Source organism: Nematostella vectensis, chromosome 10 (assembly GCF_932526225.1).
Source record: "Nematostella vectensis chromosome 10, jaNemVect1.1, whole genome shotgun sequence".
Taxonomy (NCBI): domain Eukaryota; kingdom Metazoa; phylum Cnidaria; class Anthozoa; order Actiniaria; family Edwardsiidae; genus Nematostella; species Nematostella vectensis.
In genome coordinates, this window is record NC_064043.1 from 13,114,741 (window position 1) to 13,186,829 (window position 72,089).

General features: G+C 40.3%; 2 protein-coding genes, 2 long non-coding RNA genes and 2 pseudogenes across 5 annotated transcripts in view; 3 read left to right on the forward strand and 3 right to left on the reverse strand.

Moving 5' to 3' along the window:
- LOC5512488 overlaps positions 1–6,700 on the reverse strand; it is a 7,090-nt gene extending 390 nt beyond the window's left edge. The window contains exons 1-6 of one of the 2 annotated variants that reach the window (XM_048733461.1): positions 6,544–6,700; positions 4,220–4,343; positions 3,589–3,682; positions 3,012–3,318; positions 2,616–2,761; positions 1–526 (exon numbers count right to left, since the gene is read on the reverse strand). The exon at positions 1–526 is cut by the window's left edge and continues 390 nt beyond it. In XM_048733461.1, the coding sequence (XP_048589418.1) occupies positions 239–526; positions 2,616–2,761; positions 3,012–3,318; positions 3,589–3,682; positions 4,220–4,343; positions 6,544–6,607 (1,023 nt within the window). In that variant the 5' untranslated portion in view covers positions 6,608–6,700 and the 3' untranslated portion in view covers positions 1–238. Of the gene's footprint in view, positions 527–2,615; positions 2,762–3,011; positions 3,319–3,588; positions 3,683–4,219; positions 4,344–5,570; positions 5,740–6,543 lie in introns of those variants that run through there. The other variant, XM_048733460.1, reaches the window with a different exon arrangement.
- Positions 6,701–7,090: 390 nt separating this feature from the next.
- On the reverse strand, positions 7,091–11,323 carry LOC116618381. Its single transcript, XR_004296166.2, has 3 exons — positions 10,676–11,323; positions 8,408–8,484; positions 7,091–7,584 (listed from the first exon to the last, which is right to left on the reverse strand). It is a non-coding gene; the product is annotated as an uncharacterized LOC116618381 (long non-coding RNA).
- A 7,686-nt stretch (positions 11,324–19,009) lies between these two features.
- Positions 19,010–21,227, reverse strand: LOC125573114. The gene is made up of 2 exons (XR_007313964.1): positions 20,682–21,227; positions 19,010–20,487 (listed from the first exon to the last, which is right to left on the reverse strand). It is a non-coding gene; the product is annotated as an uncharacterized LOC125573114 (long non-coding RNA).
- Positions 21,228–23,346: 2,119 nt separating this feature from the next.
- Positions 23,347–28,583, forward strand: LOC116618388 (annotated as a pseudogene).
- A 1,306-nt stretch (positions 28,584–29,889) lies between these two features.
- Positions 29,890–32,313, forward strand: LOC116618365 (uncharacterized protein K02A2.6-like). Its single transcript, XM_032381927.1, has one exon. It carries the CDS (start codon positions 29,890–29,892, stop codon positions 32,311–32,313), a length of 2,424 nt encoding a protein of 807 aa, XP_032237818.1.
- An 8,908-nt stretch (positions 32,314–41,221) lies between these two features.
- Positions 41,222–42,491, forward strand: LOC116618364 (annotated as a pseudogene).
- Positions 42,492–72,089: the final 29,598 nt, after the last annotated feature.

The window sequence follows — 72,089 nt, forward strand, 5'->3', positions numbered from 1 at the left end:
AGACAATGGCTGAGAGTGCTCTATGGATTTAGGGCACGGGTTGAACAAAATCTGTTATCTAACTTTCTCCAAAAATTAACAATTTCACGAGAAATTTTGAAATGCTTTTTGCACTAGTTGTCACAGGCAAATCAAATAGAGATCAAATGTATATCTGTGTCTAACAAATAGGTGATGTGTTGTTGGGTGTCTCAGAATATCTATGTCTAACAAATTAGGTGATGTGTTGTTGGGTGTCTCAGGCGCCAGTCCCGGCTGTCGCCACTTTGCTGGGATAAGGTGGACCCCAGATCCCATGGATAGCTCTGTAACCTTGTGGGTCAAATTCCTTCAGGTCCTTTCGGTTGTAGGGATAGTAATCATTGCGGTCCTTGCCTTCGGCAAAGAACGCTTCGCTCAGCTCTCCCATGTATTCCCATTCAGACGTGAGGGCATACGCCACGCGGTGACCACCAGCTGCGTAACTCACCCTTTGATATCTTGGATTCATTCTTGCTGCCCTCCATGCCGCTTTGACTTCTTCAACCTTGACAGAAATCCAAATAGTTTATTTGACAGAGGATATACATTAGCGGATGGAAGGCGATGTCAGTCACCACCCCACCACCATCCACCATCACCACATCCATCAACCATCACCATCCACTACCTCCATCAACCATCACCATCACCATCACCATCACCATCACCACCACCATCCACCATCACCACATCCATCAACCATCACCATCCACTACCTCCATCAACCATCACCATCACCATCACCATCACCATCACCACCACCATCCACCATCACCACATCCATCAACCATCACCATCACCATCACCATCACCACCACCATCCACCATCACCACATCCATCAACCATCACCATCCACTACCTCCATCAACCATCACCATCACCATCACCATCACCATCACCATCACCATCACCATCACCATCACCATCACCATCACCATCACCATCACCATCACCATCACCATCACCATCCACCATCACCACATCCATCAACCATCACCATCCACTACCTCCATCAACCATCACCAAAAATATCCACCACCCACCATCACCACCACCATCCACAATCACCACATCCATCAACCATCACCATCCACTACCTCCATCAACCATCACCAAAAATATCCACCACCCACCATCACCACCACCATCCACAATCACCATCTACCATCACCACCTCCATCAACCATCACCAAACCGGTCAGGAGAATGATTTTCGCTAAATGAAGCGCCGTAAACAATAAAAAAAATTATGGTAAAAGGCAGCTGCACTGCATAGTGTGAGATACGTGTACTTATTAATGAACGAAGAGTAAAAATACTGTAGTTTTATTGCAGCAATGTTTTTTATTTCATCTTTTCACAAAAAAATTTCTCTTCATTTGAGATTTTGTGATGAGGTCTGCTTTTCTTCAATTGTTTACTTATTGTTTATTATTATTATGTTATTATAAGTTATTGAAATTATACGGGACATGTATAAAAAGGATTCGGCATGCAATAAATTTGACGGATGTTTTTCAGAAGAATTCCCCTGTACAATTGGATTAAAACAGGGGTGTATGTTATCCCCAACCCTTATAAATGTATATATGAGTGATCTTCCAAATATCATTTACAATAACAGCGATGTACCAGTTTTGAACGGGCAAAAACTGGGCTGTCTTCTTTATGCAGATGACTTGGTTGAAGTAAAATCAATCGCTATAACTTTTTGGACATATTCCTCCCTGATGAAAGGCTAGCTAAGATTGCTTTCTCAGAAATGATCTCATGCGAAAGAAGAAAAAATTGGGCAATACACATTGAACAATTTTTTTCCAATCTGGTTTCGACTATGTGTGGGAGACTCGGCAAATCGATCTGAAAGAAAAGTGTTTCATGCCAAAGTAAAGCAAAGACTAGAAGAAATTGAACGACAAAGCATGTACTCAAGCCTTTTTGATGACGGTAGACAATGCGGGAAAAATAAGTACATTTTGAGAATTTAAGTATGATTATAAATTTGAGAGTTACCTAACAAAAGTCGATAATCTAGACCATCGAAGAGCTTTCTCAAAAATTATCGCTCACTCTCGGTTTTGTTAAGTCGAAAGAGGGCGATACAAGAAAATTTATGTCAGCCCAGAACAAAGAGTTTCCCCCTGCTGTCAGCACATAGAAGATGAAAGGCATTTTGTTTTGAATTGTCAACTTTATACTGAAAAGCGCAAACAACTTTATAATGAAATAGGAACAAATTTTTTTCCAAATCATTAACCCTGATAAAAACATGAAAAGAATAAAAATTGTTATGAAATCTAATTTATTTTCTTTACCTTTATGTTATTCTGGACGCATACCTATGTACTTTTAAGTATACGGTTCCTAAAAAAACCTGTCTGTCTGTCCGTCACCACCATCATCACCACCACCATCCAAACCACCACCACCATCACCATCCACAACCACCACCACCACCACCATCCACAACCCTACCATCACAATCACCATCTTCACCCTACCATCACCACCACTCCAATCACCGTCCAACACAACAAGCACGATTTTAAACACCACTATCATAAACATCGTCATCTTAATCCACATCACCCACCTTGAGGTCACTTGCTTTGTCTCCTGCGATCGCCGCACGTCTTCTGATATCAAACCACGCGTGGAAAAACTCATGAAGCAGGTTGTACTTTTCTACATTGCTTCGTCTGACAAGGTATTCTCCTGGGTTCATCATGTCGACAAAACCTGAAATACGGACCTAATTCAAGCTATCTTACACACGTTTATACTGTCAACAAAAACCTAACAAAGGGACCAAGCTAATTCACGCCAACTTACAAACATGTGTTCATCATGTCAACAAAAACCTGACAGACGGATAAAACTAAGCATGCCAACTAAATAATACATTAAAAAAATATTTGACGCGAAGCAAAAATTAAATTACCCATGGCTTTCAATTCATGTTAGGAATCTAGCTTCCTCTCAGACATACCAGCTTTCTCTGGTGCATCGTGGTTCATCGCTAGCCACCTGCGTGACACGTGATACGAGTCGGCCACAGTGGGGTCATTGCATGTTGGGTACGTATTGCAAACCTTGAGCTTGCTCACGTATATCCCTGACAGATGCTGAAGCCTCAACGCCGCAGGACGGGGAACAACCTTCTTCAGCTTCCCGAGATCCTCTTTGAGAGCGACCGCGAGTTTCGGCCAGCGGTGGAACGTACCAACCTCTGCGCGGACTCGGAAACCCTCTATCTTGTAATGAAGACTGTACTGCGCGTCTGTGCAAGGTCGACACTGTAAGCAAAGATGGGGAGATAGGTAAAGGGGTGCAGAGATAAAGCGAGATTGGTAAAGGGGGCAGAGGTAATGAAACAGATTAAGTAGAAGAGAAATAAGGATATTGATAAGGGAGTCAGAAAGAAAAGGATTGAAAAAGGGGGGCAGAGATAAGGAGAATGATAAAGGAGACTAGCATTAGGAAGATCGGTAAAGAGGAGCCGAGGTAAGAAAACTGATACAGGGGGGGAGGGAGGGGGGACAGAGAAAGATATCCGTCTCACTTACATCTGACTTGCACTTGTTGCAGCTCTTGAGGCATTTATTGTCTGCAAACTTCGACTCGGCTGCGCAGGTGCCCCGCCTCCTTATCTGATCACATCTTGCAACGTGAACATAAAAAATACACATCGATGCGCTCAAATCGCAAACATTTTTAAAACTAAATACGGCTAGCTTCCCTGGTACCCAGCAGGAAGGTGCGGGAGTACACTCGATAATAGAAATACGAATTCAAATTCGTACAATAAAATGACAATGTTTAAGACATTGTTTGAGACCGTCCAAAGGATCAGAAGTCAAAACTTCCTCATATATTCATTTCTCAAAAAAAAGTATTTGCTGAGACTCTTCAATGTTCGAAAAGTTTTGGCCTAAAGGTTGCACATTGTCCACCAACATAAAAAAGATATAATCAAAACAAAATTCCAGCATTATTCTTGAGCACCCCTCCCCCCAATGAAAAACATTTTTTTCGACATCATTTAATTTCAACATTCTTGAAAAAATCAGAAACAAGATGAAACAAAGACATGCAAAACGGAAGTTAACTCAAAAGGGAAGGTGCAACAGGAATCCCATTCAAGGCACCAACTTTAGGATAAAATTGCTACTATAGACCGCCTGTCTCCATGGTTACCTCTGTGCGTCATAGTCTTGGCAACACATTCCACAGGAACTGTAGCAGAGGTTCAAGAGCTTGAACTTGTTACAGAAGCCCTTCTTGGCCACGATTGGGCAGCGCCGATCCTTATCTCTACAATCTTCACAATAAACGAAGATTTAGTACGGTTTTCAGAGTATACAGTCAAGCCCCCCCCCCCCCCCCCCCCCCACACACACACACACACACAATTGGCATAACGCCAATTGATCATGGGAACTGGTGCAATGATTTCAGTTTAATAACAAAAAAAATAACACCAGTGTATCTTGCGCGCTGATTGGTCGAGAGCTTCAAATGAGCGTGTCTGTAAAAAAACAAACAAACAAAAGAAACAGTACTGACAGGCTTTTGACAGCGGGAAATGTTGGTCGCCTCTCACTTTCAAATTGTTTATCAATCCCGCCAACATCCTCCGCGTGTCTGTAAAAACCTACGCATATACGGGATATGCGTTTTATTGATATGCTGTTTTATTTTAAATAAAAAGGTTATAATTGAACTAAAACAAATAAAATAAACAAAATATTAGCCGGCCATATTTCGCGGCTATTTTGCGCGTTGCCATCGGTTCGTGTGCAACGGGATAGTAGAATGCGCAGTAGAGAAAAGCATATTTAAGCGAATCAAGATAGGATCGCGTTGTTATATTAGAGGTGGGCATCGCAAACACATTCCTCCTGCCCTTGGTAAAGATAACAGTAGCGTTATGTGTGGCGTGACCTGTAGCGTTATGTGTGGCGTGACATTTCCTGTTATTCAACATTGACATTTAAGAGTTTTGTTTGTTTTTGTAACTGACATATTTAAAATATAAAATACTGCAAATTTTCAAACAACACTAATAAGCCTTTTTGCACACTGAATGCTGAATTGAGCGTATATACTCTTTTATTTTCATCAGAACCCTTTTAACAAGAACTTCAAAAGCCTGAGATTTCACCAAATTTTAAGAACATGTTGATAACTTGCCTAGGCTGAGAAAATGCAGAAGAAAGTTGTGTTCACAACATAAACAGCCTTAAATGTTGTTGCTATTGATCATTTGTGCAATTCTCTTCCAAATAACCCATATGTTTATATACACTAAAATTTAAAAGATTAAATACATTTCCAGCTTAAAAATGCTCCAAAAATAAGAACGGAAAGAGTGAATAGGTTATAAAAAGACCAAGATATTTAAAAAAAACATGAAGCACTACAGCTACTGAGAAAATAACTGTGCGAGGATGGGTATAACAAAAGGTTTGTCGATACATTTATTTTACAAGCGCGCGGTTATATTTTTAAAAATAACGAGTTCAGGGGTCAGGCCTAGATAAAATACCTTGCGATTCGACGACGATGGTACATAAAGGGAGAAGACACAGCAACACGAATATGGTTCTCATGCTTACTCCGAGAATGCTGAGACGCTTGAGAAGACGCGCTTGTAACGACGCTCAACCTCCGTATGATAAGAGGCGCCAAACTCGTAACGGTTTATTCACACGTGTGCGATGCATGAAGTACATAAGTGATTTATTCAGTCACGCAATTGAGTTAACGACAAATAGGATTATCATTACAGCACAAGCATAGCCAACCCAGCTCAGACGCCGAGAACTGGTGGGAACTGGTGCAATTATAGCAATTAAATAACAAAAAATATATAAAATAACACGTCAAGTGCTTCAAATGAGTGTGTCTGTAAAAAAACAAACAAACAAAAGAAACAGTACAGACAGGCTTTAGACAGCGGGGAATGTTGGTCGCCTCTCACTTTCAAATTGTTTATCAATTCCGCCAACATCCCCCGCGTGTCTGTAAAACCCTACGCATATACGGGATATGCGTTCTATTGATATGCTGATTTATTTTAAATAAAAAGGTTATAATTGAACTAAAACAAATAAAATAAACAAAATATTAGCCGGCCATATTTCGCGGCTATTTTGCGCGTTGCCGTCGGTTCGTGTGCAACGGGATAGTAGAATGCGCAGCAGAGAAAAGCACATTTCAGCGACTCTAGATAGGATCGCGTTGTTATGATAGAGGTGGGCATCGCAAACACATTCCTCCTGCCCTTGGTAAAGATAACAGTAGCGTTATGTGTGGCGTGACGTTTCCTGTTATTCAAATTGACATTTTAGAGTTTTGTTTGTTAAGATATTCTAAAAAAAAACATCGAGCACTTCAACTACTGAGACAATAACTGTGCGAGGATGGGTATAACAAAATAGGTATAACAAAACATCTATTTTACAAACGCGCGGTTATATTCAAATCACGGGTTAAGGGGTAAGGCCTAGATAAAATACCTTGCGATTCGACGACGATGGTACTTAAAGAGAGAAGACACAGCAACACGAATATGGTTCTCATGCTTACTCCGAGAATGCTGAGGAGACGCTTGAGAAGACGCGCTTGTAACGACACTCAACCTCCGTATGATATAAGAGGCGCCACACTCGTAACGGTTTATTCACATGTGTGCTTGTTTTAACGCGCTGCTCAGCGATGCATGAAGTACATAAGTGATCTATTTAGTCACTAATAGTAGTTTTTTTTAGTAGTTTAGAGTTAGCACAAGCATAGCCAACCCAGACGCCGGTTTTAGAAAATGTTACACTCTTTTTTATATATGACCGTCCAGCCTGAGATTTAACCAAATTCGAAGAACATGCTAAGAACAAAACATTTGTTTTGCCATGTACTTTTTTTTTTTACAAATCTCTTAGTGTCTAAGAGTATTAAATCAGATTGTTCCAGCTAATTTTAATGACAATCATGTTGTGATAAGGAGGGGGGGGGGGGGGGTGATTAGCCGCTCCACCAAATATATCCACGGGCAGACCAGACGAAATGTTCGTGTATCGAATATTATCTTTAATTTGAGTAATGAATATATCTGTAATAAAGCCAATTTATTGAAGTTGTTGTCGTAGATTGAGCTGGTTCTGTTATAGCCGTGATTCATAACAATTTACGCGATTTTCCTCCTTCATCTCTGTTCACCTCCTCCCCACTCGTAATAAAATACAACAGGGTAGGAAGGTCCACGGCAATCACAACTTCCACTACTCTTCGAGGCAACTTTTCCGACAGAAAACGCACAGCTTTCAAAATCCTATATGCCATAGAAGAATAATTTCTAACACATCTTTCGTAGAAAATAATTCAAAAGGCCAGAATTTTCCTGCAATTTGTCGCTGCAAAGTCGAAATTTATCGTTCTTCTAGCTAGGGTCCTGACAAACGGTCGGTTTCCTGAGCGCGGTCGTAGCCTGGACACAATAAGAAGAATGCAATGCCATGACAACCGCTGAGACCTTCATTGCTCGGAGCACGGGCTCCGATAATCTAATAAAAATAAAAAAAAAATAAATATAGGATAATCTGACTCTGAAATGAAGTCTAATGTCGTGTTAGTGTTGAATAAAGCACATATTCCTACGTTGACTGGATGTATTCGCCTATGGCGCGCCGTTTGTTTCAAAGTTACATGAGATAAAAAACTGCCCCCGCTAGTTCAAAGTTGGTCGCCCTCATAAAAACTTCCCCCGCTCTTTGAAAGTTTGTCGCCCGCTTATAAAAACTGCCCCCGCTACAATAAAGTTCGTCGCCCTCTTATAAAAACTTCCCCCGCTAGTTCGGAGTTCGTCGCCCTCTTATATAAAACTTCCCCCGCTAGTTCAAAGTTTGTCGCCCTCTCATAAAAACTGCCCCCGCTAGTTCAAAGTTTGTCGCCCTCTTAAAAAAACTGCCCCCGCTAGTTTGAATCGTCGCCCTGTCTTTAAAATAGCCCGAAAAGTCGTTTAATTATATTACAGTGTTTCTCACAACGATAAGAACAACGCCGAACGGTAAATAAACCAAGTAAACCTTTTTGCTTTGCTTTCCATTCATTTGGGCCCGTGGATCATTATTCTTTTTACGTCTGAAGGGCTATTAACACCAACATCTCTCACTCCAAGGTCTATTTGGTATATATGGTCTTCGTCTTAGTTAAATGTTTTCACTCTTACTTTTTTTAGTTGACCGTGCGCAAGTGTTTCTTGTTTCCCGCCTTTTTAAAATCGATCGATAAACTAATCGGTATTCGTTGATTTGATCTCGTCATTTTAAATTTTAAAAGCCATATAGTAAAACTTTTATTGATTTATTATTGTCAGCGAATACATACCAGGAAAACATGATTCCTAACCCTGTTCCCGTTTTAGTATTCCCCGTTTAGTCGGGGAGCAAATTTCCAGAACTAGCCTAGAAAATGGAAAACGTAGCACATTTAGTACATAAGCAATCTGTTATCATAGAATTATTGCCACATGTCTAAAGAACAATTTTAGGCACGATGTACTAATCGAACGTTGGGACATCATACTGCTAGGGCCTGAAACGCGGCACCCATATGGTCCCCTTCTTTTTACTTGGCTAAGCCCCTTAAAAACGAGTCCAATCATAGCGTGCCGTAGCACAAAGCAATTTAGTGAAAACTTGGTCAAGGAATAGTTGTAACTAATCCCATTCAAGATATGATGAATGTGTGAGTGTACGATTTTTTTATAGCGACCGTTGCTATGGAGATAAAATTTACCCCCAAAGTACCCCAAAATTACACCGTTTATACTCAAAAAGTCGCACATATCAAACATATTCCCCACGGATAGTGTCCTTCGTATGCATTGCCTTATATGGGCATTGATGCCCATATTTAGAAGAGCTAAAGTTTTTTCGCTCCCTGATCTCCAGAAAACATGGTGAAAAATGCTGATTCCTGTCAATTTGAGACTCGAGGAAAAAATGTGTCAAAAAAAAACTTTATCGCTTGGTCAAATCTTTATCACACAAGCCTTGAAAAGCCCTTAGACCCAGGCCTCCAAGAGATTGGCCTAGCGAGTTTTAAGGTCACCCAAATATTGATATGTATATTGTTGTTATCCATTTGTTTTTATGTAAGATTTGATCTATATTGGGTCTACCGATGCCTTATATACAAACTTCAAGGAAAATAAAGAGGTTGTATGGCGTTTTAAATATTTTCTTGTAAACCTGCATTTGCAAGTAGCACAGCCTGAAAACTGAGGTGACGCTAAGTATCTATGTAACTAGCATCCATTATCAGCGAACGGCGTTCTTTAGGTTACCAAAAACATGTCTAGTGGAATTCTTATGACCCAGAATTGGTTAAAGAACATTATTTTTTATTAATCAACTGGTTTTGCTTTAGGTCAAACTCAACGCATTAGAAAACTGTTTTTTTAATTGGATTAAAAACTGGAGTAAAAATTGAAACTTTGATCAGTACTCTACTTATGTCTATACAAACTATACTATCTGTTGTAAATCTACATCTAGGTGATGTAAAAGATGGAGAGCATCCCGAATATAATTGATGTGAATGTTGTTGCTATCCAAAAGCGTTAAATTATCATTACCTTTAAAGGTTCGCGAGAAAATCTGAATATGAAAGCCTCGCTTCAGTGCGAATTTACGCGGGAGATTCAAGACAAAAATAGAGGGACACTCACAGTCAAAGGTCATCGATATTTGAGGTGAATTATGGTAATAAAAAATTATCAATTTGTTAAAATGAGCGAGGATTTATGGTAAAGACAACTTTAATAATTATTGCATCATAATACAAGATTATGTAATGTAGTGCCGGTAATGCCGGTGCACGGTTTGCAGTTTGCGTCCTTTTTTTATGTTTTTCTTTTTTTATATTAAGTTAATTTTGGAATTGCGTCTCAACAAAAAATTGCTCTCATATGTTTAATTACTTTTCCTGTCTTTTGTTGATTCAGTAAAAGCATGTTTTGATAACTCCATGCAGAAATTGTATGTAAATCTAGTACTGGCGCCCGTGCAGCCGCTCACCGCTACCAAACAGTCATTGGCAGGACAAAGCAACCCAACCTTTTTATTTCGTTACAATAAACTGTAGTATATTCTAGCTAACATGAACTTGAAACTTTTGGTATTAGTAATAAATGGCCATTGATTATTTTGATGGATATTACTACATTTCAACAGTTTCATTCATACCTATTTCCGAAAAGCATTTCACTATTCTTTGCAAACACACAGCATTTTTATCAAAAAAACCTAAAACAAAAAATAAAATGAATAGAATAGAAATAAATAAATCTATATCACTTAAACTTGTAAATTGCTTTGTTATTTTCTAGTCGACAAATATAGTTTTGCTATACTGTTAATACTCAATCAAGTTCTCAAAAGACAAAAACAAGAAGGGGAAATTGACGTTTAGCTTTTAAGTAAAGATGAACGTATCTCCGTAAACGCTAATATATGAGATTAAACACTACTTTTCACTACCCCAGATGTCGTTCCGCTTTTGCTTCTGGTTCTAGAAAAATGCAATGAGGGCTATATAAGTAAGTATATAATTACTTATATGTAAGCTAAGTTAAGTATGTTTCTTTCTTACCTGCCGCCTCGCATGCCTTGTTTTAGTTAACTGGATATCATTTTGTACAAACGGGAGACTGCTCAGTTGACCAACTTAAGTTTCATCTCTTCTGATATCCTAGAGCTGTTCTTTTCCATCACAAATTTTTTGCCTATAAAAGTTGGTTTACAAATTCAGCTGCTTCGAACAATTTCTTTTTAGCACGTGGCGTGCAGTTCTGTCCGTCGTTCGAAATTCTTGCAAGTGTCTTTCATGATTGCTGCTTTGTGAATATCAGATGATATGAACTGAACGTATAGAAATCGAATATCTTGAATAAATAAAACCAGTCTGTACAAGACATCTTCACGTCGAAGTAGGAGACTCGTATTCACGGTGTTTTGCTGGCAAGGTCTCTCATCTTTTATCCTTTGAATCATACAATTTGTTCACATGAAGCCGTAGAGTACTGTAGCCTGCACATTTAGTCGGTGATTAAGTTCATTCCAATAAAGAACAGGCAGTGCTTATAGCTCGGTATTTCCAAAGCGATTGAGCACACGGTTGAGAAGATTTCGCTGTTGAGCTCTCTACTCGCTTAGATTGATGAACTGCCAAAATTTGGGCTATGACGTCACAGTAAAGAAAACAATACAACATAGCAATGGTTTCCCATTTCCCATATATTTTTATAGTAGGTCGAACACGCTAAATGAATTAATAAATAAATACATAATACATACATAGACTGAATAAATGAATAAATAAAGAAATTAATAAATAAACAGAATAAGTAGAATTAATAATAATGATGATCATGATGATGATGATGATAATAATAATTTAATAATAATAATAATAATAATAATAATAATAATAATAATAATAATAATAATAATAACTTAACGATAGATTATGAAGATAATGGTGACAATAATTTATTTATTTTTCATTATAGCACTCTTTCCACTTGGTTTTGTCTGTTCATGGAAGAAATAAGGCTTGTGCCACCTCTGCGAATCAAGAATCGAAAAAGTGTTGACTTTTTAAAATGCATCATATGCTAGGCAAGCTCAGAAGAAAAGCTTAGATGCATTTCCGAAATTGGGCTGAAATCATTTTTAGAGGCAGTCGAGGTGCGTAAAGATTAAGTTCAAGAACATATTCGGGCAGAGAGTTTGGCCAATGTTAAAATAAGGTGGCATGGCCGGTGTAATCAGTCTTATACAAGTAAACGCAACCTTAGTTTTGTGAAACGGCCCTTCCCCACAACCCAAGCAGAGAACGACGAGCCAGAACACAGACGACCGCGAGTGAGGTCAGGAACTAGGCCAATAGACTGGTGAATGTGCCTCTTCTGCCAGAGGAAAAAAACACAAGGGTTCCGTCACTTTGTCAAACGGGTCGTCCACGGATTCGAGTAACACCATCAGGGAGGCTGCACGTGTCAGAAACGACGAGGACCTGCTACTAAACATCAACGGTATAGACTTGATTGCAGCGAAAGTAAAGTCCCACCGCGGATGCCGGTCGACCTATGTTGCAAAAAGAAATCTGTCCTTCGCAGTGGATGGAGCGGATATGTATACCATTGCTTTTACAAACCTTATGGATAAGATCCTTCCTGAGATACAATCGGACTGTGCTGTTGATATGAAAATCGTGTTACTATCATACCAAGATGAGCTGGAAGGCCTAGGTTGCGACACAGCAAGAATCTACAGAACAGAAAGGTTGAAGCGGAGGATACAACAGACGTATACATGTGAGGTTGTCTTTCACGCGCAAGCGGATCCAACAAAGCTAGAATTGCTTTACTCGAGATCAATCTCCTTAAAAGATATCTTCAACGCCGCAGCAAAGAGCAGTCATTCCGAGGTATCCCCTTCATCTCTCCAGAGCGCGAGAGCGATAAAACACGACTTCTTTATCATGCTGCGCACCATCTGAAAAAGAGCATCCTGAATGAAATTCAAGCCATTTCCATCCAACCCGTACATGCAGAGACCTCAGTGCCAGTAGCGTAAAGTCGCGTGTTGTTCCAAGTGATCTATATGATTTTTTTGTGCTTTCTGATAACAAGTCCCAATAATCTGGACATCTCAAACCCAACAGCTATCAGCTCCACCGACGAAAGACGGGTCTTAGCTATCGCACAAGAACTCGTGTATTCCACCACTCATGCTCGGATAAAGCCCCCAAAGCACATAGGTCTTACAATGTCTGTGCGTCATTTGACCGGCTCAAAACAGCTGATTAGAATGCTTCACAGATTCGGCCATTGCTGCTCTTACGATGACGTGGAAGTCGCAGATACAAGCTTAGCGCAAGAGGAACAGTCGAAGAGTCGAGGCTTTTTTTTTAATAGCATTGGTCTTTTTTTATTATTATGATAATTGTTTATTGATTCTCAAGTGAGGTGAGTATTTTACAAGACTAATGTTTTTTTTTACATGATTACAGAAATGTATTAAATTAAATAAGTACATTGTTCACTATTATTTTGGTATTCTCCCCCTCACAAGCCTTACCATCCCTCCCAAGCCTACCCCTACCCACCCCACCCCGCCCAACCCATCATCCCTAGTGTGAGCAAAAGGAAAAGCAGAGGGACGCAAAAACAACTAAAAACAGAAAAGAAAAAAAGTATAAATTTTAAATATTCAAATGGTACCTGTGCCTGCGGATGCAATAAAGATTCGCCCAAGATGGTCTTTAGCCTTCTTGCTTATAATTTATTTATTTTGTCCCATTTTCGTTTGTGGTAGGAAAGGGAATCATTTTTAATCGCGCATATTCTTCCCAATCGTTCGTATTCTTTAATTCGTACTAAAAGCTGCTGTAGATTCAAAAGACAAGGGTTTTGTCTCACTTTATATACAAAAAGTTTGAAAATAAGCACCAGGACATCACTTGGTGATATATACAAACTTCAAGGAAAATAAAGAGGTTGTATGGCGTTTTAAATATTTTCTTGTAAACCTGCATTTGCAAGTAGCACAGCCTGCAAACTAAGGTGACGCTAAGTATCTATGTAATTAACATACATTATCAGCGAACGGCTTTCTTCACGTTACCAAAACATTTCTTAACGTAACAACCGCTGCCATGGTAACATTTCATACCGATTATGCTAGGCTAAATTATGCAAGTGCCAGATTCCAAAATAATATTTTGATAAGTCATGTTTGGAAGAGTGATATTGTTTTGTGTTAAAAGAGTCGAGGCGTTGTGATACCCTCAAATATATATCCCGGGTCATTCATTCAGGTTGCGGCAGACAACAATTATTTGAACAAAGAGACATTGGATGGTCGAAAAACGACACACGCCACTACTATTGTTCTTTTTCAAAGAAAGCAGTTCGGGCCACGCCCGGAACCAATGACTTTCTCAGTCAATTCAATGGAATAAGTACATCAACTGCAAGAAAAATAAGACCAATCTTGCAGCCTTTCTTGGCGAACAGCTTTGCGAAAAGGGAAAGCGGGAGCAGAAGGGTGAGGATGAAATCGTGATCATGACCCGACAGCTGCAGTGGCAGTAAGAGAGGGAGAGACAGAAACGCTGCACCAGCTCTACAGCAGCCACGAAGAAGCAGATACAAGAATCTTACTGCACGCTGCACACGCCTCACAGGAAATGACAAGAGTCGTCATCCAGTCCCCCGACACTGATGTCACTATTCTGGCAATACACGTGTTTGAACGCAAAGGCTGCCGCGAGTTTGGGTTTAAGACGGGATACAAGGACAGGGTCCGCTTCATTCCTATACACGATGCAGCAAGAACGCTCGGACCAAAAGTGTGCGCAGCCATCGCAGGACTTCATCTGAAAGAACTGCCTGCAGCCAATGGTCCCTCTTTCTTCTCCTGATGGAAATGGCTGGAAGATCACAAATGGAAGACTAGAGCCACTGCCCCCAAGAGCCTTTTAGAGCTCACAACCTGCAGATGCGTCAAAACCGCCTGTCGAAGGGAGGATCTGTGCTCATGCAAAGCAAACGGTATACCTTGCACGGAGGCATGTCTTTGCATGAGTGACGACATCTGTGAGAACCCTCACAAAGGAACTGAGACTGCAACCGACAGTGATGAGGATACAGATGACGAGGCGTGACAGTAATTTCTTACATAATTCTCTCAGTGAAGTGCGTATTTCAATAGAAATACACATTAAGGTGGCACTTGCATAATTTAGCCTAGCATAATCGGTATGAAATGTTACCATGGCAGCGGTTGTTACGTTAAGAAATGTTTTGGTAACGTGAAGAAAGCCGTTCGCTGATAATGTATGTTAATTACATAGATACTTAGCGTCACCTTAGTTTGCAGGCTGTGCTACTTGCAAATGCAGGTTTACAAGAAAATATTTAAAACGCCATACAACCTCTTTATTTTCCTTGAAGTTTGTATATAAGGCATCGGTAGACCCAATATAGATCAAATCGTATATAAAAACAAATGAATAACAACAATATATGCGACTTTTCGAGTATAAACCGTGTAATTTTGGGGTACTTTGGGGGTAAATTGTATCTCCATAGCAACGGTCGCTATGGAGATACATGCACACACACATTCATCATATCTTGAATGGGATTAGTAACAACTATTCCTTGGCCAAGTTTTCACTAAATTACTTTGTGCTACGGCACGCTATGATTGGATTCGTTTTTAAGGGGCTTAGCCAAGTAAAAAGAGGGGGACCATATGGGTGCCGCGTTTCAGGCCCTAGCAGTATGATGTCCCAACGTTCGATAAGTGCCTAGAATTGTTCCTTAGACGTGTGGCAATAATTCTATGATAACAGATTGCTTATGTACTACATGTGCTACGTTGCGATTTTTTTTCGGTCATTGCTCCCCGACTAGTTCTAGTATTCCCCGTTTAGAGATTCCCCGTTTTAGTATTCCCTTTCCCCGATTCCCCGTTTTAGAGATAGCCTCGATTCCTTTTCAGTTTAGCAGTGCGACCAGGGGCAAACGTGCTCGTTGAATTTGAGAACCATGTCCATCAAAAGTTTTCTTGGTCAAAAACATTTTCCACTCAGCGATCAGAATCCTGTTCAACAGCCGCCAGGTATTCATTTGTCGCTTGAGCGACACCACGCAGAGTTATTCAAGTAGTAGAAGCCTGATAAAAGAAAAGAACTGTACTGAAATAAGGGGCTGTTTACATGATACCGGATCGAGTTTCGTTCCACGTTTACGTAATGCCTGACGGCGAGCCTGCATTGCTTCAGGACAACACTCGCTTCTTCCCTTTACTCGATTCCGCCATCTTGGATATTTGGAGATCAAAGCGTGTGCGCTACTCGTTCCAGGCAGCTCGGCCGGCAATCTCGCCCCGGATTGAGCTTTCGATCCGCGTTTACAAGATACCGCGAGTAAATGTGAGTAAATTCTCGCACCAGAACGAAATTTCGATCCGGAGCGAGAACCGGTGCGACTTCGATCCGGAACGACTTCAGTTTTGTCGCGGAATCATGTAAACGCGGAGTTACAAAATACAGGTGTACATGAGGGGGACTGAAAAAATCGGTGAGTTCACCCCGGATCAAAAGTCGATCTGGCGTCATGTAAACACACCTTAAATGTCCTCGCACGTTTCGCACGACGATCCTCAACACTTTAAAGTGTTCTTGAATGAAAAAAAGCGGCAAAAATTTCCACTTGATCGAAATCCTGTCTAACAAACGCCAAATGGTACTTATTTGCCACACTAAGAAGTCTTTGCATATCAAACATATTCCCCACGGATAGTGTCCTTCGTATGCATTGCCTTATATGGGCATTGACGCCCATATTTAGAAGAGCTTAGAAGTTTTCCCGCTACCTGATCTCCAGTAAACATGGTGAAAAATGCTGATTCCTGTCAATTTGAGACTCGAGGCAAAAATGTGTCAAAAAAAACTTTATGGCTTGGTCAAATCTTTATCACACAAGTCTTGAAAAGTCCTTAGACCCAGGCCTCCAAGAGATTGGCCGAGCGAGTTTTAAGGTCACCCAAATATTGATATGAACACAGTTATTTAATGCATCTCCCAGGAAAAATGATGAAGTCTTTCGGTGACAGATCGTTTAGTGTTGCTGCACCTACATTATGGAACGCTCTCCCTGCAAATCTTCGCACCATCAATTGCAGTATCTTTAATTTTAAACCGCAACTTAAGATTCATCTTTTTAAATTAGCTTTTAACACTTGATATCACATAATCATCAATATAAAGATATTTTTATTATTATATTTTTTATTCAATATTTTTCCTATGAATCTATTATTTCATATTATTTTCGATTAAAATTGTAAATTTTATTGTATATATTAGTTCAACATTTAGTTATATTGTAATGCGCTTTTGATCATTATATGAAAAAAACGCAATATAAATTGATAAATTATTATTATTATTATTATGTTATTGGAATAAAGAGGCTAAGGAAAACCCTGTGAAAAGAAGAGCTCATAGAGCCTTCCTCTCACCCTGGCATGGTACATACTTTAGCGCGTGAATGAGCAAACGTACATCGAAAACGAGCACATGGTATGAGCACAGGCTACCCAAGCCCTACTTGCGATTAGTCTACACTTTTTTATTTACAGGGGTTACATGAAACAAATATTTCGATACCCCGGCAGGATGTTACAAAAAATAGCATTTGACCACAGGCTGAGTTATTTTGATTATTTTTAAGTATTTACTACTTTTTATCATCCTGCAAAACTCAACTTAGATGGGATGCCTGTGTTTTGAGCGCGAAATCTCCGAGAGCGCGCGCGTCATCTCTTTCAAACACTCCAACTCCGAGGACACTGCAAACGACTTGAGTAAACACTTGCTAATGGCAAAACTTTGCTTCAAATATAGCAATATATAGCGCAACAACGCTTTTAAAATGCCAACGAAAGCAAAAAGAAAATCGTGGGTGAAGTAAATGCTAGTACTGGAAGGACAGCGCATTTTTTTCAAACAAAAATCAAGCAAGACATTGCAGTGCATGCAAAGCGGACGCTTGTCTATGTATGACTGAAAATCATAAATTCTGGGACAGAGAGGATCCGATGTTTCAAGATGATGGTGAATTTCTCTTTCATCAAACTTAATTAGAAATAGAAGAAGTCAGAGGAAAAAAGTGAAGAAGCGCTTTTCAAGTTTTCGTGGCCTTCGATCCTAATCGATGAAACACCACGTCAGGAGAAAATGCCGTTTTGCCGTTTGGGGTATTTTAGTTAAAATTGGCGAAAATGGAGTGACATTAACTCTATTTTAGCAGAAATCAAGGGATTTTTCTGTTATACTTTAAGTAACGAATTTAAAATTTACAATATTAGACAATTTCTGCAATCACAGCCTTTGTGCAGACGTACAGATATTACACAATTTGAGCGTCGGATCCTTTTCAACATAATATATTTCGTTACTTTTTCACATATCCGTAACTTACTCCTTTGAGAGCCCTTCAGTTATTTCAATTTCCTCTACTTTCACAAAAATTTGATATACGACCCTTACCATTCATAACAAAATGGCCATACTCGATCCTTCAACGATTCATTTCCTAAAGATACAGTAAAAATAACACTAAAGCACGATTAAGTAAAGAAACTCCCACATTTTAAGGACACTTTACACATTTTGTGTTCCTAAGGCTTTTCTTGGCGGGAGTCCTCAATTTTGAGGAGACTTTGGATTTTTTGGGCGAAACAACAATTGTCTATAAAAGAGTAAAAATACCCTTTAGTTCCAGGGAAGGTATAAATTTATACAGTCCCAAACAGTCCCGGAGTTCTAATAGGAAAGTATAAATTTATACAGTCCCCGAGTTCAAAAAGGAATGTATAAATTTATACAGTCCCGGAGTTCAAAAAGGAATGTATAAATTTATACAGTCCCCGAGTTCAAAAAGGAATGTATAAATTTATACAGTCCCGGAGTTCAAAAAGGAATGTATAAATTTATACAGTCCCCGAGTTCAAAAAGGAATGTATAAATTTATACAGTCCCGGAGTTCAAAAAGGAATGTATAAATTTATACAGTCCCGGAGTTCAAAAAGGAATGTATAAATTTATACAGTCCCCGAGTTCAAAAAGGAATGTATAAATTTATACAGTCCCGGAGTTCAAAAAGGGATGTATAAATTTATACAGTCCCCGAGTTAAAAAAGGAATGTATAAATTTATACAGTTCCCGAATTTATACCGTCCCGGAGTTCAAAAAGGAAGATATAAATTTATACCATCCCGGCGGTCGAAGGAGACAGTAAAATAACTTTATCTGTTTATAAGCGGATGTCTAAGCATGACGGCAAAAGTATATGAAACAGTTAATTCGAAAGATCTCTATTTGTAGATCAAAAGGCTAATCATTTGCCGTTTAAAACTTCTTTATTCTGCAAATAGTAATCTACATTTCCTTATTGGTACTTTTTCATCGACCGGGTAATTGAGACTAGTGCACTTTCCAAACTGTCAGTCACTTGTTCTAGATTTGTACTTTACACTCTATTTCAGGGTTGCTCCTGGATATTCACACTTGCGACTAACACTGAACATCTGGCAAAAGAATATTTACCGTAGTCCAATTATTACAAAACTCTTGTGATTTTGAATTAAGATTGAAACCTAGCGCAAACTCTGTATAGCGGTTCCTCTGCCGCAACTACGAAAAAAATCACGCCTGTATAACCTGATCGGGTATTTGGCTTTCTTCTTCTCTCTTCTTCTGTTCCTCTTGCGGGCCTTGAAAAATTTTGTACGGATAATCGTTCTTTTTTCCATTTTCCCTGGAGTAACCTCCATAACAAACAAATTTCAAAATCCTAAGAAGGGTGTTGGCGAGTTTGCAAAATAGCCTATCTGTAGGCTTTTATAGTTTTTCCGGCACGAAACCCCGAAAACACAGTTTGCATATCACGGCCGCCATCTTGGATTTAGCGCTGCGCAAGGAGAGTGATATGCGAACTCGGGGTTTTTGTGCGGGAAAAACTATCAAACCCTACAGATAGCCTACAGAAAAAAAATGCCAGTGAAATGTGTGAAACTAGGTAGGAACAGTGTTTGTTAGGCTAAATCTTGATAATAAACCACGAATTTCCCTCTAATTTGGCTGTGCCTTATTTGCGACGCGCTCTCCTTGTTTGATTTTTTAAAACCCGGTCAAATTACGTTGGGTAACCCGATCTACTACCCCGTAGCGCGAAAACTGTCCCCGACGCGCTAGCCGAAACGTGCTCGACTAAAAACGTTACCCAACGTAACTTGAATGTTTTTTTGTAATCAAACTTCGAGAGGGCGTCGCAAATAAGGCACAGCCAAATTAGAGGGAAATACGTGGTTTATTATCAGAATCTAGCCTAACAAACAAGGCACATTTTAGCCAAATTAGAGGGAAATTTTCAGAATTTAGCCTAACAAACACTGTTCCTACCGCCCTTGAAACTGGCCGCTCATATGTTTATGTGATAAAGCATCTTCCTTGTTATGAATCAAATAGTTAAAATGGCAGGATATTCTACTAGTAATACTTAAACATTTTTGTACGCTGCCCTCAAGTTTTGCTTAGTGTCCTTCACCAGCTTTCTATCTGCGTCGAGCTCGAAGGCGTAGAGGAGGATGCACTTTACTGGGAGGACTTCTTTTTCGCATCCCTCCCAGATCCGCCACGACCTCAACCAGGATCCTTTCCACCATTCGATAAGGAACTCCTCACCTCGCAGCTCGGCCACCTTTCCTATATTGGGTGGTCGATAGTTAGCAAGGTTCACAGCTACGAAGTCCCCTTGCTTGAGGTGTTCGTAGCCGATCACTTGCTTCACCGTAGATGGTCTTCTGTATGGGCCAGTATAAACCTACAATCAGTTTATAAGCTGTTATTTTATTATAATTATTTGTTTATACTGTGTCCCTTGAGTACCCCTGGGCAAATCCAGTAAAATGAAATAATATTGCACAAATAATATGAATGCCAGAGAAACATAAAGTCGTCTCTCGATCGCTAACAATCGGTAGCAAGCAAATAGACATTTATGAAAAATCAGCTTACCTTTGCAACTCCGATAGCTCCTGTAGACGTTCAGATAGAGCCGTTTAGATATTATAATTTTTGTTTTGGTACTCTTAACCTGTCGTTCATAAGAAGAAGGATTGATTCATTTATTTCGTTCGGATATTAAACCAGGTGAAATATCGAATGAGAGGAAAAGAAAGCGGACTTTTTCGGAGAGTTCCGACTCAATTTCTTTGGATGGAGAAGCTTACACGTCCTCTCCGTTCGAATACTTGCCGGCACGACCATGCAATTCGTCTCATGGGGTAAAAGATCTTGATTCAAGTATCGAGATGTATTCTCAAATTCTTGTCATAGAAAATAACTTGGAGAATCTTCGAATAATGACGAATCTTCAGGTATGATCGATTTAACTCCTGTTCACCAATCGTTTAATCGAAAGTTTATTGCAGGACCGTTGGCAGCTGTAGAAGGGGGAGGGGCACGGGTGAGGGAAATGCCCATTTTTACTTTGGTGGGGGGGGGGGGGTGGGAAGGGGGATTATTTACTTGAAAACAAAATTCTGGAGGGAGGTGTGGCAAACCTAAGCATTGATAATTCCGATTATAACATATTCCTTTCCATAGATGAAGGAGCAGATAAAACCAAGAACGGCTGTCCAGAAACCCCAACCAGCAAAGGATTACCGATTGAAAGCAGAAAAGGTTTGTAATTGAATACACGTATACTGCCTTTTGAAATAATTCGTACTTTTTATTATTATGATACAGTTCTGGTGAGTATTTGAAATTATTGTCAACGGAGTAGGGGAAAACCATACCAATCTTTACGAGAAATATTGAATGGTTGGACAACTTGAGTAAATTTACTTCGACAATAGCTGTCAAATCTAGCCAATAACAGACACAGAACATATATACATAAAATGACAGTCGTGCGGCTTTATAAAAATAAAGGTTTGGCTGAATATGTTCTTAACTATGTTCTTAAATTTTAGTGTATATAAGAATACAATACCCAATGAATTATAGGAAGAGAATTGTACTAATGATCAATAGCAATAATAAGGTTGCTATTATGAGCATAATTTGATTCTGTATTTTAGAACGCATCAGGCCTAAGCAGCCCTTTAGCTGGCCACTAACACTAGCCTTAGATCATCGCAATTATGTAATTTGAAGATTAAAAAAGACTAAAGACTTGGTGAAATCTCAGGCTGGACGTTCTTATAAAAAAGGTTCTTATAAAAAAGAGTGTATGTAAACAGCGTTTCAAGGCCATGTTTGACTGTTATCGCATCGTTTGAGTATTTGACGGCCAAATTTTTTTTTGTCTGCTGTATTTACATTTCTGACAAGGTGATGACAGTGCATCGCAGCTAGTCAATCAGTAATCTCCATTTTATTCCCCAGAGAATGGCATTCATGAGAAACTCGAGACCCGTTTTTCCGGCTCTCCTTTCTTTCTTGCTTTTTTAGTCGCCACAGAAATCCCGAAATCTCCAAAACAGGAATTTCCGAATTAACCCACTGGATAGAGAGCCAGCTAGCAAGCTCCCGCTCGCCTCCAGACATTTGGCCGCATGCAATATAACTTTTTTTTAATTTTCTTTTAATTTTTTTTTTCGGCATTTTTCTGTAAATCCCAGAAAAATGCAAGGTTGTAATTTTGCCTTCTTCGAAAAAAAAAGTAAAAAGGAATTTTTTTGTGGCCTTGTTTCTTCATACCCTTTTTTTTATAAGAACGTCTAATCTTCAGTTGAGGCTGGGACGTTCTTATTTTTTAGACATTTTAAGGCTGAATATGTTCTTAACGATGTTCTTAAATTTTAGTGTATATAAGAATACCCAATGAATTATTAGGAAGAGAATTACACTTATGATCAATAGCAATAATAAGGTTGTTGCACAATTTGATTCTGCATTTTAGAATGTATCGGGACTAAAAAATATATTTTTTTTTACTATCTGAGCCTCGGCATGTTGTTAGCATGTTCTTAAAATTTGGTAAAATCTCAGGCTGGACATTCTTATAAAAAATGTTCTTACAAAATCGTTAAACTTGCTAAATGACCTAGAGTGCCAGGCTTCTAACAGCAGACAAAAGACACGTACAAACTAAACTTCTAAACACTGCAGCTCGGAAACAACTTTTTTAAGCCGCATTGTCACCGGTTTACTTCTGGTCGATTACGTAACAATCTCCGATGACTTTTAAAGGAAAACGCCAAAAATATTTCAAAATTGTAAAAGTAGTTTGTCTATTGGAAGTTTCTTCGAAGATATGACTGATAATTTAGAGCGGATGCCCTGTTTGACAGGGCGGATTCTAATAGATTCTCTTGTCTTTTAACGGTTGAGGTTTCCGTCGGCTCTCCGGAAGTAAACTGGTGACAATGCGGCTTAAAACCTTAAAGATGAATGAGCACGCGCAGGGGGGGGGGGGGGGCTGCATTGACTTCAATTTTATTTCCATTTTATTGCATGCTTGCAGATAACCTTCAAAAACAACCTCGCCCCATCAAGATCAACAGTCCTCAAATTTGAGATGACAAAGTTTGATTTTTGTGAGGCAAGTTTGGTGTCAGGGCTAGAGGGAAAGCCAACAGAGCTTTCGTATCTAAGGTTAACGGACACCTTAAGACCCTTCAAGAAAAAGACTGTAATACTTCGCCCCGTCTTATCCCCATATCCACCACCGATGAAGTGGCTAAAGCTTCAGCCAGAGGCAAGAAAAGAGAGAACGTTCTGCCTGATGTCCCCGATTTACCGGGCCCAGCCCCAAAAGTCACGAAAACACACGACGAAGAAATTTACAGCCACGTTCTTGGTAAGAACTGTCTTGGTTAGTTTACATCGGCCAAATTAAATAGTAGCATACTGTGGTTCCTCTTTTGATGCCTAAACCAACTGGTAGCCATGCACTAGACATTCACGTAACTGTTTTCTATTTTTCAACACAGGTCGGTTTTGCTTCCGTGTGAATGACCTACAAGACGCGCCACCAAAGTGGATTGATAGAGCCCTAGACATGTCGACCGTTGATGCCATGGCGACTGCTCTTGCTGACGATCCCGTCTGCATGTCTACAGACCAGCCATGGATCGGCATTGCAGACATAGCAAAACGGGACTTTTAACACAAGGACGACATAAAAGGCGTTAGTGACGATCATAGGTGGGAGACACAGAAGGGCGGCTTACATCAAGGTAAATGAAAGTATAGTGAAAAATAAAACGCTGTGTCTACTTGCACGGCTTCCGGTAAAGGAGGAACTAGCCACACGGCTGTCTCCAGTTTTCTCGATTTTTAGCCTAAATAACAAGTTTCTGGCTTTAAAACACTTCCACGATTATTTAGAACAGCCAAGCGACGATTTTTAACCTTAAAAAGCTATGCAACAAGCGGCCCGCAAATGCTCGGCATGCATCGTTCATTATGTGCCGAGCACTCGCATGTCGCCTTTTGCGAATTTTTTCAAGCTCGAAGCCATCGTTTGACGGTTCTAAACAACGGTGGTAGGTTTTTAAAGTCAGAGCTTTTCATTTTGGCTTAATGGCAAAAAGAAAAAAGGGAGATACATCAGCAAGTGTTGCTAATATCTATTATAACCCCGACGTCTACCCCTACGATGGACAATACAGGCACCGGCTACGACGACATATTCTCACAATCACAGAACTATCCCGTGAATGCGAGTTCTTCTAATTTATATTTTTCACAATTTTGATAAAACGACATTCATCTTGCAGGCATCACAAATCAACAACAAGTGCTCTCATTTCTTAAGAAAGGCCGATGTTATCGTCTACGATAATACATTAGAGGATGACCAAGTTCGCCGGCTTGCTCACACACACAACACAAACAACGTAGGCAGCAGGCAGACAACGTGGTTCGAGCGTGTGAAGACATGCAGAAGCATGCTGTACGAGCTCGCCGGAGCAGACAGCAAGGACCCGACGCCCCAAAGCACGAAAGAGTGGAAAATCAGGTGCAAAGACGTGTATATAGGTGCAGTCGAGGTAAGTACCGCTGACATACTTTTTTTCTACACGCATCCCATAAACACATAAACTATCGCGCGCTAAGGTCGCTAGGAGGGTGAAATTGAAAATGTTAGCTTCAAAACCCTACAGGCTTCGTTACTATTAGTGTACTTTTGTAAGATGGAAATACATTTTCCAGAAAAGGGTTGAGTAACAAATTTCGCGAACTTGAATCAAGCTTTTCCGCCCTTAGTCTCTAAACCAATCAGAACGAAGAGAGATTACGCGCAAGGCTGTAGAAAGAAAATTGGGAAATTGCAATATCAGTTCGTTGTTGTTATTGTACATGTAACTCTTCTCATTAGTCGCTGCGTAATACTTTAGTGCTACATTGTTGCGCGGCCATGTTGCACTTAAATAGGAGAAAAAAGGAAATTTTTACTTAGTGTTTCTTAAAAAAAGGAGAATTGTCTTATGTTATCTACCTCAATTTTGTTTCCTCTTTTTTTATTTACCTTAGTTTTTTTATATTCTCTTCCATTCTAGGATTCCAGAAGGAATACCCTGGAGCCAACTCTTCAGGCGGCCAGCCTTTCTACCGAAGTGTTTAAAAAATTATCACAGGTGGTGCAGCAATACGACAACGGCAAGCTGAAAGGCCAAAATAATAAAGGAAAGTAAGAGAAACCAACCTCTCAAAATCAGGTGATTTCCTAAACCATAAAGCACCTTAAAGCACCAATATATAAAACATACGACGGAAGGGGGAGAGGGTGACACGTCGCTTTTAAATTAGAAACTAAATCTATATCGATTTTCTTACAGATTGGAATGCCACTCCAAGGCGTAAAGAGCGACCAGACAAGGCTAGAGTTATTGGACCGAGTGCTTTCAAACCAACTGAGCTTAAGCGAGTTTGCGGAAACGGTGGCCGAAATAAAAAGAAGAGGAGCGTACAGGAGGCGTTTGTAAAGTTTATAGGCGCAGAGAGTTGGGAGGAAGTTGCCCTACGGTTCCCCCACCACGCGACAGAGGGGAAAGTCGCCGTTCTCAGCTCTCTGGAATGGAAAAGGGGAAAAAGGACCCCCGAGGTATTTGCGTGTTCCGTCCTTTTCCTGGCTGTGTTATTGTACTAGTTATAAGAAAAATGATGCAACCCAACAGCCATATAACTCGCTTTCCTTTTCCCAACAGGAAGCCGCAATTTTTTTCCGCAAAGCGGTTGCTTGGGAAAAGAGCAAAAAAAATAAGCCCCTTGAAGCAGAGGAGGGTTTGTTTGTCAAATCAGAAGGAGGTGTTACCGCTGTGGCGAAAAGGACAGAGCTGTTGGCTATCACTGAGGATTTACTACAGGTGATACCAACATTTGAAGGGATCAATCTGGCTATTCTTAGTCAAACCGAGGTACGTTAACTTCCTTGATGGCAAAATTAAAGCATCTCTCAATCACAAGGATTCTAAGCTTGCCACACCGAAGTTATTTAGAATGTAACATACAGTGCCCGCACTTAACGCGTGCAGAGTCTTGGGACTAATAGTAACTAATTGTTTTTATTTGACAGTAGATTAAATAGCAAAAACTACTCATCCGCGACTTCTTGTGTTTTGGAGGTGTTAATTTTAGTGGGGGGCGTGTCGTTTTGAATGCTGGGGCGGTCACAAACAGAGATAGAAATCTCTTGAATTATCCATTATAATGTGAAACTCGTAATTATTTTCGTAGATTTGGGAGCGCTTTTAATAAATAAAAACATGGCAAATAAAGAATAACTCGAGTGAAAGAGTGAGTTATTTCCTTGTTTGGTTTAGATATGTTGCACGGTTTTAGTGTTTGCACTCTAAGAGATTTAAGGAACCTAGTGCCCTACCGCTTCAAATTCTTGACATCAATAGCGTGACAGCTTGGCACGTTTGCGTGAGGGTAATTAAATTACGGCGATTGGTAGATTGATTTATTCGGCTTTTACATGACAAAAGTTTGTGCTAAGTCTGGAATTCTCCTCATTTTCCTTAGAACCTCAATGACGATGAGATCAGGCGCTTCCTTGTAAGAGTTATGGCTATAAATGCAGACCATCTACAAGCCTTCAATATCATCGCAGTGTGCTCCGATGTTATTGAGTCGGCGAGAATTATAGAATATATTTGGTCAAAAGCTAACGGCGGTACAAGAGGCCTGGCACATAGACACATCATTTAAAAGAATCGATGGTACGTCTTTATTGGTGGGAGCCATTTCTCAGGGTATTAACAAATTTAATAGTGACAGGGATCAGCTTTATTTTTGGGATCAGGGTTCAAAATTATCTTGGTAGGATCGGGATCGTTTTCAAAATGTTGGGATCAAGACAATTCTCGGAATCAGGAATCTTTGCCCACAAATGTACGGAATCACAAGATTTTTTGGGATCAGGTTTATAACATCAAAAATTGAACCAGAAAGCATTTTTAGCCCTAGCATCGGGATCATTTGGAAAAAATTATACCTCCTTCCTACCTTATTTTTTAGAGTAAATCCTCCAGGGGGGAATAGTTGTGCTAATCTAAGGGTACTCGACAGAAACAAATGTTTGCTCCGGCCCATTTTCTTTCTCATTTCCGGATTGGTAATACACGTGCCCCCTGATTAGGTAATTGAGACACTGCCAACTCAATCTGGGTCATGAAAGTGTAAAATGGGGTGCTGGATTTCACTTTTGGCCTGGCAAGCAGGGAATGGGTTTAGTGTAACAGAATTTTAGCTAACAGGAACGGGAATCGGTATGATAACGGTACAAACCCTACCCACAGCCCTTCAGGACCAGTCCCAGCCTAATAGCATGTACTTTTTTTTATCAATACACAGGTGTAAGACTACAGAACGCTATCGAGCCAGTAGTTGTAGGACACTGGAATATCAGCAACATCATCACAGGGGAGAACATCAATTACGGGATGACTGAAGATGCATCCAATGTATTTGTCTTTCCCAAAGATGGAACTAGCCGGGCCCCCAGGCAGTTGATAGGATTTCTTGTAGAGCATTTCACTACATCAGGGGACACTGTCCTTGATAATGGAGCAGGAATGGGTAAATACTCACCACTGTTCTACGCTGTTGCATATGTTTCCCCTAGATACAGCGACACAGTGAGCTAGCCTCACAAATTAAGTTTATATGGTTTCTGGGAATAATTATTATACATATTTTAGCTGTTTTATTTAAATTCAGTTAAAATGTCTTTCATGTGACGGAATATGCGCATACACGGCCGCAACCACAGAAACGCATTCAATTTTATTTAGACCGTAGGGGTGAACATGTCATTCTGTACGTGGCTGACTGTATGCGTGCAAGTGGTTTGGTTTGTCTAACGCAGTAGCAGGCCTGCATAACCAGTGGGGGGGGGGGGGATCCGAGGTTTATGAAAAATACCACCTGGGTAGTGGTCTTCGTAAGGATGCCTGTAGAGGTTAAGATTCTATTTCTCTCTCCAGAATATACCATCGTGGAATGTCTAAGAACAAAACGAAACGCATTTGTGCTTGCCATGGATCCTGACAATGTGGTCAGAAAAGTCAATGCTCTCACCAAAGAGCCAGACCTGATGGAGTGCTGTGTCGATTGTGATGACGACGACGACAGATGCTTAGCAGATATGTGAATGTATAAGGCCTGGACAATGACTACCCTTGTGGGGAGAACTGAGGTGCCGAATGCGAGCCATGTTTTTCTCTTGCCGCCTTAGCATAGTCTAGCACCGTGCCGCCTCCTGGGCCACGCGCATGCGTGCTACTGCCTCCATTCTTAGCGCCATTTCTACGCGTTGGTAGTGCGTTGGGTACCGTTCGCGCGTTACAGGTTAGATGACGCAACGTAGCTAGATATAAAAGGCTTAAATTTTATTATTTATAAAAAGGGAAATATCGCTGTAGATTACAAGTGCCAATAAAGAATTTTCTAACAGTGCATGATTTGCCTTTCTCATTTACACCAGTCGCACACACAGCTTTTCCAAGAATGGCATTCCGGTTTGGCAGTTCCCGTTTTCTTTTTTACCAACGTCAATGGCAGGATTATACCTTCCTTTTGGAACTCAGGGACGGGATTAATCTATACCTTGTTTTTTTTAAACTCTGGGTCTGTATAAATGTATACATTCCTTTTTGAACTCCGGGACTGTATAAATTTATACATTCCTTTTTGAACTCCGGGACTGTATAAATTTATACATTCCTTTTTGAACTCGGGGACTGTATAAATTTATAAATTCCTATTTGAACTCGGGGACTGTATAAATTTATACATTCCTTTTTGAACTCGGGGACTGTATAAATTTATACATTCCTATTTGAACTCGGGGACTGTATAAATTTATACATTCCTTTTTGAACTCCGGGACTGTATAAATTTATACATTCCTTTTTGAACTCGGGGACTGTATAAATATATATGTTACGATATGATCGGTCTCCCTGTGGTAGCGCCCGCTAGGAGTCAGCGGACTTGTACAGAGCGAACACTCGACTTGCAATGGCCGAATAAAGACATGTTCCAAACCCAGCTAGTACAGTAAATATGTCCCGAAACATGGTGTCAGAAGTGGCTGCTTTCAGTTAAAGCCGTGGGGATTTCCGCTGAGAAATTCTGCTGCAACACGAACGCTGAAAGTACAGATATTTCGAAGTTTAGTTGTCCCGTGAGTCCGCCATCTTGGATTTTAGAAATCGCCGAAAACACTGGGGATCGATCACAACATGGCAACGTATCAGATACCTGCTCCCGAAGGAATGAATTGCAATGGAGACGTCTCTAGTAATTGGAAAATATTCAGAGAAGCATACGAGGACTATCTTATAGCGACAGGTCTTGACGAAAAAGCAAAGCGATTGCAAGTAGCAACCCTGAAGAGCTGGATGGGGACGGAATGTAAAAAGATCTTGAAGCGACTCCAGCTGTCGGTGGCGGAGATGGAGGACCCAGGAGTCATTCTCAGAAAATTGGAAGAACACTTTGTCCCTGTCAGGAATATCTTATACGAAAGAAACATATTTCACAACACCGAGCAATTGCCCATGAGAGTATTGACCAATTCCTGATTAAGCTAAGACAGCTAGCAGAACCGTGCCTTTTTGGCACGCTAGAAGATGAAATGGTTAGAGACAGGTTAGTCCCGGGGCGAGGAGATGACCTATGTAGGGGACCTCTGGCAGTCTGAGTTTCAGCTTCTTTGGGTTAAGCTTCAGGTTTACTTGTCTTGCCCTGAAAACCAGCCATGCAGCCAACAAGTACCAAGCTTAAACTGTATGATGACAGTATTGTGCCAACACTTGGAGAATGCGACTTGGTATGCTGTTACAATGGAGAGGAACACAAGCTGAATTTCAAGATTGTAAGGGGAACGCAGAATCCTCTACTGTCTGGAGGGACATGCACCAACATGCAGCTGATCACAGTCCATGTAGTGAATAACATCTGCACACCTCAGAAAACGGCGCCACAAGACATATTCACTGAATATCAAGATGTTTTCCAAGGCCTTGGATGTCTGCCAGGCGAATACCATCTCGAGGTTGATAAAGATGTCCAGCCTGTAAAGCATACGCCACGACGAGTCGCAATACCCTTGAAAGCAGAGCTGAAAGCACACATTGCAGATCTCGAGAAGATGGAAGTCACAGAACCAACGGATTGGATAAGCAGTCAAGTTGTCGTACGGAAGGGTTCAAAGCTTCCACTTTGTATTGATCCCAAGGACTTAAACAAAGCTTTGAAGCGCTCACACTACCCGATGCCGACCATTGAAGATATCTTACCTGAATTAGCGAAGGCAAAAGTTTTCAGTGTTGCAGATGCTAAGAATGGTTTTTGGCAAGTAAAGCTGGACGAAGACAGCAGCTTCTTGACGACCTTCTGGACACCGTTCGGGAGATACAGATGGTTGAGAATGCCATTTGGAATCGCCACAGCACCGGAAGAATACCAGAGGCGCCAACCCGAAGTACTTGAAGGTCTCCAGGGCATCTATGTTGTCGCAGATGACATCCTCATCACAGGACAAGGAGAGACAGAAGAAGAAGCACTTCGAGATCACGACAGTAATCTAGTTGCATTACTGGAGAGGGCAAGACAAGTAAACCTGAAGCTTAACCCAAAGAAGCTGAAACTCAGACTGCCAGAGGTCCCCTACACAGGTCATCTCCTCACCCCGGGAGGCGTAAAACGAGATCCCGAAAAGGTCCGTGCAGTACAGGAAATGCCGCGTCCAGATGGGAAAAGCAAAGCTGAGAAAATAAAGGCTGTCCAACGGTTCCTCGGGTTTGTAAACTACTTAGCAAAGTTTGTACCGCATCTCGCAGATGAGAGTGAGCAACTAAGACGTCTCACAGACAAAGAAGCAGAGTGGGCGTGGGAACAACACCACCAAGACGCATTTGACAGGATCAAGAATCTAGTAGCAAATCATCCGGTCCTACGATATTACGACGTCAGCAAGCCAGTCACTATTCAGTGTGACAGCAGCGAAACTGGTCTTGGAGCCGCCTTACTGCAGGATGATCAGCAGGTGGCATTCGCATCAAGAACACTGACCCCAACAGAGCGCGGCTATGCTCAGATAGAAAAAGAGTGCTTGGCGATAGTTTTCGCGTGTGAAAGGTTTAACCAGTACATCTATGGAAGAGAATCGGTGCATGTACAGAGTGACCACAAGCCTCTGGAAGCAATCTTCCCCAAGCCGTTAACTTCAGCTCCAAAGCGTTTACAGGGCATGCTGCTGCGTCTGCAGAAGTTCAACTTAGATGTACGTTATAAGAAAGGTGTAGAGATGTACCTAGCAGACACACAATCTAGAGCACCATTGCCGGAGGTCGGTCCAGCCAAGAACAGTCTAAGACCAGAACACGAAGACGTCTGCCGGCTAGACATAGAGCAAGTTAATCCAACCGAATTTCTCAGAGTATCAGACGACGGTCTCAAGAGGATTCAGAAGGAGACCGAGTGTGATGAGAAGTTGCAACGTCTAAAAGAAACAGTGCTACAAGGCTGGCCTGAGACAAAACAAGAAGCAGATCCGAGAGTTGCTAAATATTGGACATACCGTGATGAAATAAGCGTCTATAATGGAGTGCTGTACAAGGGAGAGAGAGTTATTGTCCCGTCTTCCCTACGGAAAACACTCATGTCTCGCGTCCATGCAAGTCATCAAGGGGAGCAAGCATGTCTCCGAAGAGCGAGGGATGCTTTGTTTTTGCCTGAGATGAGCCAACAGATCAGAGATCTCGTAAGCAGCTGTAGCCTCTGCGCAGATCACGCGCCAGCTCAAGCCAAGGAACCATTGATGACACCAGAGCTTCCCAAACGCCCCTGGAGTATCGTTGCGCAAGACCTCTACACTCTCAACGGGAAAGATTTCCTAATAACAGTGGATGCTTACAGTGGATTCTGGGAAGTTGATGAACTAACCCAAGCTACAGCTGCCAACGTCATAAACAAGACTAAACAGCACTTCGCGCATTACGGAATACCAGACAGGGTCTACAGCGATAATGGTCCACAGTTTGCTAATGCAGAGTACACCACGTTTGCCTCCAGTTGGAAGTTCGAACACCAGACATCGTCACCGTACCACAGCCAGTCCAACGGGCTGATAGAAGCAGCTGTGAAATCCGCAAAAAAATCTGCAGAAGAAGGCGAATAAATCGGGGCGAGACGTATGGATGAGTTTTCTGGACCATAGGAATACGCAAACCGAAGGTATGGACAGCAGCCCAGTCCAAAGATTGATGTCAAAGAGAACGAAAACAACTCTACCGCTAGCACAACATCTACTCGAACCGGAGCTTCAACAAGATGTAACAGAAAAGCTAACGCTGGAACGCAAAAAGGCGAAGAAACATTTTGACAGGGGCTCAAAGGAACTACCGGAGCTAAACACCGGAGAACCTGTCAGAATGACCAGCCTCCCAAAAGAAACCAAGAAATGGAAGAAAGGGGTTTGCATTGGCAAAGTGGCCCCCAGATCATACCTAGTCGACATTGATGGCTCTATATATCGTAGGAACAGGAAGTTTATACGCAATACTAAGGATCATGCAGAGGAGTTAGTAAGGGAGAGCCTGCCGATGCAGCACCCACAACCAGTGTCTGTGGAACTAGATACTGGAAGCACGGATGAAAATCATCTGCCAATACCACCAGAAGTCAACCCTGAAGTGGCGCAGCCTCCGTTGAGAACGACAAGGAGCGGAAGGATCATTAAGCCTCCAGTCAGGCTAGACTTGTAGAATATGGACGCTGTCCAGGACGTTAAATACTTATTTAAAAAAAAAAAAAAACAGTTTAGCCAAAGAGACTCCAGGCAATGTTATAATTTGGAACTTTACACTTGTCATCGTTAGCTACATTTATAATCATGTTTTGTTATTTTTTTGTAAGAAAGGGGAGATGTTACGATATGATCGGTCTCCCTGTGGTAGCGCCCGCTAGGAGTCAGCGGACTTGTACAGAGCGAACACTCGACTTGCAATGGCCGAATAAAGACAAGTTCCAAACCCTGCTAGTACAGTAAATATGTACCGAAACACTTTTTGAACTCGGGGACTGTATAAATTTATACATTCCTTTTTGAACTCGGGGACTGTATAAATTTATACATTCCTTTTTGAACTCCGGGACTGTATAAATTTATACATTCCTTTTTGAACTCCGGGACTGTATAAATTTATACATTCCTTTTTGAACTCCGGGACTGTATAAATTTATACATTCCTTTTTAAACTCGGGGACTGTATAAATTTATACATTCCTTTTTGAACTCCGGGACTGTATAAATTTATACATTCTTTTTTGAACTCGGGGACTGTATAAATTTATACATTCCTTTTTTAACTCCGGGGACTGTATAAATTTATACATACCTTTTTGAACTTCGGGACTGTATAAATTTATACATACCTTTTTGAACTTCGGGGACTGTATAAATTTATACATTCCTTTTTGAACTCCGGGACTGTATAAATTTATACATTCTTATTTGAACTCCGGGACTGTATAATTTTATACATTCCTTTTTGAACTCGGGGACTGTATAAATTTATACATTCCTTTTTAAGCTCCGGGACTGTATAAATTTATACATTCCTTTTTGAACTCCGGGACGGTATAAATTTATACATTCCTTTTTGAACTCCGGGACTGTATAAATTTATACATTCCTTTTTAAGTTCCGGGACTGTATAAATTTATACATTCCTTTTTGAACTCCGGGACGGTATAAATTTGTACATTCAACAATTGTTGTTTCGCTCCTTTTTAAATGTAACAGATACTGACAGATAAATGATTTTGACATATCTTACGGTTAACATGGACATTTTTATCGGTTATAGCTAAAACACTAATTGCTTTCTTTTATGAAACACGTCATTCGAGGTAATTTCTATTTCGCTTCTTTATAAATACAATAAATGACAAGAAATGGATGTTTTAGACATTCCATCATTTGTGCCACGAATCGTAAAATTATCGATTGACTTCTTAACGTAAAAGGACGGGAGATTCATATTTAGTGAAATGAGCAATTTTTAAGGAGAGTCTTGAGAAAATCGTATATTCTCGCCATTTCTTGCTAAACGGCAAAACGGCATTTTCTCCTGACGTGCTGTTTGATGATGTGGGGGATATTCCTTGTATTGTATAATTACTTAGTACTAGTAAACCAAACCTCGGGGAGAGTTAGTTTCTCTTAACGAACGTATTCATCCGGTATTATAATTACTAGAAAACCAAATGTCGGTCCGGAGTTACCGTTTTTGCTTCTTACCCCGTAATTTCATTTCAACTTGGTTTAATGTGGTCCCACTTTTCTCCCACGGACTCGTATTCGTAACGTCCCCTCATGTGAAGGCTCAGTTGCTTGTTATGAGCGTCCGTATAGGTCATGTGAACTTTTGTTTCCCACCCTCCCCTCCTATAAAAAGATAAAATGATCAGTTTGTTCCCCCTTGTCTCCCACGGACTCGTATTCGCAACGTCCCCATATGTCAGACGCTCAGGTGCTTGTTATTTGTTTTACGAAAAAAAAACCTGTAAATGAACGCCTTTTTGACACAGCATTTGGACAAAGCTTTTGAGAGAAAAAATATTAGCCATCTCCAAATATAAGCCCCCCCTCTAAAGGCAAGTTCACACTAGCAATTTTTGTGGTGCGACACGAGCTCCGATTTTAGAGGGCGATTTTTATAGCACCCTAGGCTGCGACACGACAAATGTTTTAAAATAGCAGCAAATCGCTAAACAACGTAATAACCTTCACTTATTTTCGTGAAAAGGAACGATCGGCTGTGTATACGAATAACTTCTCACCGTAAGAGCCCTTGGCAGCCTTTTGTTCCTGCATCTCGATCTGACCTCTGCGTTTTCCCGCTCTTTTTCTCTGATTGTTTGCATAAGCTGGTTTTGGATTTCGGCCTGCTGGGCATAAAAGTGCGCAATTCTTCAGCCAATCCGTTATCTAAACCTTGAGCTAGTAGCACGACGGGTTCTGCTGGAACATTATCTAGATTTGGAGATAAATTAAGGCGAAGGGGAGCAAGCACATTGGATCTCCTTTGGTTTTGCTGGACAAGATTGGACGTATCAAACAGTCGCTGATTTGACTCCTGATCACTGTGATCAGACGCGACCGGCGTCGTATTTTCGTCCAGACTACTGCGGGACGAGGAGCAAGGCGGAGATACACTCGGACGTTCTCTTACAATTGGAGTAGACTGCAATCTCGGTGGCTGAAGTTCGTCGATAGAAGGGGAACGATTCAACGGCGACTCGAGTTGTCGCGGCGCCCCGCTTGGCGTTGTTTCATCTCTGTCTATGATTTCTCTGTCTTCGCCCATTCGAACTCTTTTTAGACCGATGATTCATGCTAAAGCTTTGAAAAACAAGTAAGCAAAAAGTACGGGTAAGATCAGAAAAACGAAGCACATGGATATGAACGGACGAAGATACTGTAGATTGCAGCTACCCTATCGCACACGTGGCAGACGTTTACATTTCTGTCGGCCTATCAAACTTCAACATTTTGACAGTAAAACATCTTTACCGCCCACTTGTCAAAAGTTCCTTTACCACTGACGCGTGACTCACTTGGACTTTTTAGTTTTTGAGATGTTGAACTGCCTTGAAAGTTCAAAGCAGTACAAAGCGCTGAACGTTTTAGACAAGAAGCCGTGAAGGGAAGCAATTTCCCACGGACGTAGATTGTGGTCGAGTCCGCGGACTCCCAGCGGTCATACCCAACCTCACAGTCGGAATTTTCCGACCACCATCTCCGGTATGTGCGAGATTGTCGGAGAAATCCAAGATGGCGATCCGACTTTTGTGTGTGGTGACAGACCATATAAATATCTAGTCTAAGTCTACTCAATTTAGTTAGTGTTAATTAATTTATATGTAGTCAGGCAGATTAAAAAATTAAATGAGCAAGAACGGACGAGTGAGTCAGCCAATTAGTTTCCTAATCTCGACTTAGGAACACGCGCGGGATCGTTGTTTTGCGTTTTATCTCTGGTAATCATAACAAGAACGTAAACGTTTAGCAGGCGCGTACACAGGATTAGCTGAGGGGGGAGTGGAGGGGTTGCGCAGCCATATGTATCATACAATACCTATCTGAAAAAAAAAGCCAATTCATGATGTAATTTCTGTAGACTCTTCTGTGAGTTTTAATTGAAAATTTTAAAAGTACTTATAATAAGTTACTTATGATGACGAGTATATATCCATGTATATCCATATAAACCCTCAAAATTAATTGATATAGAAAAGCAGGTATCAAAGACATGTTGCATAGTGAATATAACTTCATATGATAAGAGGTACCCATTAAAGTAAGTAAAAAAAAGTACTCAACCTTACGCTAATAACTTTAGTAAAAAAGAACAAAGAAAAAAAAGTAAAAGCACCCGCCACCTGTCATGGTTCAAAGTTATATATTAGATACATTATCAGAAAATTTAAATGAAAATGGTTGGAAAATTTCATTCAGCATACAACAAAGGCAGGAATTGTCTGTCTTACTCGTATGGATACATAAGAGAGAGACGTAACTTTTTTTATGGCCGCCATTTTCTTTTATGATGCTCGATTCCGAAGATAATGCGGCCTAGATTCGCCGGACTCGCCGCAAGTTTCTGAACCTGAACCCGAGCCTAATGACGATTCGAATTATGATATCAATGGTAAGTAACAAATACCAGTAGCTAAGGATTCTGTTATAGCATTTGCAGTATGCCCCGAGTGAGTCCATATTACAGTAAAACATCCAGAGCACCACAACTTAACTGATTGATTGAATTGATTTGTGTATTGTGTCGGCAGCTGAAAAGGAAGTCGGAACTTGACGGCCACTTAAAATGTCAGTAGACATTGTTTATGATCTTTCACGTTGTCTTTTTTGCCGACATGCTTTAATATAACGGAAAAACAGTTAATATGGAGCTTTAGAAAACAATGTAAAATAATACATTAGAACCTCGCTTATTCAAACTCCGAAGAGTAACTAAAATCATTTCGTTAGCGCGAGCTCGAGTTCGTTAGAGAGGTCAAAGATACAGATTTTTAAGTCAAGTAAGCAGGGAATTCGAGTTACCCGAGACCGGGTTTGAATCAGTGCGAAAAAAAATCTGTGTTTTTAAAGGGGAACTTGCACGTGTGTACTGATAAAATATGAGCTAGTGTGTAATAAAACAGCATAGAACCTTCCTGTTTATTTCATCCAAGTGTGATAAATAGAAAGGAACCAGTTTTTCATGAAATGGATTCTATACAGACATGGGCGGATCAAGCTTTTCGCTAAAGGGGGGGGGGGTTGGCTCAGTGAAAAAGGGGGGAGGGGGTACTTTGTTTTGTTATACATGGCTTTCTGGCAGCCCAAAGGAAGGGGGGGGGGGGGGTGGTAAGCCCCCTAAACACTCCCCCTAGATCCGCTACTGACAGAGGATCCAATTGGGTTACTGTATTTTGGTAGCACCTCTCTTTTTTCATATATTTACTCCTTTGATGAATGCTTCACCTATTGGAATGGAAAACTAGTAATAAAGGGTTGTCCATATGTTGCATTTCCCCATCACCGACAAGCCTTTCGAAGTGTAGCTTGTAATGAACCACTGTTCAAAGAAGTCACCTTAAAAATGGGCGCACAAGGCTGTACCCATTCAAGGTGTTTTGTCACAAAAGTGTAATACAGACCCTAAAAGATTCCCTGAAACGCCCTGGTTTTGCTGCCTAGTGTGAGATGTGGAGACAAAGGCAAACACCAACTGGTTTTCTTGCGGATATCTTTGATGGACGTATATGGCATGAATGGCAGTATGTGGACACTAGACCATTTTTAGCACCTGGCACAAGCAATATAACCACATAACCACAGTTCATGGTGCCCTTCTTTGTGTTGCTTGTGATGTCCCAGCTACAAGAAAAGTGTGTGGTTTCACAGCTGCTACATCTTGAAATGGATGCTCTAAATGCACAAAGGTCTTTACAGGCAATATAACTGAAGGGATGAATTTCTCTCTATTTGAGACCCATCCCCCATGAGACAATTCAACTCACCGTAGACAAGTACAGGACATTTTGAATCAGAAATCTGCTACGGATCAGGCAGACGAAGAAAAGCAATATGGGGTAAGATTCAATGAGCTGCTTCTGCTTCCATACTTCAGTTGCGTGAAATTTCATGTCATAGATCCTATGCACTGCTTATTTCAAGGCGTGTCCAAATATGTAATGCAGAACATTTGGCTTGATGTGGACAGACCATTAGTGACTAAGAGGAATTTGACACACATCCAGTCTAGACTTGATGATGTCAAAGTCCCATCTAGCATTGGGAGAATGCCAAGGAAGATTGAGAACTGTTATGGTGGTTTCACTGCGGACCATTGGAGAACTTGGAAAACAGTATTTTCTATGTTTTGCCTATGGGATATTTTGCCTCCCGATGATCTCGAATTGTGGCAGGCTTTATTTTGCACTCTTATTACACAAACAAGAGCTGAGCTTGCTCATACTTATATCATTAATTTTGGCAAGAAAGTGGAAAGCTTTAATGTAAAAGACAGAGTTACACCAAATATGCACTTGGCAACACACATCATGGAGTGCATTTTAGACTATGGACCAGTCTACTCCTTCTGGTATCATGGGAGAGTTCAAGACAAATCAAAGATCTGTAGAGGCACAGCTAATGAGGAAGTTTTCGTCTGATCTATACATACGGACTTGTGATGACTGAGCGCCGACCAGGCAGCACGCCAGAAATCTTGCTCCGTACTAACTTCGAAGTTTTTCAACTATTCTCATCAGGAGGCCTTTCGTTTCCACGCCACATTCCTCTGATATGGCAGTTGCTTATACGAGGTCTTTCCTGAGGTCTATGTCATACTCATTTCAATCTAAAAACCATTTCGCTTCGGACTTATAGCAACGCTTGACTTCGTTTGGTCTATCTAGAGTCAAGCCAACACGTCGAGGTCTCCGTGGCGGCTAGCCTTTCAGCGACCAGCACCGGCTCCGAATCCAGGTGTCCAAGACCAGCAAATCTACTACGACTGCATTTGAGCCGATTCCTGCAAAGTCGTGCAAGGAAACCTTCAAGACGAGAGTAATTTACATAACTCTCTTCCTTCTACATTAAATATTCAGATTGACACCTTGCAGCCGGCTGGTGAAAACAACGGTTCCATTCCAGTGATCACGTCGCGAAACAACCCGCGCACACGCTCATCTGGTGTGCGCCGGCAGAACCTGTCGAGTTTAGCTAATCCACCTCATAAAAAGGCAGTGCGGGCAGCACCTGGTGTAAGTGTTCTTCTAGCTAACACCATGTCCATTGCTCCGAAAATTGACGAAGTACGGCTGGTCATGTCTGACAAAAACCCTGATTTGTTTTTTTTTACCGAAACTTGGCTGAGGGATACTATTAGTCGCAACCTCTTGGACATCCCAGGATACAATTTTACTGCGAGAAAACGTACTACAGGCATCCATGGCGGCATTGGTCTCAACGTTAAATCGACCATCAAGTTCAAAACTCTGTTTCATCTACACGATCCAGATAGAAACCCTATGGAAGTCTAGCTGGCACCATCTAGCATCCGGGGCAAACGGTTAAGGACCAAGGAATGATTGACCACCTAGTGACGACCTTGACTGCGGCGGAAGGGCAATATCCTGGCTGTAGGTTTCTCCTTTGCGGTGATTTTAATCGGTTAAACACTAAACGCATCCAAGCCCAGTCCAAGTTAAAGCAACTTGTCAACAAACCAACAAGAGGTGAACGTATACTAGATCTAGTGTTGACCAATATGCCGCAGTTTTACGATTCGAACTAAATTGAAATCCTGCCACCATTCGGCTTGTCGGATCAAAAAGTTGTCGTCCTGCGCCCAAGACTAAGACCTCCTCGCAATTGACCAAGCCGCAAATCCATATCACGCCGCGACACACGCCCAAGCAGGAAACTCGAACTCGGCCGTTATCTCGCTGCCGTTGATTGGTCACCTGTTGAGTCGGCAGTTGGTTGCTCGCAAAAACTCCAGCTACTAACTGACTCCATTATGACCGGTTTCAATATCATCATGCCTATAAAGAAATCCAAGCTCCATGTCAACGATACCCCTTAAGCAACCCCACAGTTCAAGAAACTCGTCCATCTTCGCCAATCAGCGTTCACCAAGGGCGACACTGTGCGCTTCCGACATTACAGAAACGCAGTTAACCGCGAACGGAAAGCGCTTAGAGCCAAGTTCTACGCGTCTAAAGTGAGCCCCTGAAAGATTCCAAACCAAGCCAGTTGTGGAGTAATGTCAAGCGTATCGCAGGTATAAATCCCGCTTCTGGCTCTGGGGACCTCATCTCCACCTTACAAGTTGAAGGCTTTGACCGCCTTTCGGAAAGTGACATTGCTAACAAGATAAACAGTGCCTTCCTGGAACCAATGCTCCCCTTCAAAAGGCTTGAGTCTCTTCCAATCCCAGACAAAGTCACTGTCTCGATGACTGTTTCTGAGCCTGCTGTGCTCACCGCTTTATCCGGGAAGGCACCGGACCTGATGGTGTGCCGAATTGGCTCCTTAAAGACTACGCTGATATACTCGCTAGTCCCGTCACCTCTGTCCTCAACAGCAGTTTCGCCGAGCAAGGTCTTCCCCCAACGTGGAAAATGGCTGACGTAGTTCCCGTCCCCAAGGAGAAACCCGTAACATGCGTCGCTAAACATTTTCGCCCCATCTCTTTGACACCTAGGCTGTCCAAACTTGCTGAAGGTTTCATTGTCAGTCACCACATCGCTCCAGCCGTTTTGGTTAAAATAGACCCCGACCAATATGGTGGTATTCCAAAGTCGTCAACCCTTGACGCTCTCACCTCCATGATCCACCATTGGGCCCAAGCCACTGACGGCACCGGTGCCGCTGTGAGAGTAGTGCTTTACGACTAGCGGACCTTATCGACCACAATCTACTTGTAGGCAAGATCTTTGAGCTGGACACCCCACGGGCTGTTGCACTCTGGGTGGTGGATTTCTTAACAGATAGACAACAACGCGTCAAGATGTCATCAGACTGCCTGATTGAGTGGGGTCCTGTCCCCGCTGGAGTTCAACAAGGGACCAAATTAGGCCCCTGGTTATTTATCCTTATGATAAATGACCTAAGGGTTCCTGGAGCTAAGACCTGGAAGTACGTCGACGATACAACCGTTGCCAACGTCGTGCCGCGAGGCGTGCTGGGTGATGTGCAATCCGCAGTTCGAGTAGTAGCTTGGTCGAACCAACAGAATATGGAACTGAATGCTGACAAGTGTAAGGTCATGACGATTGATTTTAAGAAAACCAAACATGTTTTCGGGCCGGTGACCGAAGGAACTGCCTGTAGTCAAATCTGCTAAAATCTTAGGGATGACTATCTGATGATCTCACTTGGGACAATCACGTAACTGAGTGTATTAAGAAAGCGAAAAGAGATTGTATTTCTTAATCCTTCTTAAAAGGGCTGTTCAAATGTCTACCACAACGCTCTTCCAAAATATATATCTGATGACAATGAGCGTGTCCTTCATTTAATATATATTTATTCATTTTTATCTCTTATTAATTGTAAAATATTATGCAATTCAGCCTTTGGCTGATATTTTTAATATTGCCCAATAAACTATCTATCCTATCTATCCATAAAGGACATCCCCCTTCCCACAGAATTTAAAGATCTGTTCCTACCCCTTCTTGAGAGACTAACAAGCAAACAGTCTGGGACTTTAATGTCACTGCAAGTGGGACCAATAACAAGCAAAGAATTGATAGAAACAAGCATCCTTGCTATCGGACCTGTTCGCTCAAGTGAATTCTGGCTTATTAAGGAGCCTGGTGGCTTGTATGAATGCTTCACTCCACATTCAAAAGGCTGCATTGTAGTAGAGCAGCTAGAACATCTGCAAAATTCTTATTCATGTATTTTTCCAGGGCTGAACCCTGAATCTGTTACCAGATTTTTTGACCGTTATGCCTCAGTAGAGGTGGCTGGCGAACGTTTTGGGTCCTCTGATTCACGTGAAAAACGATGGGCGAGTAGATTGTAGTGGTTCAGATTTGAGACCAGGAGTTGTAGACTTCTTCTTAAGACAGAATATAGAAGTCAATGACTCAGTGATCACATGCGTCGTGGCTTCTGTAAGATGGTTTCAGCATCATCATTTGCGTCACAGGATTGGCTAACCTGCTGAGATTTGGTGTAGAACAGTGTATGAGATGGATGGGGGAGCAAGTTTTATACCCATCCAAAGAGTCCTAGTTGTTTGCCCTCTCCCCCGTAAACTTCACTGCTAATATTAGACATGAAACCTGAATTCTAATGATCTCAATTATAGTTGTGAAAAGTGCTGTTTTTGAGGTTCACAAGAACAAACAGTATCTTAGTGACATTTAAATATATAATAGAGGGTGGTTGTTTAATAGTAATGCAAGCTGTAATCTAACATTGAACCAATCAAAGAGTAAGGTAATGTGATAGACAGTCATGTGAAATCCTCTGTGGAAACCAATATGCCTATTGGTTTATACAGAGGATTTCACATGATGACATCATATCCAAAATGGCAGACTCCAGATGAGGGATTTTTACACCCCCCCCCCCCCCCCCACCACCACCATCCCTATAAACCTTAGCATGCACCTTGTCTAGTTAGCAGGTAAAAGTCCCTTGTCTGCCATTTAAAAAATTAATGTCATCTTACAAGAAGCGTATTAATAAATTAGTTAGATTTGTGCTTGAACTCTACGCAGCCATAAGAGACAGCGACAGGTTGCTAGAGAGAGCAATAGTGTAATAGTGACTCAGATGCGTGGGAAACTTTTAAATCAGTTCGAAATAACGTTTGACGAAACTTTACATCGCATTTGCCCGTCATTATAAATGGGCAGGCATGTTCATGACTCGAGCCTGCGTGTATTTCAAAGTGACAGTTTTGACATGCATTCACAACAGATATTTTTTCCTACCCAAGAACTTGCGTGCTTGCATACTGAAATACCGCAACAATTAATGATATATAAACCATACTTCAACATTTGCAATACGAACCGTCGTAAAGCCACAACTGCCTCAAACCTGACGATTGTGTGTTTTCTTTTTAAATATAACAAGAGCGAGAGAAGGCCTTCGCGGAAAACGGCCGATATTTAGGCTAACCAAGGTTAAAAACTGAAAGTACCTCGGGATCCCGGGCAGGTTTATTGTTATCGGATGAACCCAGCTAGTCACGTGGTTTTACCAATGGCAAGTGACAACGGGTTAAACCACGTGATCTTTTATAAGCTTCCCAAGATGGCGACCACGGCGTCTGTGACAGCAAAATCCCGAGTGGCACTGAATTTGAAATACCCAAAGTCATGCAAGAATTTGTGCAAGGTTACCTTCAACTACAAACGTGTAAAGCCACAGGTTTGAACGGTATAAGTGCTCGCCTTTTAAGGGCTGCAGCCCCAGCCATAGCTCCATCGTTGACTAAGATCATCAACCAAAGTATAAAAACTGGACGATTCCCTGCGCGCTGGAAAGAGGCGAGTCTGTCCAATATATAAAGCTGGAGACCGCCTGAGTGTTGATAACTACCGGCCCATCAGTATTGCTTATATAAATACCTTAAAAGCCACAAGCTATTAAGTAGTAACCAGTCAGGTTTACGTCCCTATCACTCGTGCGATACTGCCCTAGTAAAGATGATTGACTATCTCATTGGAAATATGGATCAGGAACTAATATCTAGCTTGAACCTCATAGACTACCGAAAGGTGTTTGATTTAGTAAATCATGACACGCTTATTAAAAAGCTCTCCATATATAGCGTCTCTGGAAAGTCACTAAATTGGTTTAAGTCTTATCTAGAAGACCGAAAACAGAAAGTCACAATAAGTGGTCAGCTATCAGATTCGCAGCCCTTTACTGCAGGCATTCCCCAGAGCTCGATTTTAGGTCCCTTAATGTTTATTCTGTTTATTAATGACTTACCACTTGAAGTCTCCAACAGCGCACTCGAGATGAATGCAGATGATACAACACAAGTCGCAAGTGGAAGTAGCGTTAGTGAGGTTGAGTCTTACTGAAGAGCTAAAAAAGGTGAATGGGCGAATGAAAACAAAATGGTTTTGAACCAAAGCAAAACCGAATCGATGTTTTTCTGTAGCAAGCCAAAGTTGCGCAAATTGGCAGGAAAGGAGCAGGAAAAGAACACTAAAAATTCAGCAAATCATAACTACATTAGCAAAATCTTTAAGTTTGTAGCAGCTAAAAGGTGGAACGCATTGCCACTAAAAATCAAAGAAGCCAAGTCAATCGCCGCCTTCTCCGCAAAACTAAGAGAATATATAACAACATTGTAAATAAGTTTATAAATTAGCAAAGGATTGTTATTGTTAATATTTTCGTCAAAGATTTTGCTGTAAACAGTATTTGTAAATAGCTTTTATTTATTTTGTTTCTGTTGAGGGCCATGCGTACATTATCATTGTGATATTAAGTGAATCCCTCATTAAAAAGGCATCTATCTATCTATCCGTATAGGTAATGTGAACTTTTGTCACACACCCTCCCCTCCCACAGAAATAAATTGGTCATTGTGGTACCCCTCGTCTCCCACGTACTCGTATTCGTAACTTAATGCATTTCTCTTTACCCACACCACTGTAATGCTTTATTTTCTAGATTTCTTTCAGTAAAAGGTTATACAGACTTGAACAATAAATAATTTCTTACTGTTAGAAAATATGGCCTCTGACTCCCACCGCGAGAACTTCCTGCGCCTTGTGCAACTGCTGATAGAGGGGGTACGACTGCAATGGCCATTGCTTTATCCTCCAAGTGGAAATCCTGACTGTAAGCTATTTGATATAACCCTGCTTACCATGTTACTAAGAAATATCTGTGGAATCCTGACTCCGACTCCTACTGATCCATTCTGGAGTACTTATCCACCTGACACAGACTACTCAGATAAGGCTAATTTAGTGAGGATACGGATGTTGAGAAATGAATTTGGCCATCGCACCACGATAGTGATTATCGATGATTCTGACTTGATGAGGCCTGTTGGAATAAGATCTCAGATCTTTTCTCAGATGGTTTCCCTTGGGGAGGATAAGGCTGAGATAGATGATACGAAAACAAGGCCCAAGGGAACCAAGGATTATCATGGAACTCTTCAAAGATGGATTCACTGTGACTTACAAGAGCTGAAAATGGGATCCGAAAAAGTGCAGAAAATGGGTAAGTAGGTCTAGTGCAAGGGGAAGGGGCTGTCTGGAAAGGAAACTAGGTCTAACCTTATCAAGATACTAAGAACACAAAGCATAAATTATGTTCAACAAAATTATTATTTTTTAAAGGTGTATTTTGAACTTAGGTTTGCACCATTGAAAAATTGATTGGTATTATTGATAGAATTATAATTATGCCAATGGTTGACATTGAATTGTCATTGAATATCTTGTTACACAGCAATCTTTCTCAAGGATTTCCAAATTTGGCCACAATTGTGATATCCAGGGGTTGATCTTGGCTTTTCCTAAAGAATTGCTAAAGAGATGGGTGGGGACTCAATACCAATTTTATCATGATTTTGAACTCTTGTAACCAAACTGCAAGCAAACACAATGCAATATATAAAAAGCAGCCCAGACACATATTTTTGTCAGGTAATACAGTAGTTTGGTACACTTTGAGTAGAATATAAAACTCTCTTTTGTATCCTTGGAATAAAGAAAGGTTTAAATATGGTGAAGTTGGGAACTGTGAAATCTGCACTCTTAGGGGGGGTTTGTGGGCATGCTACCCCTGGAAGCTTGGAAATGTCAGAAATTGCTATTTTTTATCTCATTGTTTGTAGGGAGGGAGGAGTGGGGAGGAAGAGGAGAGGGAGGGATAAGCAACCACTGTAAATCTACTACTGTACAAGTAGTAGTCTGTCTTTCCCTCCCCCTATGTATTTTCTCCTATTTTCTCCTATTTTCTCCTATATTCATTTTTTTTTTATTTTCTATGACTGCTGACTAAATGTATTGAAGTGTCCTGCCACAGTCAATCTCATTCTTTTTAGTGTCACCCTTTTCTTCTCTACATAACTCAAAAATCGTGTTGTTGTTATAAACACAAGGGTAAGCACCCTTGTAAACCTATTACCGTATTTACCCGCGTATAAGACGCACCCGCATTAAAGCCGTACCCAGAATTTTGAGCCCAAAATATTAAAAAATTGTAAATATTCAAATATTTTCGCGCTACAGCAATTCCAGAAAGAAATAATGCCAAAAGCAAATGTGCGTCGGTTAGTGAACGATTCATTAGAACTAAAACCAAAGTGTTTCTGTATACATTAATTTATCTATACAGGACTGTACCAGTGTCTGCCTGTCCCTCCCCCCTCTCTCTTTTGCCGACTGCAGGCTAATTGTATTGAGAAGTGTCCTGGCCCAGTCAATGTTTTCACAGAAAGTTGTCGTTGTTCCAGATCGGAAGATGAATAAGGATGCTGATGAGGGTGTGTCCCAAAAGGTGGAAGAGATGACTGGTAAAATGTCTGAATTATCATCTACTACCGAAAAAGCTACTGGGGATATTCAACAGCACATATCTGAGCTGTCAGCTAAAGTCACGCGTAAAAGTGATTCAAATACAGAAAAGACTGTGTCTTACGTTAGTGAAGTGAAAACTGAATTAAAAGAGAATACAGAAAAGATCGTGTCTGAAGTTAAAGGTGATTTGAAAGAAAGTACAATAAAGATCTTGTCTGCAATAGCCTCACAACAAGTTGAATCACCAAGTAAGTGTAACAGAGTTCCTCCCTTTTTCTGCTCACATATTTATCATAGATGTAGAATTCATTGTATAGTCACTGTCCCTATTAGTGTATTAACAGCAAGGTTTTTTTTTCAGGTTGGAAGATAGACAGCAAAGATATGGCCACTATAACTGAGGAAGACAAGGTTGCATTTGTAAAGGTAAATCCAATTTATTTTTATGTGAAATATGCAAAAGGGATATAATTGAAATGAAAATTTATCCAGAAATTTCTAGGGATTTCTAGAGCACATGGATTGAAAGCTCTAGATTCTTTTATTGAAAATTGCCATTTAATGTTCCGAAAGGGCATCAAGCAGACGTCTATACTTCTGTGTGAATTTGTCATTCCATTACCATCTGTGTATTTAGGTGAATTTCTGATATTTCTTTCTCCAAACAAATGAAGTGATGTTGCATGTGATGTTACAAAACAGTGATAACCTTGTTTGTTTGTGTGCTAGTTTTAAATGTATATTGTTATGATATCATTGTACTCTAGTTCAGTACCCTAGTAGTTTTGTTATGATGGGTACCCTGTGCTGGGTCAGCTGTTTTAGTTTGCAAGGTACGACCGCCAGTACATTACCTGACTTGTATTGGTCTGTTCAGATCCAGTTCGTCAGACTCAGATGATAAAGATTCCCAATTTTATTCTTAAAATTGCAATTCTTTATACAATATTGAAAAAGCAAGCTTCATGCGTTATGTTAATTATCCTAAAATAGTCACTACTGCAAAGACCTCAAAGCCTTGCCGTCTCCAGGTTATTCTCAGTCATGATATTTTAGTGATGCAAAAGGTAAAACGTTGGCAACAGAGATACGGAGGGTTTGTTTAAGGCTGTAGTGGATTATACAATAACTGGGTAAAGAGAACAAATAATTAAAAATTAATTTTGGATAAAAAAACAATGAGCCTGTCAGACTTACATGTCATTTGCAATGTCTTTTCTCTCAGATTTCAATTCTTCTGTCTATTTTTAATGGTACTATTCTGCTAAAAATAGCCTGGGGCCAATGGTTTAAGGATGACAATACGATCATTTGCAGCTCATTTGATGAGAGGTTTCTATTTAGATCTGCTTTAAATCTGTGTGTCTAATTGATGGCATCTTTGTTTGTTTAGTGATTCAAGACTTTATAAAGTATCTTCATCAGAGGTACACCACAGGTGAAGATATATCGATAGAGCCGCTTGAAGACATGGGGACGGCAACTTTACGCTGGAGAACATGTTCACAGAGCTGGAGATCATCAAAAAAGACACCGATATCAAGGTGCCGATGTATGACATCTTTACTGCTAGTGAACCATCCAAGACGGTACAAAGTGTTCTCCTCGAGGGGGAATCTGGGGTGGGCAAGACCACCTTTTGCCAAAAACTTGCTTATGACTGGGCAAAAGGGGCCAAAGATGCAGATACATATTTAAATTTTAAGAAAAAGTATCATAAGCTTATTTTTTAATTCTTTTAGTTCCTTTATTATTTATTTTTACTTGATGTATTCTATTTATGTATTATTTAATTTTAGTTAATTTTCTTTGTTGTGAAAAAATTCAGAAAACCCGGTTTTGCGAGTTTCAAGATCACGTGTTATGAATTGACAAATCACAAACCATTATAACCAACCAGACAATCGGCCCGAAAAACCTAGCACGTGCTAGTGTACAGTGAAGCTCGAGCCTCTGGTACCCAGAGTAAAAATCACATGGCATTTTGATAATGAGCATGTCGTTGTTCGTGTCTTGACATCCTACGAATCTGCGCTGCGCAAAAAAGGAGTAGGAAAAGAGATAAGGTCTCCATAACCTCTATCTGCGAGGAGAACCACTCCCACAGGCATACCAAAATGGGAACCGGGTTCAATTCTGTTAATCATTAGAAAGTTTACCGCGTCGTTCATTGACCCTAGGAATCCAGCTTGGAGAAAAAAAATATTGCCACAGTTATCTACAACAAGCTGTGTGTTCATCAGGGGATAATGTAGATTACCACTGTTAAATTAACCTGTGGCACGACCTGACGTCGATAAATTTCATGTGGTGTCCCATCGATACACCCAACTGCATCTGGAAATGTTTGCCATTTCTCTCTCAGAATATTCCACCCTGATATGGACGGCCATGAAACTTCACTCGAGAAAAATACTCTGCAAGTCACCTAAAGAGTTTGGGAAATGCGAAGCGTCTAACAACCTTCGCATAATAAACCGGTATTCTGATAACATTTGTTTGTCAAAACCTTGCCGCCAAATCTTTGTAAGGATTAGTGCAAGAAGACTAAGGAAAGATGTGCGAAATTGTTTTTTCGGGTATAATGTAGAGAATCTTATTTGCATTGAAAGCCTAAACAATAGAAACATCCCAGAAAGAATAACTGCACATGCATATCAGTCACTGGTAGAGATTCAAGCAAGAACTTTAACACCATGCAACACCGCGCACTGCTCAACAACAATAGGGTTCATGTCAACAACCATTGTTATGTCGACAAGAATCTGAAGAGTTCTCAAGTGTAATACCAGTGGGAACACCTAAAAGCACACAGGGTGAATTTATACAGAAACCTTTTTGTTACTTGTTGTCATTATTGGCTCCTGACTTAATAGAGTCTTATTCCACTTTGTAACAATTTAATCTACTTTAGCCATGTACTCGCACAAGGTATCTAACATCACTAGATAATCTAGTTGACCCGAGGCGAGACTTTGAAAATGGCTGCTAAAATCCATGGAGGCACAAAAAACAACAAACGCCCTACACTAGATGGGCTTTATGACACGCTCAGAAGGCTTGGAAGACAAGTGAGTTGGCCGACTATTTACTTTGGAATAGAAAAGTAACAAATTGCATTATAAACAGAGAGCAAAAAAGAGAAGTAGGTAATTTTGAGAAGTCCCATTTATATAATAAGAAGCATAGCAGTGTATTATAGTGCAGGTGTGATGGGCAAGAGGTCATACCAGGCTGCAAAGCTTGCTTCATCAATGATGCCTTCTTAGAAAAAAGGGGAGGGAAAACAGCAATGAAGTATATGGCAAATTGTCCAATACCAAAGCTTCTTATTTCTAACAACCTTGTGAAGGAAATCCGAAGTATTGACTTTATCTTTTAACTCTATATTTGCCTTCAGGGTATCGCATGCTAATTTGTGGCTTTTACAATCCTCCAAAGCATGACTACCGTGACGAGGATCTAATGAGCTATTTAATTAGCTTTGTGGATTCTGTGTTGGACAAACACCCTGACACTGTTGTGGTATGTGGCGGTGATCTCAATAGACTGGACCTACAAGAACTAAAGGCTTTGTCTGGTTGGGACGTTCTGGTTGATTTCCCCACGAGGGGCGATGCTATTCTTGACAATTGCTTGACCAACCGCCCGATTCTCTTTGGAAAAGCATATCCAGTTCACATGCTTATCAAAACAGACCACAATGGGTTTGCGCTGCCAGCAGGCCGTAAATTGAAGCCCATACGCAGGAAAGTGCAAGTGCACGATTGCAGGGAACACCGGAAACAGGCGCTGTACATGGAGTTTGCTGAGACGGACTGGGGAGATGTTACTAAGGCAACAAATGTAAACGTAGCAGTGGGAGGATTGGAACAAAGAATTCGCACACTAATGGACAAGCACATGCCACTAAGATCAGTACAAATGTCAACACAAGACCCTGCATGGATGATGCCGCTAGTCAAATCTCTGTTTTGGGCAAAGTCGAGAATAGCTCCTACTCCAAATAACGAAAAGCGCTTGAAGGTCATCAATCACAGGATTTCGGAGATAATTAGCCAGAACCGGAAGAATCCCTCTGACATATTAGGCAGTCGCGATTTGTGGGCGAGTGTCGATTCCAAATCTCAACGTCGCGTTTCCAATTCTACGGTCGCACTGGATAAGACATCTTTAGACGGCCTTAACGAGTATTTCGGGCGACTCTGCCGTGACAACTATACGAAGCCGGTTGACTTAGAGATTGCAGAGGATGTGGAGGTGCCAGTAATATCTGAGAGGTTGGTATGGAGAACCCTTGAAAATTTGAAGAAAACTGCAACGGGACCTTTCGAGATACCTCACTGGATATGGAGAGACTTTTCAGAAATTTTCGTACAAGTAATACACAAAATCTGGAATCTCTCTATCTACACAGGAATGGCCCCTGTGATGGAAGAGAGCGAACATAAACCCTCTACCGAAGATGGACATCCCTAAGGAAGACAAGGATTATAGAGGGATTAACATCACACCTGTCATCGCAAGGGCGTTTGAAAAGGTCGTATACGAAAACTTCGCCAGGGAACCCGTCGAGGCTAACCTTAGCCCCTCCCAGTTCGCTTACAGAAAAGGAGGGAACTGCACAAATGCTCTGATATCCATCCAACATCAAGTGTGCAAATACATGGATAATTCTGATTGCAAAGCTGTTAGGATCTTTACGATGGACTTTAGCAAAGCTTTTGACTGTGTTAAGCATGATCTTTTGTCGCATAAGCTGAAACAATTATCACTTAATCCGTACTTAGTCAATTGGTACCACAGCTTTCTTCATAACAGGCAACAAAGAATTTCTTCTTATAATTATAGTTGTAGTTGGAAGTCCGTCAACAAAGGAACTACTCAAGAAAGCGTTAGTGTATATTCATTCAGTTGATGAGTCATTCTCATCAGATATAGATGAGATTATTTGTGGTTGTACAGAGACTTGCGTGAATTTCTGCCCAGATTAGCCAGATACTACTTGAAATCAAAATCCCGTAGCAGTGCCCTAAAATGGTTTGGGGAAACTGAGGGAACATTTCAAGTAGCATTTGGTGGAGATGGATGCCCTTTTGGAAAAAAATGAGGCTGCATGTTCATTTCTTGTAAGTTTTTTAATACAGGGAAGAGAGTTGCTTCAAGCAATGATAATTTTTTAGTCTTTGGAGGAAATTGTGAAGAGACATCCGTGGAGTTAAGAAACTACATCCAAGCTGCCCAGAAACAGATATCTGACCTGGAAGGGTAAGGTATATGAAATAGAAGGTTTCCATGTCTCTTTCCAATTTCCAGAGTTTCCAAATGACATGATTTTTTTAGCTATGCTTGGTGGTGAACTGTCAAATGCAGCTACTTATTTTTCTACCTTTGCTAATGCAAGTTCCTCTGACTGCGGTGACCTTAGGCAATGATGAAATCTGTAAATGGCACCCCTGGGAATATGACCACCGAGTAGCTGTAGCTAAAAAAGTAGAAACCCTAAAAATTCCACTGGAATCTTGGAAGCCACTAGCTAGCAAAACAAAACGTACAAAGGTGACTGAATTTATTGCCAAGGAGAAAAGCAGGCAAAAATTCCCTCCACTAATTGGAAAGTACATTGACATAGCTTATGATGAGCCTCTACATCTTAAAAACAATGCATGGCAGTATTATTTTAAAAATGTGTTAAAGAAATCACTAGGTAAATCAGTAATACTGCCATCCATTAAGTCATTTTTAGAAATCCCTGAAGACGTTTGTTTTGTTAGAGTAGTCAATGCCCTGCAATTTGAAGTTAAAGCCAAGCGCCTGGCAAAAAATGTAAAAAAAAAAAAATGGTTTGATAAAACACAGAGCAAAAAAACAAGATCTCCAGCGCATATTCACAGGCAAAGAGTCAAGATTTTCTGCCATCATTTCATGAGACTTACTAAACATTTAAATAGGGAGGAAGACACCCCTAAACAAAGGCAGACAGTTCTGTCCCTAGTATACATAGGGATATGGTTAAGGGATTGCTGCTATATTTTCAATAGATTTGAAGTAACAGAGGCAGATCTATTGAAACTAGAGAAAGATGCAATGGAGTTCTGTCATGCAGATAAAATGTTTCTTCCATACACAATAAGCCCTACGGTGTTGACCTTAGGGAATATCCTTCCAATGCATGCCAAGTCAGTGTATAGGCTTTATAATCAGGGTATGTTGACTGTTACAATGGAAGCCTTGTACAGGTTGAGCCAAAACACATCATATAGGACAAGATGGCAAGACATATTTGGACATGAATTTGTCATGCTTGTTTGGCTCCTTGAGCCAACCAGCAATAGTGCGAGTAAGGAAGTGTACATTCCTGTCATAGGTGCCAGTTACTGCTACTGTGGCTTAGAGAATGCAGTTCCTACAGACAACAGTTGTTGCTTTTGCAGTGATGGAATCATGTCACTAATCCACAGCAGTGTGAATGATAAAAAATACAAGGCACGCCTCTCTATTGGCTAAAATGTTGAATAAAACTTGCTAGCTAACCAAAAAATTTAAGTCTCAAGTCAGAATATTGTGTATGTTTACAAATTATTATGGTAAACATATTTTAAATAAGAAGCTATATAATCATTGAATATATATATGCATTATGTTATATCTAATTAGTTTGGCTCCCAGAGTAAGGACATTAGCCTTGCTCATACACACAAAGCAGTTTATGATAAAACAGATTTGTGTTATTGTGGGCTAGAGAGTTGTGTAATATTGCCAACAGCCACACCCGCCACAATTGTAAATAAATCTGCTTTGATACCTAGTTCTTTATGGGAGATTGTGGCTCTATCTTAAAAGTCTATAAGCGGTTTCTCCTTTCTATAAGAGACTATAGGTTCATTAAAGATTCTAGCCGTATGAGGCTGAGATCCGTGATAAGTTGCCAGTTTTTTATAAGAATCTTTAGAAGATTCTGTTTAGCCGGGTGGAACCTCATGACAAAATGTTTAGATTCGTTTATTAGATGCCATGTTTGCCTCGAAACGCATTTTGCCTTTCCGTGAATTCAACACTCGCCGTTATGTATGTTGTGAAATCGCGTAACCGTATCTAGAATAAATTGTTGTTTCGGCTTAGAAGCTGGCAAGTGTGGAATTTGTTCTCAACGGATGTAGGCCATCTCCCTAGACACAAACCCTTCTTATAACTAAGAGGGTGGCAAGAGGAGAGAATGCATGTACTGAAAAGTTTCAGTTAACTATATCGTTCGCCATATAGGTTTGCAAATCTTGAACAAAAGCTTTGTAGAAGCTTTTCCGCCGTCTCCAGGTCGACAGCCGAGATGCTATCTTTTAAAAGTAGAAATAATGCTCGAGCAAAACAAAAAATGATGAGAATAATCTGGTAGAAATCCACGCAGGACTGGAAGGCCATGATAGAGAAAAAATGAACGTAGCTTGTTGGCCTTCCAGTGCTTAACGTGCTTTGAGATTGACCTTGGAAGCCTTTTGATCTCTAGAGTAGGTGTTTTTAGTTGCGATCGTTGATATATCACATTGACAAGTTTGCATATGCTAAAGATTTCCTTGGATAGACTGTGGTCGAACCATAACTTAAGTAACAATTTCTGCACTCCCAATATTACTCCGTTCATGTAATCAATTCCACGGATGATATAATGGTTATAGGACTGAAAGCCAGCTGAAAACCTTGATTCTTTTTTAACGTAGTTTGCTTTTCCGGCTATCTGTGATTGTGATGCCTCTGCTACGTGCTTTATTGTAGTATGCCATGTCCTGTCATGGCCTTTTGGGTTGTCTACCTTGTAAGGAAACGTCTATACACTTCAACCCTTTTCAATTTCTTTTAGATTTCCCATTTGCGCCATCATATTGTACACTATTGCATACCAGGCAGCGAGCAGGTAAATCGCAATCGTATTTGCTGAAAGGACTGTTTTGCAAAAAAAAACTTACTTCTTGAAGGAGACTCTAACTTTGTCCCAATTTGAAGCTTTTTCAGAGAAATAATAAACGTTTGAAACACCCTATTATCTCACCCACGAAACCGTTAAAGACCTGGAGCAAGATATGAAGGAACAAGGCGCACACATTATAGAGAAGATGAAAGAACTCGAGGCAAGAAGCGAAAGCGATCACGCTGACCTGCTCCACCTACGCACGCGTAGCATGCGCAATAACCTCTTGTTCTTTTATATCCCTGAACAAGATGGTGAAAATCCTCATGAAGTCCTTATCAATATGATGAAGGTCAATATGAAGCTGCAAAATGTTGACTCCATTGAACTTGAAAGAGTTCACAGAATCGGCAAAAAGAACCCGACTTCATCAAGGCCATTGGTTGCTTCCAAGAGGGAATTTTCAAGAACACATGCCCTTAAACAAACTAAAATTGGAATCGCCGAGCAATCCCCAAAGGAGATCACTAATGAAAGGAAAGTTCTCTACCCAATTATGAAACAAGCAAAGAAGGATGGCCACAAAGTCCATATGGTTTTAGGCAATCTCTTCATCAATGGCCAAAGATACTTCCCGAAATAAATCGTGAATCACAACAATGGAGTTCGAAACTTCTAAATTCATTCTTTATACAGTATATATGGTCGTTGTTACCGTTACCATTTTTTTAAGTGAATAAAGACGTATAAATAACATTACATTTTGCAATACCTGCTGCACAATTGATGAAAATCAAAGCAAGGTCATATGTCATTCAATCACATTAGCATCTAAATATGCTGAATCACGAATTTTCAATAATTGCATTAACTAAAACTTGGCTAAAAGATAATACGGACGAAAACTTTAACAAAATGCCCCACCTCTGCCCGTTCCCCCACCCCCCGGCTTTACATTGATACATACATTATCAAACGAGTTTTTGAAATTTTAAAGCATAGCTTGACAATATTGATAAGACTTTATCGTCGTTTTATATTTGAATCCAAAGGTATCTTCTCCAGTATCAATTCACATAGCCTTTTCTGTTGCTTGAAAAAATGTTCAAATATTGGCCTATCACATTGCACTACTAACAGTGATAAATTTTGGGGGTAGTTTGAATATTAAGAAGCGCTCCGCTAATCCATTCAAGATGAAATGCAAAACTCAAAAAAATGATTTTTCAATAATTTGTCTTTAGACTTATATTTGTCTCCTGATTACAAAAATGTGTTTCTTTTTGAAATCGAACGAATATTAAATATTTTATGGATTTTTCCTTATTTTTCTCGGCTTGACCCAGAAAAACACTACAAAATTTGAACCAAGTATCGCTACCTGCAGTGGAAAAATAAACAGCGCAGAAACACAACAACAACACAGGAGGCAACCAGGATCCATTCAAGATGAAATGCAATACTCAAAAAAATGATTTTTCAATAATTTGTCTATAGACTTAAATTTGTCTCCTGATTACAAAAATGTGTTTCTTTTTGAAATCGAACGAATATTAAATATTTTATGGATTTTTCCTTATTTTTCTCAGCTTGACCCAGAAAAACACTACAAAATTTGAACCAAGTATCGCTACCTGCAGTGGAAAAATAAACAGCGCAGAAACACAACAACAACACAGGAGGCAACCAGGATATGTGCTCTCAATATTATTTTAATCTCGGCTTAATCCAGTTAAAATAGAATATTTGACATATTTTCTCAAATATAGCCTCGCATCCATCATTTTGCACGATCGTCAAACCGACAAATTGAGGCCTTAAAAGTCGCATCTGGTACATCGCTCTATCAAAAATGGTCATTTTTCCTGAAAAGACAGTCACTTACTTGCCTAGAATCTGAAATAAAATTTTGGGGATAATAAAATCCGGAGCGCTGAGAGCGCAAAGAAGATACAACACTTCACAGGTAATTGACCTTCCAACTTGGGCTAACTATGACACCAACTGCTGAATTCGCAGGGAAATTTGGCTTTTGCAGAAGCTCACTCCTCGATACAATGCTGAAACCGAGAGTGCAGTTGTGAATGCTGTGCAGAGCCTTCACGGTTGTGGTGGCTTTCGTCAGATGCTTCACAGTGAAGAAAAGCCAGTCGATAATTCCCTCCTAGACGAGGTAATCAGCCTCAGAAAGGAAAACGAAGACCTGAAGGCTGAAGTGGAGCAATTGCAAGCATAATTGGACTGCTCCTCCACCAACAAGCAGCCTTGGCGACCTGGTAAGATTACCTCTATGTTTTAATGGCAAATCTAAAATCAATGACAAATTAACAACTTTTCTTCGCCACTATAGTTCCTAGTGCTGAAGTTTTCAAAGGCCTTCGTCACTGCTAATGAACATGTCACTTCACCTGTTGGCAGTGTACCCTGCCAAGAATATACAATCAGAGCAAACCTGGACCTAGGACCCGTCAATCAGGTATTGCTTTATTATTCATATTGACAGAAGGTTAATATACATTGGTTAAAGGCGGATAAAGACCCCCCCACATAAAGTGTACCTCTATAACAAGATGGACCTTGCGGCCCTTAAGCGCGATGTGGCTAAATTGTCAGAAGATTTCACTCTTTGTTGCGAGGAAAGATCTTTGGAGGAAAATTGGTCCTTCTTTGAAGACCGGTTGAAATCTGCAGTGGAATCGCATATCCCATACAGGTTCACAAAATCTAAAACATCTCTGCCTTGGATAACACAGTCAGTCAAACGTCAAATACGAAAGCGTGACCGCCTTCTATCTAAAGCATTGAAAAGTAACAACAAAAACTCCCATGCTTGGCGCAATTATCGTCACCAGAGAAACCATGTAGTGAAATTACTCAAGGCAGCCCATAACCACTACTTGAATACAGTGATTGGTGGAAGCCTGGGGTCAAATCCTAAAAAGTTTTGGAGCCATGTCAAGCACTCTAGGACAGAGAGTCGTGGTATTCCCACCTTGCGCCAAGGGAACTCAATGTTTATTTCAGATAAGGACAAGGCAGAGGCATTGAACAAGTATTTTGAGAGTGTTTTCACTATGGACGATGGTGTCGTTCCCGACCTTGACCCTCCAACATGTCCCAAAATTAGTGATATTACCATTACTCAGGCTGGCGTATTTAAACAGCTAGCTGGTTTGAATGTAAACAAAAGTAATGGTCCTGATGGCATCTCGCCTCGCGTGTTACGAGATCTGGCAAAGGAACTATCCGGTGTACTGTGCTTCATTTTTAATCAAAGCTATCAAGAGGGAACTTTGCCAAAAATCTGGCTAAACGCAATGGTCGTACCGGTGCACAAGAAGTCAGCCAAAGACCAACCACAAAATTACCGCCCAATTTCTCTTACATGCATCTGCTGTAAGATTATGGAGCACATTGTTCTTAGCCACCTGAACAAGCATCTAGCAGCCAACAACATACTGTCTATCTTCCAGCATGGTTTTCGGCAAGCACTATCTTGTGAGACTCAGCTAGTCCTCACATTCCACGACTGGGCAACTACATTAAACCATCATGGCCAAGTGGATGCTTTACTATTAGATTACAGTAAAGCCTTCGATAAAGTGTCGCACTCAAAGCTCCTCAAGAAGCTTTCTCATTATGGCATCGAGGGGAAGACACTAGCATGGATATCTGGCTTTTTGAGAAACAGGTCCCAGTACGTGGTAGTCAATGGATCCCACTCTAGCAAAGTGCATGTAACATCAGGCGTTCCACAGGGCTCCGTTCTGGGACCAACTCTGTTCCTACTGTATATAAATGACATCTGTGAAGCATCGAAGTCCCAGGTCAGACTCTTCGCAGATGATACGATCATTTATCGTCCAATCTCTACAACGGATGACCATACAGCACTCCAAGAAGATCTAGACGGTGTTTATAAATGGTCATCGGCATGGCAAATGGAATTTAATGTGACAAAATGTTACTTACTATCAGTAACGAAGAAGAGAAAACCATCAACATACGTGTATACTGCAGACGCGAAGCCCTTTACTCAAGTGGCAGAACAAGACTATCTTGGAGTAAGATGCAATAAACAACTACGCTGGGGCCCCCACTGTTCCAAAATAGCGACGAAGGCTAACAAAACCCTCGGCGCGATTAGAAGAACTTTGAAACCCTGCGAGCCCGCAGTAAAAGAACGTGCTTATTTATCGCTCGTACGACCATCACTGGAATATGCCTCAGCGACATGGAGCCCTTATACAGACACAGACGTAAATAGATTAGAACAAGTACAAAAGAACGCAGCCAGATTTGTAACAAACAACTATAGTTTCCAAGCTAGCTCCACAGAGCTTGTGAACCAACTAAAATGGGACACGCTTGAAACTAGAAGACTATTCCACCAGTCAGTTCTAATGTTTAAATTCTATAACAACCTTGTGGCCTGCCCTCTCCCTACTTCTGTTTCTCAACCGTCATATAGAGTCACTAGGAGGCATAACCATAGTTTTTTGCAACTACAGTCTAATATTCTATCCTATAATTATTCCTTTTTTCCAAGAGCTATAAGAATCTGGAACTTACTTCCAAGTAACGTTATCAATCAAGTAACCCTAGAGGCATTTAAATCAGCCGCTCTGCCGGCCATCAGGCAGCTAAAGGTGCCTTCGCACCTACGCCGGCTTTAAAGCTGACCAACCCTCCCATTACTAGCGTAAGCTATATATACATGTGTATAGGGAGTATTTATTTAAGTATTTAAGTTATAATTATACTTTGCAAATGCTTCTAGAAACAGTGGCTTTCAGAACCAGTTTCAAAAGGCAGTTAAAACAAAAATTCAACTATTATTAACACTAACGTGACAAATACTCAACCTTTTTAAAATACATTTTACAAGCGAACACCTGAGTGAATGTGGTGACTTTACGTTTACGGGAAAAGGGGTTTGACAGTTACACTATTACTTTTATTTGGTAGTACATGCAAAACCAAGCTATTTGCGTATTATTATAGCTAAACTTGGCAAATTTGAGCCATATTGTACAAATTCCGCTTACGAGAGAAAATAGTGCAGAGTTTGGTATTAGAAAGGTTCTTAAATGGAGCTGTCAGCTTACTAGAGTGTTAACGGAAACTGCATATTTTCTTTCCAGAATCAGCAAACTCAGCGCAGGGATGAGATGTCAAACTGCTAGACACCAGCTGTAGTATTCGGTATACCTGTGTAGCGCCCGCATTGCATGTTGGGGCACGTGTTTGTAACGGAGTTGAGTGAGTCACCATCTTGAAAAAAACGTTGCGTTTGTACATTCGATTTTCCCCCTCACTACGAGCGGATACTACATGGTGGCAGCGTTTTAAAAGCAGAAATGCCGGACCCAGAAGATGCCTCAAGCTCTCAAACTCCAGATACAGTTTCCTCTTCCGGAAAAGTTCGCTTCGGGCAAACAGGGCCTCGAGCAAATTGATAACTGGACGAAATGGATCAAGAGATTTGAACGGCACAGGACTGCTTCGTGACTCAAAGACAAGACGGATACCGAGCAGGTCAGCACTCTACTCTACGCTATGGGAGACTGTGCAGATGATATTTTAGCGACGTTGAAAGTCGACGAATCGAAGGCGAGTTATAGTGAGATGAAAACGGCACTCGAGACGTATTTTGGCGCACGCCGAAACATTTTTGTGGACAGGGTTCGAGATTCAACAGGCGAGTTCAGAAGCCAGGTGAGTCCATTGACTCCTTCATACAAGATTTATATCGCCTAGCAGATGAATTCAATTACTCTAGTCTGAAAGAAGAGTTGATTCGAGATCGCCTCGTAGTGGGAGTTTTAGACGAAAATCTCTCGGACAGACTGCAACAGAAAGCAGATCTAACTCTTGCCCAGGCTATTGAACGGTGTAGAATGAACGAGATGAGAAAGAAAAACAGAGATCTGGTTGGGGGGGAGATAAACAAGTCTGACAAGTGTAGACTTTATCAGGAGAAAACAACCCCAAAATAACCAAAAGAAAGCTAAACATAGTCCCAAGGCGGGTTCCCAAGGGGGGTTTCCAAGGGGGTAAGAAGTGTCATTTCTGTGGCAATGAACCTCACGAAAGAAAGGACTGCCCTGCTAGGTTAGCGACGTGTAACAAATGTCACAAGAAAGGTCATTATCAGAGGGTCTGCGAAAGCAAAACGAAAGCCCCAGCTCCTAAAAATGTTCATGAAGTTGAAAGCCCTTGGGAAGAGGATTTCTTGTTTCTTGGGAGGTTACAGGGAAAGCAAATGATCCCTGGATTGCTCAAATAGGGGTAAATGATCACAACACAAAGTTTAAACTAGACACAGGTGCCACTGTCTGTGTTCTAAGTGACTCAGTTCCATGGCTAAAGGGGATAAAGTTATTGGAACTTTTCAGGCTACCCTGAAATACCGCCAAAGCAAAACCCAGGAACGCATTTATGTTATTAGAAACCAGTCCTGCTCTTTACTGAGTAAGAAAGTTTGTGTAGACTTGGGGCTGGTAAAGCTTGATGCTGTGAGGGAAGTTCTCCAGTCACCCCAAGACTTTCGTAAGGAATTTCCCAAGTTATTTCAAGGTGTAGGGAAGATCACAAGGTCATGGAGCATATAGTATGTAAACAACTCACAAGCCACCTCTCTGAACATAGCATTATCTCACACCACCAGCATGGTTTTCAGAAAGGTCTCTCCTGTACAACGCAGTTAGTCTCAGTGATTCATGACTGGGCCTCAGTGTTAAATGCTCATGGCCAAGTAGATGTCATCTTTTTGGATTTCGCCAAAGCATTTGACTCTGTTCCCCACGAACGTCTTCTTGCTAAGGCTCAGTTCTATGGTGTCAGAGGAAAAATGCTTATATGACTTAGAAACTTTCTGATTGACCGTAGGCAACGAGTTGTTGTAAATGGTGCCTGTTCAAGCTGGTCAACTGTGCTGTCTGGAGTGCCGCAAGGCACTGTATTGGGGCCAATATTATTTCTAATGTTCATCAATGACATGCCATCTGGTATCCAATCACAAGTGAAGCTTTTTGCTGATGACAGTGTACTCTATCGCCCCATCCATGACCATTCCGACTACGCAATCTTACAACAAGACCTGCATTACCTTGAGCAATGGGCCAAACGGTGGCAGATGTCATTCGCCCCTAAAAAATGCTACGTGATGTCGATCACTTTGAAGCGCTTCCCATTTCAAGGTTCCTACACATTATGTGGTTCTGTTCTGGAAGGTGTGCGGTTTCAAAAGTACTTAGGCATTTACATCACGCCCAGTCTTAACTGGTCCAAACAGTGTGACGAGATCAAGAAGAAAGCGAACAGGGTGCTAAACATTCTCCAGAGGAACTTATCATCATGTCCGGCTGAGGTCAAGGAGAAAGCCTACATTAGTCTTGTGCGTCCTGTAGCTGAATATGCCTCCCCAGCGTGGTCTCCACACACTCAAAAGGACATCAACTGTGTCGAGTCAATTCAACGCCGCGCTGCCCGCTTTGTCACAAACGATTATCGTAGAGATAGTAGTGTTTCAAACATGATTGCCCAACTAGGATGGCAATCGTTACAAAATCGTAGAGTGGTAAATGATATTTCTTTATTTTACAATGTTAATTTTCATCACGTAAACATTGACTTTCCCACTGACATTAAGCTGAGACACTTCAATTATGCTACTAGGACTAGTGCCCGTCATTGTTTCCAGTTTGACCATCCAACACCAGCAGTAAATTGTTACAAGTTTTCGTTCTATGTAAGATCTGTTCCAGTTTGGAACTCACTGTCTCAATCATGCTTTAACAATATATCAACTGTAACACAATTTCGTGCGGCCTTGCCTAGCGAGCTAATCCTGCAATGATCGTATGCTTTATTTATTTGTTTTTAATGTGTTTTTTTGTGTATCATTATTATTACTTGATTGTACTGTTTATTTATGTATTATTTATTATTATTTATTTATTTATTCTGTTGTTGTAGTCAGCCTTTTTTTTTTTTTTCTTTTTTTTTTTTTTTTTTCTTTTTTTTTTTTTTTTGGTCGTCGACCGCTCATTGCCGGATTAGCTTGCTAGGGGCAATTATCCTAATTAAAGATTAAAGACAACAGAATATCGCATAACATTACGTGATGAGGCAGTTCCAGCTTGCTTGTATACTCCCAGAAAGGTACCCCATCCCCTGTTGCCAAAGGTAAAGGAAGAGATAGAGACAATGTTAAAACAAAACGTCATCTCACCCGTGACAGTGCCCACTGAGTGGTGTTCGGGTATTGTTTGTGTTCCCAAACCCAATGGCAGAGTGCGAATCTGCGTGGATCTGACTCAGCTTAATAAAGGGGTCAAGCGGGAAATACACCCAATGCCATCTGTGGATGAAAGTTTATCCAAACTATCCCAGGGGAAGGTCTTTGGTAAACTCGACGCTAATAGCGGGTTTTGGCAAGTTCCCCTTGATGAACAGTTAAAATTATTGACCACATTCATAACCCCCTTTGGCAGATTTTGTTTCAACAGGCTGCCATTTGGGATCAGCAGCGCACCTGAGTTCTTTCAACGCGCCATGTCTGGTATCCTGGAGGGACTAGGTGGTGTAGTGTGCCAGATGGACGACATCTTAATCCATGGGAAGGACCAAGCAGAACATGACAAACGTGTACGAGCGGTCCTAAACCGTATCCAGGATGCAGGGATGACACTAAACAGCAAATGCGAGTTTAACAAACGGTCAATCAAGTTCCTGGCACACATCATTGACGGTAGTGGCATTTACGTCGACCCCAGTAAAACAGATGCCATCAGGTACCCAGTACCGACAACCGTCACAGAGCTCCAAAGGTTCCTAGGTATGGTCAACCGTGTTGCTAAGTTCGTGCCTAGACTAGCGGATCTCAACTGTCCACTGCGCCAGCTGCTTCATAAAGATGCACAGTGGCTATGGGGTCCAGACCAGCAACAGGCATTCCAAAGGATCAAGGAGGTCCTGGCATCATCAGAGGTGTTAGCGCTCTACAGGCCGAAGCGTGAGACCATAATCGCAGCAGACACATCAAACGCAGGTATTGGGTTATTGAAAAGGAAGCCTTAGCAGCTACTTGGGCCTGTGAAAGGTTTGTGCAGTATGCGTTAGGTCTTAAGTTCACGCTAGAGACAGATCACAAACCTCTAGTAACATTGCTTAATACAACTGAATTATGCAAGATGCTGCCTCGCATCCAGAGATTCCGACTTAGACTAATGCGTTTCAGTCCACATGTAGTCTATGTTCCAGGTAAACAGCAGCTCACAGCGGATGCACTGTCAAGAGCGCCAGTAGGAAAGCCACTACCGGAAGACGTCATGTTGGTTGAAGAAGTCAAGAGCTATGTGGGTAAGACATTGCATGGACTTCCTACAACGCCAAACCGTCTCACAGAAATACGCGAAGCGCAGAAAGCAGACGAAGAGTGCTCCCTCATTCGCAGGTATTGTATGGCCTGCTTATATGCCACATAGAAAGCAAGATACGGATACTACACCAGCGACGTCTATGTCAACAGAAACACCCCGAGAAGCTGATCCCTAGCAGAACATTCAGCGAAAGGCCCCATGGGTCTGTCAAAAAAGCTTATCCCTCTTGTTTTCTCTGTTGAGGAATTGGCAAGGTCGGGTGGCCAAGGACTTGCTCGTGGTGGGGCACTTCAGCCCAGAAGGATGATGGGAAAAAGCCCCTCCACCAACACAAAGGTAATAACAGAAGTTGTCAGACATATATAATGAAATTGTATTTCTGTCGACTTTCAGGTTATGATTTATTCTGCTTGATTATGTCTGTAACAGGAAAAATATCGTAATTATACCGATATAACATATGGCATCACTGCAAAGTAATCAGCATTTATGGCACAGAAATGTCACAGCATTTGTGAACGGCAGTGTAGTGCTTTTGATGAACCGAATTGAATTAAGCAATTACCTCGCCTGATTGTGCGAATCTGTTAAATATAAAAAAATGTTTTTATGTATTATCTGATTTATGAGGTATTTGTATTTCATTTCAGATTACCTTGTCGCCTTCTGTGTTCAAAACAAAATAACACAACCGGGAGTGAAAGAAACCAACAAAGCGTTCACGCAGCAAGTTACATACGCAAGGACCAAATTGAAAATACAGGGTGCTGCCGTGAACCCTGAATAAATCAATGATATGTATATTTTATAATATTTATTATTGTATAACTATGGAGATATTTACAAGATTAAAAAATTCTATGCTAATCCTATCTACGTCGTACGATCTGTTGATTAATAGTTTTAATTAAAAAAAAGTCACAGTCAAACTTTAGAACCTAATTACAACCTATTGTGAATTATTTATAAAGCAAATTTGACGGCTTTTAGGCCATCAATTTAGGCTTGTTTTACGCTCAAACAAGGTTTGATTATTAAAGCTTGTGCAAGGCTCATTTTGGCTGAGATTTGGCTTCTACAATTTATGCTCATTTTTGGTCAAATTATGGTTCAAATTTGGCTCACTTTCACAGTGTAATTTTTGGTACCGGAGATCATGAAACCTCAGTTAAAATGAAAAAGCCTGATCAAGTGAGGATGTTGTTTTAAATTGTTGAAATAAAGAAAAAAGGAATTCATCAAATTAACATAAATAATAACTAAATAATAAAAAGCTCACATTTTGTTCACATGCTGTTCTGCTTTAGTTCCAAGTTAGTTTGAATATTACCATCTTAGGTCATTACTTTTTTATAGATATCTATTTCTATGTTATTATTTATTTTTATTTTATACTTCCAACACTTACAGAGAGAAAACAGCGACAATGAATGTACAAAGGTGATAAAAGTCGTTCCAAATATAAAGTGCAAGCAAGGCAAAAATAAAAAACACAAAAATAGCCACAATCAAAGAAATGCAAATCGTAGTAGAGTTGGAGTAGAGTAGGAAACCAACGATTATTTAACAAGGAGATGGATACAGTGGAGATTTTAGAGTCAAAGGTGATGAATTCACACTCTCAGAGATTGCCAGATGCAGATAAAATTGATTTTATCAGCAAATAATCAAATAATTACTGGGTTATGCTTACAATAGGCATATATCAAATGATAGTTTAAGATAGGGATTTGTTAAACAAAAAATCTTTGGCATGCAATTTAAAGTGAAACTTGTACCTGGATGAGAGATATTTCGACTTAAAGGTTTCATCAAGGAAATCTATTTGTTGCTAATGCCCATACAGAGAAGCCAGGCATTTCTGTTATCCATGTTATCAGGGGAAATGTTCAACAACATATAGCAATTAGCATCCTTCCATCACCAACAGAAATCTACCTTTAATGTAACAACCTTTGTCTCCTGTACAAACTACACCATTTATCAAGATTTCCCCTATCAGAAAACTTTTACACTGTACAGTGGGAACAGAGATTTGAAATGCAAACTTTAATTTACATAGATCTGTTATGGATCTCTTCTATGCAATTTTGTTCACCACACAATCTGTTGAATATCGGAAGGTCACTATTTATCAAGTTAATATGACTCATTTCTAATCGTAGATCCCATTAATAATAATAAGATAATATATCAGCTGTGTGTGTGTGTGTGTAGTTGTAATGTTTTTGCCTCTCGCGCCACTATTATGATGTATATAAGCTTGTAACGATTCACCTTCTTCAGTCTGCCCTGAAGAAGTCTTATTAAAGACAAAAATTTCGCAGAGTCGATTTCCAGTTTTTGGTGTACTGTGATTTATCAGTATACCAGGTTATTCTATTTATACTGTCATTGCATACCACCAAGAAGAGCTTTCACAGCTCATTGGCTTTAGTCAAAAAACTTGTTGGGAAATGGAAACCAGTGAACAAATGGACTGTAATGTATAAACAACCAAATGGTATTTCAATACACCAAAAAGTCAATTCTCATCATGAAAAAGAAACTTGCTTGGAACCTCTCATCTCTTCTATTGAACAAGTAAGACTTATGGCCAAGAATGACCCAACACCAACCCAGTTAGAGTATCGGACAAGACGAGCATGCATTAGGGAATTACAGAAGAAAATGTGAGAGGGTCAGTACCAATATTTCACCAAAAGTTACACAAATGACATAATAAACCCCAATTCTGATGGGGCAGCTACTGTACTGTAGGTTTACAAGACCATGCAGATTTTCAGTTAACTTTTTAAGTAACTTTTAAAGTCCCATTCATCAAAGAGCAACACTTCCACAGCTGTCCCCAACTAGATACATTCTGTGACATAATAAATGTATAATATAATATTATACTTACAGTATCAAAATAGTTTTAGATCAAACTGACCTCTATTTTTTCGGCACACTGCTGAATCTGCTTCTATCTCAGCACCACTCAACAGCTTCTCCACAAAACGCATTCAGCACAGCAAACTGCAGAGGTAACTTGCAAGCCAGTCATGGGAAACAGCACCCCCAAGAATGACTCTGGATCACACACACATTAAGATCTTTGGTACATCTTTTCTCTTGCCTGTGTTGTTCACATTGATAAAGATATAGGCCCATCATGTTTGTCATCATAGTTTGCTGCCAGGTGAGTCCAGATACCTATAAAATAAAGTATGAACGTATTTAAAGGGTGCAACTAAGCAGTTGCACATGGCATGGAGCTTTGCCCAAGGAGTTTCAAGTTTCCCTTGGGTCATTCTATCCCATACGTATCCCAACCAGGAAATTTCGTGAGCTTTTAGTGTAATTCGGAAAACACAAATTTCACACTTTTTGCAAATCTAAAATAAAAGCAATACTCTAAAAATTCTAAAAAAAAAAACTACATACAGTAAGACCTCAAAAAAGAGTTGTCAGATGTTAAATACCCGGACAAATAAAACACATTTGGACAATAAAAACAAATGCTGAACCAGAGGAAAATCAAGAACTCTCCAGCAGTTCTAAAGCAAATAGCACAAATTAACAAATGGATCAATAAAAACAATGGATGGATAACTGACTGCTAGTTATTGACTATTGTATTGTTTAAAGCGAAAAAAAAAATTAAAAGAAGAAAAACCATTAGCTTTATTATAAGGTTAATAGACACTTTTCATAAGTGCTTATATTAAAAATGGACTTGAAAATCTTAGAAAAAATGAGAAACACTGAGCTTAGCCAAAATCTGGTAATGTTGTTGTCGTATATTATAAACGAAATGTACTGTAAAAAGATGGGTCAGACAAACAAAATACAGTAAAAACCTACGTATAAGAACACCTATTTTGGCGGTTCAGGTTGGTTTGGTTCTTTTATAAAGGGGAATAATCTGCAAAATCAGCCTGTAAGTGGTCTTAAAAAAGTTTCTTAAAATAAGGAACATACTAGGTTACAAATAGATTAAATTCATATGCAAACAATTTTAATCAATTTATACAATGATGTAACTATTTCAATAAAAAAAATGATAAAGGCAAAACTGCATACTGTATTGATGCCACTGTATATTGTGGAGTACAGTCTGCACACCAGAAGAGACCCAAACAAAACTATGCAAATTCAAAATGGAACTTTTGGCTGGCCCCCTATCCTCAGTAAACTAGGACAGCAAAATGTCAGCAGCAAACTTCCTTGTACTATATACTAACTAGACACATAACTGCGTGAACTCTGGGTTCTCATAGGCGATTTTATGTCGAAAATGATGTAGTGCAGATCAAGCAGCTTTGAGAAAATAATTCATTTTTGTTTTATAATTATTATAAATCAAAGAACACAAACTCATAGCAACACATTGTTGTCCTGCATTTTGTCCAAACATGACAGCATTACCTTGGCTATATGGTGCTCGTATTGTCTTACTAGGATCAACAAGTTGTATATTATTTGGTCCAGGATTCTTTTCTATATCATTGTGTAGTTTACACTTACAGTAGTTCATTACATGTGAGTGGGTCTTATTAAGAGACATCGGTCTGTTACAAGAAAGAAAAGACATATAACGACTAGCTTCATATTTTAAATTTTGTCTTCGAGATCTACATGTTCGTGTATCAATCCTCTTTAATTTTCAATCAAAGTACCTTCTTCTAAGCCTTCCGAAGTTGATATAGTTATGCAAATTAGAAGATCTGGGAATATTGCGACAGATTCGATGATAAACAACCCATCTTAGCTTTTTACTTTTGTTATGTAAGCGTCTTATGAAATCGTTTTGGTATCCTACTGGGCTCACGACTACGACTACAACGTACGTGTCGATAATTATAATAAACAAACCTTGAATAACGAGATCTTGTAGTACTTGTAATGTTTATTGTAACTTCTGCATCATTGTATACACCATAAACAGTCATACAAATAGTTTTATCTAAGATATCACAATCACTAAACGATGAAGTGACAATAGTTTGAGTGTAGTTATCGAAGAATTGGACTGTATTGAACCCTAATAAAGATAATATCAATACTATCAAAAGGGTAAAGCAAAAAATATTTCCTTGAATGAAAAACAATAACAGAAGCAATGTACTTAGCATTAAGAAAGAATTGATAGTCTTTGTCAAGCTCTCCTCACTTTGATAGTCACATGGCAGGCTATAAAGAGTCTTTTATCCTCTCTGCTAAATAAAATAGTTGCAATCGTCGGTTTTTCCTCAGTAGAATTCTGTTCGCATTCCTTAGAGAAGTCCTTTGTAGTTTCAGATCCTGTAGAATCAGTTAGTATAGAGTTCGCTTTTGATAAGATTGATAGCTTGTTTGATAGATATTTCTCGATAAATTTCACGATAAATTTCTCGATAAATTCGTGGTATCTCTCAAAATGCCCTTTCGAAAAACGCTTGACATCTTTTAATGTGGCTATACTGCGAATGGTGAGTGGATTTGTAAGAGATTTGAGCATGTTTGAAGTTGAATTCATGTCTTCCATCTCGTATAAAGACAACACCTCGACGACACCATGTAAAGATAGCACATGGAAGTTGTGATTGTCATGTGATTCGTACCTCGTGCATTCTAATTTGGCCGAGACAATTTGTGTACCAAATGCGACTACCATGAAGGCCGAAACCTAAACTCGGCGTTCCACAGTAACCCCGAGTAATTAACTAATCCATTCAAATGTGATGCAATGTGATGCAAGTCATTGTACTTGTTATTTGCCTTTTCTTTGATAGACTTCTTCCGAGGAAAACTGCGAGCTTATCTGCGATTTTCTCCTCCTTGAAGTGCTTTCCCGAGAAAATGTTGTATTCCCCACCCCCTAAGACAGATTCTTGTCACTAACTCTACAGTAAAGATTCCATGGGTTTCAGATTAATGTTGTTTTTAAATCGGGTTTACATCTGCTTTTCATACCCGTGAATTCGATTCCAGAGCGAAGAGATGTTTACATCCAAGGTAGCACCACGTGAAACTGACACATGCTAATCACAAAATGTTAACATGGAAGTGAGGCAGAAGTCGAAATAGCGCTTCGAGATGCCAGAGCCTCGTCTCAACCTCGCTGGCCACTAAATAGACGTTCGAGTCTCTGGAACCAGGGTAAGTTCAGAGCCTTAAAAAAACTAAACTAACAAAATATTATTCTTTCCTCAGAAAGAAAAAATTTACAAATCTTAATTGTTATTACCAAACAAAAATAAACGCAAAGAAAATATGAGATAACATACATTTGTTTAATCTTTGTGCCTTTCAGTCTGGCACAGATTCTATAAAGATTGTCCAAGAAATTGGATAGAAATAGCAGAAGCGCAATCGGTTTTGTGCGAACAATTCGCATTTTAGAGATTTATTTTTTAGTACACCATGATAATAAATAAAGGCAGTAACTCTACTCTAACTCTAAAACTACTGTTTAAATTTAGACTAAACTGAACATGGATTAATAAGTATCTAAAGTACTTCGAAAAAATAAAATTGTTTAACTTATACGATTTGAAAACGTACCGTTTTATTCGTTCGATTCAGTCCAATGTACTTTCCCACTCATACTCTTTTTTTCCTAGAACTATCAGGACTTGGAACTTGCTTCCCTCCGAGGTTGTCGAGTCCTCGTCGATTGACTCCTTTAAATCAAGTGCACTGCCAGTCTTAAGATCCTTACGGATCCCTGGCCACCTTCGCCGCCTATAATACCTTGGCGCCCCCTAGAAATAAGCGCAAGCTTTAATAGGGTCTAACATTTAAGCATTTAAGCATGCTTCAGTTAAAGATAATCCACAATATGGAGTAGCAGTAAACAAGACAATGATCGATCTTGTAGATGATCACAGCCTTTCCCAACTTGTAACTTTTCCAACAAGACAAGAATCAGTGCTTGATTTGGTATTAACTAGCCATCCAGATCTTGTACATAGCCTGTCAAGTGTTCAGGGTATCAGTGATCACTCAGCTGTGTCGTTTGACTTAAATTTATCCGTAAAAGTCAACAAAAAGAAGCCACGTATAGTCTATAAGTTTGCTAAGGCTAATTTTACCGATATACGCAAGGATGCAACAATCCTTAGTAATGATTTCTTTGAAAGACATCCAGAGAACATAAATGTTGAAAGTAATTGGCAATTTTTCAAGTCAGGCTTAATGAACATTCTAAGTAGAAGTGTACCAACCAAGAAGAGTGGGTCATGGAATAACTCTCCCTGGATGACGAGATATCTAAAGACATCCCTGAGGAAGAAGAAAAGATTATATAATAACTATAAGAAATCAGGGAAAGCTTGTGATAAAGAGAAATATCGCAAATTCCAAAAGCTGTTTAAAATTAAAATGAAGAAGGCCCAGGACGAGTATATAGCAGACACCCTCAATTCTGACTTGAAAGAGAAACCAAAGAAATTCTGGTCGTATATTAAATCGAAAAGACAAGATCAAGTTGGAGTTCCTCCATTGAAGGAACATGGTATAGTAAAGACGGACAGTATGAGCAAGGCAGAAATCCTAAGTAACCAGTTCCAACAGGTATTTACTCAAGAGGATGTAGCGTCTATACCAAGCAAAGGACACGGTGAAATCCCGATGATGGGTTCAATATCATTTAATAGAGATGGCGTGGAAAAGCTACTTAAGACCTTAAATAGCAAAAAAGCAAGCGGTCCTGATAAGATACCAACTACATTACTCAAGGAAACTGCATCAGAAATAGCAGATGTCGTGACATTCCTTTTTAATCAATCATATAGTTCTGGCCAATTACCTGAAGACTGGACTAAGGCACAAGTGGTTCCAATATTCAAGAAAGGAGTGAAGCACGACCCATGTAATTATAGACCGGTGTCTTTAACTACAGTATTATGCAAACTTATGGAACATGTCATCTACAAGAACATAATGGAGCATCTTGAGAATAATAATATCCTATTTGCAAATCAACACGGGTTTCGCAAAAACCATTCATGCGAAACCCAGCTTCTATTAACAGTTGAAGACCTGGCACGAAATACGGATAACGGTGGTCAAATAGACATGCTGATACTTGACTTCAGTAAGGCC

Coding starts and splice junctions, on each gene's coding strand:
- LOC116618365 (XM_032381927.1), top strand. CDS start 29,890: ATGCAGCCAACAAGTACCAAGCTTAAACTGTATGATGACAGTATTGTG.